General features: G+C 36.0%; 2 protein-coding genes, 1 long non-coding RNA gene and 2 other non-coding genes across 7 annotated transcripts; all 5 read left to right on the top strand.

The window, feature by feature from the left end:
* The first annotated feature begins 10178 nt into the window (after positions 1 to 10178).
* Positions 10179 to 14943, top strand: LOC121257924 (2-oxoglutarate and iron-dependent oxygenase domain-containing protein CP2-like). The gene is made up of 9 exons (XM_041159199.1): positions 10179 to 10592; positions 12015 to 12062; positions 12242 to 12418; positions 12515 to 12665; positions 12761 to 12847; positions 13284 to 13408; positions 13878 to 13996; positions 14468 to 14579; positions 14670 to 14943. Exons 1-9 carry the CDS (start codon positions 10278 to 10280, stop codon positions 14703 to 14705), a joined length of 1170 nt encoding a protein of 389 aa, XP_041015133.1. The 5' UTR covers positions 10179 to 10277; the 3' UTR covers positions 14706 to 14943.
* Positions 14944 to 16078: 1135 nt separating this feature from the next.
* Positions 16079 to 35014, top strand: LOC121257926 (eukaryotic translation initiation factor 3 subunit J-like). Of its 3 annotated transcripts, none has more exons than XM_041159202.1 (8): positions 16087 to 16496; positions 16762 to 17164; positions 17286 to 17354; positions 24060 to 24178; positions 26689 to 26825; positions 34020 to 34167; positions 34257 to 34416; positions 34649 to 35014. In XM_041159202.1, the coding sequence occupies exons 3-8, from the start codon at positions 17342 to 17344 to the stop codon at positions 34738 to 34740; spliced, it is 669 nt and encodes a 222-aa protein (XP_041015136.1). In that variant the 5' UTR covers positions 16087 to 16496; positions 16762 to 17164; positions 17286 to 17341; the 3' UTR covers positions 34741 to 35014. The 3 variants fall into 3 exon arrangements, with proteins under 3 accessions (XP_041015135.1, XP_041015136.1, XP_041015137.1); XM_041159203.1 differs by having other exon boundaries at positions 16762 to 16861; XM_041159201.1 differs by lacking the exon at positions 16762 to 17164 and having other exon boundaries at positions 16079 to 16496.
* Positions 27354 to 33162, top strand: LOC121257928. Its single transcript, XR_005939295.1, has 2 exons — positions 27354 to 28163; positions 28265 to 33162. It is a non-coding gene; the product is annotated as an uncharacterized LOC121257928 (long non-coding RNA).
* A 10866-nt stretch (positions 35015 to 45880) lies between the features above and the next one.
* TRNAN-GUU lies at positions 45881 to 45954 on the top strand. The gene has a single exon. It is a non-coding gene; the product is annotated as a tRNA-Asn (tRNA).
* A 3860-nt stretch (positions 45955 to 49814) lies between these two features.
* Positions 49815 to 49888, top strand: TRNAN-GUU. Its single transcript has one exon. It is a non-coding gene; the product is annotated as a tRNA-Asn (tRNA).
* Positions 49889 to 68771: the final 18883 nt, after the last annotated feature.

Consider the following 68771-nt stretch of genomic DNA (forward strand, 5'->3'; position numbering starts at 1 on the left):
CTAACGACAGGATTTGGCTTTCAGTGGCTTCCCACAACGACAATAATGATGCATACCCACAACGACGCCAACGAAGGGATTTGGCTGGATTCGGTAGCTTTCAATGTTCCACACAGGTTCAGCTATGGTTTTGCGATTTTATTTCCGAACTTCCCTCACTTTGTGTTTTTCGTCTTTCTTCTTCTTTCCTTTTTTTTAATAATTATCGGTTGTGATTCCCCCGTGTACCCAACCCCGTGTACCTGTAGAAGAACTGTATTTATAATTATAGTGTTCAAGTCATATTTGTATAATTTATAATTATATTTAATATTTACATAATCTATAATTATATATAATATTATTTTTTTAGAGATATTAGATATATATTTGGTCATGATAAATTTTAAAAGGTTTTAATATATATCGTTCATTGAAATAAAAAAATATATATTTGTAGTTGAGTCTAAATTGGATACTAGATAGGTAAAGTTCAACATAATTCTTCTTCAAGAATTTTGTAAAAAACTTAATAAATTTTAGAGAAAATCCTACATCCCAATATCTCTTAAAAATAATGAATAATCGAAATAGTGTATTGAATATTCTCATTTTAAAAGCAAAAATAAGATTAGAATTAAAACAAATACATCTATGAAAATATTATAGGGGTGGTGATGCAATCAAAGATGCCAAAGAAGAAATAAGCATGGGGAAGTTGGACAATCTCTCACACCTAACAATTGACAATCTTCATAGTTGGTTATGTCTACTATAAAAAAGACAAATCACTTTGTGATTTCCCCGTCCATATTCTTGCTTTGGACTCGTGCATAACAAACACATTGTCACAATGACAAACAAAGGTTGTGGCCAACTTATCCATTTCCCTTTGGATACTTTGCACATATACACGTGCACACGAGTTATCCAATTTGTAAATTGGTATAAAGGATAATTATATAGTAAGAGTTGATTTCTAAGATAAATGAACAAATGCTAAAATTAACATGTTAACAATGTAGAATATATGTCCTCCACCCCAATTTGTATTATAAATATAATTTTTCATTTTTTTAAGTCATAACATCAATATAGTGTGTCGAAGATGTAGTAGTTTTTATGTTGGCATTAAGTGTTTGGGATATAATCTCAAGGGTTTACATTTTTCGCAAATGCATTTTAGATAATTCAAGAATAAATTACTCTAATTCGATAATCCTAACAGTATGAAAGTCCATCTCAAATTTAGGATGTTCTATATATACTGTTTGCTCCAAGACTACTACGCTACCTCCTTTAAGATTAATCAATATATAGAGTTGTTGTTACCATGGAAACATTTCTAAGGTTGGATCCCAATTGGGGGAGGATCGGGTTGCGACTAGAGAGAGGGCGAATTAGGCTTGATGGTGTAATGGAGTTTGAATTGGGCCAGAGAGGCTAAGAGAAGGTGGATTTATTCCTAAAAAAAAGATATTGACCTGGCCCATCTATTTTGTGCTAGTGTTTCTTATTTTTGTGGGGTTTTGAATTTTTAGATGACATTTTGGTTTTGTGTTGCCGGGGTTGGGGGGTCTTTGTGAAATGGGTCAACTTTGTTTATATGATTAAGGGCTTGTTTGGGAAGTGTGATCTCATCTCATCTAAAAATTTCTCATAATTTCCTTCTCAAATATCACTTAAACGCAAATAATGTTTAATTTAAAATATTCAACTTTTTCATCTAGCATTACAATCTTCTTAAACTTCTAAACAAAACACAAAAAAACTATACAACTTTTTCAAATTCTAAAATAAAAATAATATTAAAAATTATATTCCAACAATATTTTAACTTTATAATATGTCATTCAATTTTTTTTCTCTTTTTACAAAATTCAATAAAACATGTTAACTAAAACTATTTCATTACTATTCATATAATTATCATCTCATCTCATTTTCGAGATTCTTTCTATTGTAGATGTTTGGAGTTTTGGATAGCTTATCTTTATCTTTGTTTATTATGTCTCTGCAATCGATCCGATTTGCGCAGGCAACTATATGGCGCTAATTGAATGCTATTTTTTGGAGGCAATAAGTCACTGATTGTTGCTGGGAACGCGATTAGAGTTAGTAGATATCAATTATGCATCACCTTAAATGTAGTCCTTTTATCTAATTGCTTCTACTGACATGAATGACGAGCTTTCAAGGTATTGAGAACTACCTAAAATTGACCAAATTGGCAGCATTTCATTAATTTAGCCTATGGATCGTTGCAAAATGAGCAAATAATAGGAATATTGTTAAGATGATAGCAGAAGGAAACTAATATTTTTAGCAACTTGATGGTTGATTTTATTTCCCTTTCCTCATTTCTGAAGTCCAAATGGAGATCAGTTGAGTTAATCTATTTTATATTTCATTAGTAATTGAATCTATCTAACCCCAAACACGCCACTCAATTGTAGATGACATTCAAATAAATGAGTCTATTTATAGTTGCAAATGCAGCAACAGCAAAGACATCAAGTTCTAGTGAAAGGTGTTAGCGGGAGAACTGTGTGTGGATGTAGGTGGAGTTGGAATGATCCAATTGACTGTTAGATTTCATTTTCTAGGTGTTTGCAAATATTTTGTTGGCTCCTCCAATAATGGAAGGATGAAACATGTAGGCCTTGGCTTAGGTGTGGGAGTCGATATAACAATCTTGACAATAATTATCAAGTTCTAGTGAAAGGAAGCAGATCCTTGGTTTGATTTGTATTGGTAGTGGGTAACTCCATGATTTATGCTGTGTTCACATGGGTGGAGAGGTTATTAATTAACTCTCCACCACTACCACTTAACTTTAGGGAAATTAATTAACCTCTCATGAAAAAATTCTTTAAATAAGAGTTCTATGTACATTAAATTAAGACGTGTGAAAAAGTGAACGTGCAAAAGAAAAACTCTTCTCTCTCTCTACAATTTCCTAGAGAAACCATCTAAACCTCTTGATTTTGAAGCGTGAAATTTTTTAGGACATTCTAGTAGCTTTCTAAGCGACGTAGAGGTGCAAACAATAAAGTGGCATAATCTGTAAAAAGAGCAAACATCCAGGCTTGTGGGAATTCCGCTCCTTGAGGTAATTCAAATTAACTTTATTTAACATTGGTATTCAGAGTCTATGTTGCTTGCTTTCGCCCATATGAATATGATTGCGTGTTGTTTTGATGCTTTAGAATGAGTTTAAAAGCTTGTAATTGATGATAGATCATGATTGTTTGTGTTTCATATTTTTCATTAGAGGCAACGGTATGATTTTTTTAAGGTTGAATTCTCTACATGAAAACTGTCCTTATAATATCAGAAACATGTCTCCTAAATTTGATGAAGTTTCGTTGCATATAAAAGAAGAAATCTGAAACCCTAATTTTAAAATTCATGTTTGGACCATGATTTTGAGCCAACTTTTAACTAACAAAATCTTATTTTCTGGAAATAAATTTTATATGATTAGAAAGTTGAGTTCATAAGCTTTAAACCCTTCTCGTTAGATGAGAATGTGGGTTCTTTATCTATTGAACCATCATGAATACCACTATGATTTGATGTTTGAGCTCATTTGTTTTTATTAAAATGGTTAAAGTTAACATTGATAATTTGTTGGGTTCATGTGTAATGTATGTATTTTTTTTGTATGAATGGATAATGTGTAACTTATAAGTATATCAATGATATGACATCCCTATTTATTTAGAAACTTTGTAGTAGGATTTTCTTTGAAAATGTAATATTAAGAATGTAATTTTATTATTGAGACCATGTAAATGGATGTATTTCACGTCTATCGATATATTTTAAGGTTACCTTAACATAATACACCAGATTATCAATGAGGTTTCGGGCGAGCCTATGCGCAATGTGTTTAGCGCAATGATTATGGATTTTTCATATTTGATGAATGGATTATATGTGCATAAGTTTTGAGTATTTTTTAAAATCTCCTCTATAAATTTTATTCAAAATTAATTAGATATGATATTTGAAATTATATAGTGGGAGATGATTACTAGTTTTTTGTAAAATTTTCGATCTCACTTTGTAGGAAGGAATTCCATGACCTATAGATTTTGGAATAAAATTAAATGTGTGCTAATATTAATCTCGCACAATGAATATAATGATAATGACCACTAAGAACTTAATTGTTGACCTTACTAAAGGAGAGAAATTGGATGGGACTAACTATGACATGTGGCATAGGAAAATTCAATATTTGCTTAATGAAAGGTTCTACAAAATCTGTCTCACCTTATGATACAACCTGAAGAATGGAATACTTGCCAACATCGTCATGATATGGAAGCCTATCGGGTTTGGGTGAGGAAAGATCTATGCATGCGCTTTACCATATTTAGCAACATGCACAATGATCTTATCGGGGAGTTTAAGAACTGCCCAATGGCCCAAGATATGTGGAACCAATTGAACACTGCCTATGGGGGAAATCAGCTACTAAGCTCCATACTCTTACTTTGAGATTTGAGCAGTTTGTTGTGGACCATAAACATACTATGACTGAGCATTTGAGATCGATATCTACCTTGATTTGTGATCTAAAGGCTACTGGCAATAATCTCACTGATGAATAGCAAGTTACCTTTGTGATACAATTTTTGCCCTAGTCAACATGTGGGCAAATGAAGCTCGTTTTAACACACAATGAGAATAGTAAGACTTTTGCTTATATATCTTGTTATTTGGAGCTAGATGCGAAGCGCATAGATTTGCATCGTAATACTTTTATTGTTGTCCAAACTGGGAAGTACAAGACATTCAGGTCTAAGTGCAAGCAACATGAGAGATCTGCTGGAGCGGCAAATAGTTTTGGGCTAAGGTTGAAAAAGTAGCAAAGCGCCGCAAATGCAAGGGTGCTGGCAAGGACAAGTCCAAATTGAAGTATTATAACTGTAGAAAAGTGTGACACTTTACTCGTGAGTGCACTGTGGCAAAAAAGGTATCTACTAAATACAACTCTCTCATTACTTATGTTTGTTCACATATTTTTGTTGCTCACTCAATCCATGAATGGATTGTAGACATAGGAGCAACGAAACATGTAGCTTGAGATCGAGTTGGGTTCATAGATTATAGAAGAATACTAGCTGTCAGACAATAAGTTATACTGGGTAACGAAATTCAAGAGGAAGTGCTTGGAGTTGACATCTACCAACTCAAGATTTGTCTAGGACGCTTGTTACTTCTTCATGATGTGCTATATGCACCTGGTGTTCAATTTAATCTATTTTCAGTTATTTATATGTTGAAACTTGGTATTACTTTTCACTTTGATGGCCCTTAGCTGATCTTTTATTTGGATAGAGTTTTGTTTGGACATGGTTTTCTTTCGAATGATTTCCTTTATATTGAATTTAGATAATTTCTCATTTTCTTTTATGGCTTTAAATGATGATGATGTTGTTTCTAATTCATTGAAATGACATGCTAGACTAGGCCACATAAGAAAATATATAATGGCTACACTAGCTAGAAAAATGCCTATTAGAATCTCTCGCTAATGTAGGCATACCTGTGTGTAAGCCTTGTTTAGTTGGTAAGGCCTATAGGAAGCTTTTTGGAAAGGCTCCTAGGGTATATTATCCTTTAAAGTTAGTCCATTTTAATATTTGTGGACCTATAAATGTGAAGGCACGCCATGATGCATCTTATTTTGTCACATTTATAAATGACTACTCATGGTTCAGTTATGTCTATCTGACCTCTCATCACTTTGAAGCATTAGACTACTTTAAGCACTTTGTAGCTGAGGTTGAGAATCAGAAAGAAAAAAATTTAAAAATTCTACGAACCAATCGGGGTCGAGAGCACTTAAAGAGTTTTAGAGATTATGTGAACAAAAAGAGATACATAGACAATAAACGAATCCTGGCACATTAGGTGTTGCGGAAAGGAGGAATCGTATCTTTTTAGAAATGGTTCGATCAATGATGGGGCATGCTAACCTGCCAATATCATTTTGGGTGGATGTTCTTTTAGCTGCTGCCTATATTTTGAGAAGTGTGCTTTCTAAGTACGTTCTTTTAACCCAATATGAATTATAAAACGGCTCAAAACCAAATTTGAAACATTTGCAGCATTGAGGTTCTACGGCTTATGTTCACACAATTCTCTATAATATGAAAAACTTGGTTTTAGAACAAAAAAGCATATCTTCTTAAGATATTCATAAAGTTCAAAGGGCTATGTAATGTTTGGTGAATATCCTAGAGGAGGGATGACAGAAATAGAATCACGTGATATTACATTTATTGAGAATGATTTTCTCAGTATTGGTGAACCAAAAAATGACCTTGAACTTTTTGAATTGCAAGAATTTAAGGGAGTTACACCATCTTTTGGTCAGGGTGGAGAATCATCACATTCTAGAATCACAAAAGATAGTGAGAGTAACTTGCCTCCAAGTGGGAGTGTACTGCTAGAAAGTGACTCACTAGAGTCTTAGTTACGTAAAAGCGAACGAGGAACCACTCCTCGTCGTCCTTTTGAGATTGAAGTGGAATATTTCATATGTGCTCCATGTGCCTTTGATGAAATATACTCCATGTGCCTTTGATGAACTTTCTTCTTATGAGGAAGTACTAAGTTCACCTGCTTCAAATAAATGGTTGGTTGTTATGAGAGATGAGATGAATTCTATGGTAAAGAACTAAATTTGGGAGTCAGTTGATCTTCCACTTGGGCGCAAATATATTGGAAACAAATGGATTGTAAAAATTAAGCACCAAGTAGATGGATTAATTGACAAATATAAGGTTGGCTATACCCAAAGAAACGTTATAGATTATGAAGAAACATTCTCTCCTGTGGTGAGATTTGCTTCCATTCACCGCATTCTAACTAGAGTTGCACACGTAGATTTGAAATTTTTTTAAATGGATGTGAAAGCTGCATTTCTCAATGGAGAACTAGATGAGGAGATCTATATGGATCAACCTATTAGTTTTGAGGTTGAGGGACAAGAGCGCAAAATATACCAGTTGAAACGTTCCATTTATGACCTTAAACAATCGTCCAGACAATAGTACTTCATATTTCATGAGGTCATTACTTTAAATGGCTTTGAGATGCTATATGATGACTATTGTGTGTATGTTAAACGTACATGGAAAAGCTTTCTAATTTTGTCTTTGTACATGGATAATATCTTATTACCTGAAAATTATATGGAGATAATTGTTGCCACAAAAGAGTGATTGTCCTCTACTTTTGAGATGAAGGACATGAGTGAAGCAAATTATGTGCTGAGAGTTAAAATTTCAAGGGATTGATCTAGGAAGTTTCTTGGTTTGTCTCAAGAGACTTATATTATGAAAATTTCACAACGATTTCGTATGCACAATTCCAAACTCATAGACACTCCAGTCGAGAAGGGTTATACTTTGCCCTAAGAATGATGAGGAAAAGAAAGAAATGATCAAAGTTCCTTATCCAAGTGCAATTGGAAGTCTTATGTACGTTATGTTGTGTACACGACCCGGTATTTGCTTTGCAGTTGGATTGGTTAGTTGTTATCAGAGTAACCCAAGACATGTTCATTGCAAACAGTTAAGAGAATTTCTCAATACCTTCGTGGGACAGCTGACCTCGTTCTTTGCTATCAAGGTGGAGACATGAGATTAAAGAGTTATAGCGATGTTGATTGGGCTAGTGACAAAATTCGAAAACCACGACGTGTTACTTTTTTTGCTTAGTGGGGGAGTTAGTTTTTGGTGTAATAAGAAATAATCATGCATTACTCTGTTCACGATGGAGTCAAAGTACGTTGCTTATTCAACAGCTGTACAAAAGGCTGTTTAGTTGTGGAGATTTCTTCAGTGTCTAAAGGTTATGGCTCTTGTAGATGAAGCAATTAAGATATACAGTGATAGTATGACAGCTTTGGCATATATCAAGGATTCAAAATACCATGACAGAATATAGATATTCATTTTCACTATATTCGAGAAGTTGTTGCGCAAGGTGAGATGATCCTAAAACATATCTCTAATAATAAGATGGTAATTGATCCTCTTACTAAGGCTACTAGTAGAAATGTTTTCCAAACTCATGTTAGGAGTTTGAGACTTCATCGGATTTAATATATGTTCTATTGAGGATACCTTAGACTTTATTGTACATTTGACACTGTTAGTATCTATTGCATTGAGATTATTGTATTTATCTCATATTATTAATTAATTGATACTAAGTGAAAAACATTATAAAGATGTCATCAAGCAAAGATTAGTATACTCACATGAATGATCACCTAGGCGCTTGAATATTGAGCAAGATGAGACAAATTAATTACTTTGGAGTTTAGAAAGCGAGCTAGTAAATATCTTAATGCTTTTGGAGTATTTAAGATAAATTTAAATAATGTTGCCTTAACTTGACTAAAATGAGACTTACAAGAGTCGTATATAAAGTATTTGCACAATTTCATAAATTCTGATTAAAGTGGAATGTGAGATATTAGGCAGGCGCTAAATGGTTGGTTTCTTAATGTGCTATGCTGAAGAATTTATTGTGGTAAGTTTTGATTGGCTTTTGCATAATTTTGCACAAATAATGGACAGAGTGCTTGTCCAGCATGTAAGAGGCAATTTGCCGGTTACAAGAACCAAATGATTCGTTGCACAAGCTGTGGTCCTATCGAAAAGGGACAACTTGTTTTCAAGAGATGGAAGAGGCACCACTACTTCAAAATCTGACCTTGAGATTATAAACGTGGAGTTTGAGGATAGAAGAGCTCAAGAGTCCAAAACTGAAGCACCATGTATTGGAAACAATGATTATATTATATTGGACAATTATTTGTGTTTTTAGTTGAAGAGATTTTTATTTGTAGTTATTTTTGGATAGTATGAGGAATTTTATGTTGAGATATGATTTTGGTGCTAGCAGCTTTACACAATCTAAAATTTGAGTTTGTGTAATGATATGAGTTTGTGCAATGATACATTGACATAAATAGTAAATAACTTCCGAAATCTAAAATCTGTGCACAATATTGAAATTGACATAAATACTTTGATACATTGACATTGACATAATATTTGTACAAATCTAAAATTTAAATACTTTGGTACATTGATATAATATTTGTACACAATCTGAAATCTGTTTATATTGTCCAAAATTACATAGAAAATAACTTTTAACACTATAACGAAATCACTTAGATACTACCAAGTAACATAAAACAACAATGACAAAAGCCTAATACACCCACAGTAGTGTGCGTGAACGCCTTATTTAAGCTTGTTGCTCTAAAAGCACCAATTCCTTCACAACTGCATAATTTCTATGGGATAGCATAATCCCTCTCTTCTCAATCGCATCCACTCTCTTTCGAAACTCGATCTCCTTCTTTTCGAAGCTCTAAAAGCACCACTCTCTTTCTATTGGATAGCACAATCCCTCACTATTTGCTCACTTGAAAAACTTGCAGTATGTTAATCCCTGATCATTTTATACATATTTAAAAAATGTTAGATGTAAATAATATTAAGCGTAAGGCTATGAACACATATGAAATGTTGTACAAATGATATAGTTACTTCTGTGTTGTACTTTACCACTTGTTCATGGAGACACCCACGAAGATAGATGAGACACCCACAGAGACACCAACAAAGATGGAGGAGACATTGGAGGTGACACCCACACCAAGATGATGCAGAGCACCTCCTAACTCGAAGACGACGACAACGGCAAAACAAATCTTCAATCCAGACCTAGATGCAAACGCGATCTCCTCTTCTGAAATCTAATTTTTCCTCCTTCTTTTTGTCTATTCTGAAATATGAGGAAATGAAGTTATGATTCACACATAGGAGACCCAAAGACAACAACGATACAGAGAACGAACGAGATTGGTAGATTTAATTTTCTAAGTGTGTGAAATGAAAATTCAAATTCTTTCTTCTTTTCTTTTTTTAATAATATTAACTATTAACGTGGCAACATGCCGATTCCGCGACGGGAGGCAGGACAGCTGCCTAGTATTTTTGTCTTTTTTTTCTTCAAGTTAGAAATTGTATAGGCCCAGTACTTTAAAAAGCTTGTTATCGAGGATTAGCATGAGTTTACCACGTCATCAGCAGACCCCTTCCTCAGTGGGTCCCACCTGAGTTCCGTTCCAGCCCAATGGCATATCGGTCCACTAGAGGCAGCCGAGGCTTCACAAATCTTCGATTTCTTCCTCTTTCTTTCTCGTGTCTCAGTCTCAAAACCCTAAATTCCAGTCTCTCCCTCTCGGAACCATGTCTCAAGATGCTTCTGTGGACCGAAGAAAACGGACCCAAGCGCCAATCTCTGGAAACGCTGACGGAAACAGGAACGGGAACGGATATGCAAACGGCATCGTAGAGGACGATGAGCTTAGGCTGAGGCTGCGCCCAAACGAGAATCACAAGCCGGAGAGCTACGCGGACTTGCAATTGGATTTCAGCCCGCTCCTCTTCAGCTCGCTTGAGCAGTACTTGCCATTCAACATGCTCAACCTGTCACGTGAGCTCAAGCTTCAGTACATGCGCCACATTCTGCTCCGTTACTCGCCCGAGGGCGAACGCACTCGTGTAAGATCTAATTTTCACAATTTGATAGTTCTTTTGTTTTCCTTAATTTTTGATTGGTTGTTTAGAGAGTCGAGGAAACGATGGAATTTTTTTTGAAAAACATGCTTTGTGCTTTTCATTTTGCTACATATAAAACTATTTCTTTGTGAGAGTTTAGCTTAAATGTGTGATGGACATATGGGAAACCGAAAATGCTTTTTTTAGTCAGTTGTTGTTTGGCTGCTGAGGAAAAAGGGAGAAAAAAGGGTAGAGAGAGAAAAAAGTAGGCATCGGCGGAATGCCTTTGGCAATTCTCCAACAAGAATGACATTGGAAGTTCACCTTCATTAGATCGGGAAATCAAATTTTTCTCTTCGTTCTTCAACTTGTACTCTCCTAGACTGAATTGGAGGTGGTGGGGATGAAATATGGCGTCCCATCCAGAAAAGGCAGGTGTTTGAAAATAAAACCTACTTTGAAGCTCTTTGATCCCACGACGCTCCTCCTTTTCCTTGGATAACCCTTTAGATCAGAAGTTTGATTGATGACCCTTTTTGTATATATAATGTGGTTTTCGGAGGAATGTACTGCTTGCAATTTCGACTATCAGGAAAGGATAGTGCTAGAGTTAGAAACTACTTTGCTCAAATCATTCTATTCGTGGACAACAACTCGCACCATCTATCATGTTTCTTCCTTCCAAGATTTTGTACGTTCTCCTGTCGTCCCTAAGCGGGCACTCTCTCTTGCATACTTCTTGTGTATCAGAGTTGTGTCCCAGTGCATTTCTTTAATAAAGTTCTCATTGCTTATAAAAAAAAGATGTCGTTCTAGGGTAGTCTCCTCACTCTCATCACTTCTCAAATAGATTTTCTATGTTTACATTGTGTCGGGTTTCTACTTGCTTCATTTGGTGTATTTGGAAGGAAGGAATGGTAGACTCTTTGAGGACTCTGAACTTATGCTGGAGGAGCTCAAAACTTTCTTTATCAATACTCTTTTCCTTTGGACAGCCCCAATATAATCTAATGGGGTAGAATTTCACAAATTTCTTGTATCCTTTTCTCCTCCGAGATAGGTGTCTCTCTTGCAAACATCATGTTTACTTTGTTGTGCCTTTTGCACTTTTTAATGAAGATTTTTTACTTACAAAAAGAAAATCTTCTTATTTAGTCATGATGAATTGATGTCACTAATTTCATTATTCTCCAAATACTGAGGATTTATACCTGATTACTTTGCCTCTCCTGTTTTGGCTTCCCTCATTTTGAGTACGTTTCCTGATGTCTGATAAAATGGATGAAATGTGCTAGTGCTGGGAACATCTCCTTAATCTCTAAATGGATAGAGTGGGGAAATGGTTAAAAGGACCGATAAACTTTACCTCTCTCTGTGTTTTTGCTTTTGATTTTCCTAATTTTGTTTTTTCTTGGCAAACTACAGGTTCAAAGGCATAGAGAATACAAGAAGATGATAATGATAAATTATACGGTATGTTTTATGGTGACTTTTTGACTGGGATATCCTTGACATTTCCACTTTTTAATAATGCTATCGGAGTAGGAAACTTTTCAACCAATTTAAACTGCTTTCTGTTGATACTTATAATTTAGGATTTTTGAACTACTAAATCTTGATCCTTTTTAACCTTTTGGAGTTTCCTTCTGCAGCCTCTTCACATTGAACTGTATACTATGGATGCTGCAAAATTCTTTGTCCCCTCATTTCTCAAAGCGATCAATGACAATACAGAGGAGAGTTTTAGAAGCATAATGACCGAATCCTCTCCAGGAGTTTATACATTTGAAATGCTTCAGCCACATTTTTGTGAATTGTTGCTGTCTGAGGTATCATCAGTCTTTCTTATTTCATCTGACATCTAGGATTTCAAGTTCTTCTTTTATATAGTTTTTATGCTTTCTTATCAGGTTCTGATTGCTTAGGTAGACAATTTTGAAAGATGGGTCCATGAGACAAAATTCAGAATCATGCGACCTAACACAATGAACAATTATGGTGCTGTTCTTGATGACTTTGGACTGGAAACCATGCTTGACAAGTTGATGGAAGACTTTATATGCCCTATATCTGGAGGTGGTATTTTTCCTCTGTCATGAGATTCTGTTAGAAACTTGAATTTTTCAGAATTATAGTTTAATACTCATTTTTATGTGGTGTGCTTGATGTAGTTTTCTTTCCTGAAGTTGGTGGATCCACTCTGGATTCGCATCATGGTTTTGTGGTCGAATATGGAATGGATAGAGATGTTGAACTTGGTAGGTTCTTAGCCCCCATCTTCTTTGTTTCGAAGTACTTTTTCTCAGCTAGAAAATTTTCCTGCTCATTACATGTGCACCTTGTGATATGGTTGGAAAAACCATTATAATGAAAACTCTCTCTCTCTCTCTCTCTCTCTCTCTCTCTCTCACACGCATGCGCGTGCGCACACACACACTCCAACTTGCATCATAATGTGTAGACTCACTATTAGTGCCACTTGTCATAAGGTTTTGCTCGCACAGATTTGACTCAATTCTTATAACATCTGCAAAATGCTGAATTTAGGATTATCGGAGATTCCTATTTCATTACATTTAATAATGTGTTTCATAGTTCCATTTCTGTGTATTTTTTCATCACTGTCTCAAAATTCTGGGCATTAAGCTATGACCTCATAAGCTTTTATGAAATCTGGGTTGCTTATTTATGTAGGTTTCCATGTGGATGACTCCGAAGTCACATTGAATGTTTGCTTGGGCGAGCAATTTTCTGGTGGAGATTTATTTTTTCGAGGTGTTCGATGCGATAAACACGTGCACTCAGGAACCCAATCAGAGGTAAATTAAGCTTAAGATCAATTATTTTTTAGTGCAATAGCTGTCATCAAGCCATGCTTTACTTTCATACACCAAGCAAAGAGTCCGATTTTTATTGATTATCCTAGTTTCTAAAAAACCCCATATTCTTAAACAATTCATTTATATTATCATCACACATTCCTTAAGAAAGATTTCAAGTGTAGTGATCCCAAAATAGACCCAGTGGTTGGTCCTCTGCTACACGTTATTCTACATGAGGACATTAAAGAAAAGGAGGATGATATAATGATTGGTGAGCTAAGAACTTTTCCTTTTTGTTCCAATCCTTGATTGTGTCCAACTTGGATTTTTTGGGTATTATACGCCCACTGGATATTTTGTTAGTTATTTTTGAAGGATCGATTTTTATTTCTAGTAGTCTTATTTTTAGTTATTTTGTTAGTCGTTTATGGTGAATCTTTTCCAGTATAAAATGGTATATTTGTAGGAGATCTTTGATTACTCCCATGTTCCGGGGCGTGCTATTCTTCATCGTGGTCGCCATCGGCATGGTGCCAGAGCCACAACATCTGGGCAACGGGTCAACTTACTTTTGTGGTGCAGAAGGTCTCTCTCTCTCTCTCCCTCTCTCTCTCTCTCTCTCTCTGAAACCAAGGCTAAGGTTTTTAAAGACACCTGATAGTGTGGGATTAGCTTCATCACTTCTATATGTGTAATAAGAAGACTATTTGAAAGAGGGCTTTCCATTTTTTTCGTGGTCTAATATTAGCATTACATTGGGATAATCTATATGATAAATGAATTTGAATTTAATATTTTGGTTTAAACCCTCAATTTCTGATCGCTTCAATTAAAGCCTTGATTTTCTTAAAAATTGAAGTGTGGGACTGCTAGGAGGATAAGAAAAAAGAACTTTTAAAGTGGAAGAGAAAGGAAACATATCTCCCACCATATGGTCCACAATTACTCAACCTCTATGGACTGGCCACGATCCCCTTACTCAACAAATCTTTTTGTATCTTGGTCATGAAGTACTGTTTATAATTTGTTCAATTTGTATGTTCAATCTTTTTGCAGTTCGGTCTTCAGAGAGCTGAAAAAATATAAAAAAGAATTCTCTAGCTGGTGTGGAGAGTGCCAACGTGAAAAGAAAGAGAGGCAGCGTATTGCAGTTGGTGCTACAAAACTGGTATGGTTCCCTTGAAATAGAAGGAACAAAGTTATTTGGGTGATTCAATTTTTTTACTGTTGCTTGATCTCGTGGGTGTTGATTTTGCAGGAATTATTCAAGAGGTTACAAAAATCCACTTCATGAGCTTGTTTCTCGTTCAAGTTATATATTACCTTTGAAGTTGTAAATAAGCAGAATGAGGGGAGCATTTTTTGTTGGTCATATATAAAATTTGCATAGGTTTATGTTGGTAATGGGATGTCTTTCTGTGCTCTGTTGCTAAAATACATTTTGGGGGTAGGCCTTTGTTGGCAATATTTGAAGGGTAGCTGTACATTCAGATCAGGTCAATTGCAATGCTGAGACACTGCTAATGCGATCATTCCCTTGTGTGCTTGAACAGCTTGATTTGCTCTTGACTTCGTTGAAAGTAGTTCTGTAGCACCCGTTTCCCGTTGGGTCAGGAATGCTACAAATTCACATGGCACCAGGTAAAATAAGAGATCCATAGATTTAAATACCTCAAACCATTTTTCATTTATCAAAACATATAATAATGCCATTAAATGTTTGTGACATGCAGCATATCTAACAGATACTTATCACTTTATGCTTTGCTCGCTTAGCCCGCCAGCCAGCACGCATTAACCTTAACAGATCTAGAATTGAGATTGTATATTATGTACAAATACAATCTTTATCTTATTATCTATATATACAGATTCACCCCGCGATTGGTCCAATAGTTTATAATTGGATCGATGGAACCAATCAGATATTTTATAAACTTGCTTTAGAAGATGGCATCAATTAGCTACTTCTTTTCTCTTTTCTCGTTTTCTTGAAAAATAAAATAATAAATCAATTACTTTTGTAGTCTAATAGTATTGTTCTCATTCCTCGCAAAAGATGTCTGAAAACTGAATCCTTATTTATTCCCAATCCTCTTTTAAAAAAAGGAATAATAATGAAATAAATTTAGTCTATATACCGTGAAAAAAAAGAACGTGAGAATGAATCTTTTACCTGTAAAGTTATGAAAAATTATTTCAAATTCAAAACAAAATAAACGAAATAGAGAAAACCTGAATTATGAATGATGAGAGATGATTAGCTGAGGAGGACTTGCGGAAGAAGTAACTTCTTGTTGAGAGGTTGTGCATTTTTTAGATTAATCAGGACGCTGTTTTAGAAATCTAATATCAATAATAATAATAAAAAATTTTATTTATTATTTTTATACTATACATCACAAGGCCACTCATGATGTATTTTATTTTATTTTCTTATTTTTTTTATTAAATATGTGGTGTATAAATAATAAGTAGAATAATTCTTTTAATTTATAAAGAATAAAAAAATTAAAAAAATAAAGTGTAATATATAATATGAAAATAATGAACAAGAGTTAAAAAATTAATGAAATGATGATGAGGATGACCGATGATGAACCTTTATAAATTTTAAGATCTGCTTTATCAGTCAAAACAAAGGCCCGGCCCACTTACGAGTGAACAATTCCCTAAAAGCGGCCGAGCACCGACCTTACCTTCTTTTCACTCTTCAGCTTTCTGAGCCGACTCCCGTTCTCTCCCCGTCCCTCGGTCTGCCACCGTCCTCCTTCCTCTCTCCCTCTCCATAGCCGAGCAGTCTACGTGTACCGTCACCGGAAAACGGGGTGTAACGCCGGGAAATCAACCCAACTCAGTTTTGGTTGTTTGAAACCCGAACCCGACACACTCATCGTTGGTTGCTCCCTGTTAGAAGCCTGCCGGAACCTTTCGGAACCCTAACACCCCCGTCCCGTTCTCTAACTTCTGCCGAATACGCACGGCTACTGCACTCAACTGCTTGCCACAACCAACTCTGGTGGGCGCCCACTGCGTTCTGGCGAGTTAAACCCTGCTATATTTTCGGATTATCGTGAGATTCAAGGTAAATTCTATCACCTACTGCTTCATTCCTGCAATTTGTCTCGAGATATTCCTGCATATATTTTTCTAATAGGTATTTCTGTATGTCTATTATTGATGCTATGGAATTGGTTTCTTTAATATAATTTTAGGGTTTATATTGGATTTTGGGATGGGCATGACCTTTTGGGGTGATTGGAGGGGAGGATCAAATGCTGAGTTGCTTGTGATTGTTTGAATATTCTTGCTAAGTTTGGCGTTATAGAACATTTATTTGATTTTTTCAGGGGGAAGTGGAAGTGAGTTTGTGGAATAGGTGATTAGGTTTTACGACTTGAAGGCTGGCCGTGAAGAATGGGTCTCCAAGGCTGAGCCTGGCAAGACGGGTTCCTAGCTCCTTACCTTTATTGAGATACAAAAAAAATGTCCGCGCTGTAAATTCATGGGGCTGAGTGCTTTGGATTGGGGTTTCGTTGTTTTTGGAGATTTAAGTGCCAAGGATCATGCCAAATCTGAATTTTCCTGATTTAAATTCGGGATGCTAATTTAAATGAATGGGGATGCTAGCGGCTGAGTTATGATGAGGGAGGATGTATTGGAGTTATTTTCATGAGGGAGAAAGTGATTTATGTCCTTTAAAGGAGCTGGTTATGTTGAGAGTGTAAATTTACTCGTATAAGAATCCAGACAGTATGCTATTGTTAAGAATGGGCATTAATGAATTGTATTATTTATTTTTGATAAGTGAATTGTATTATTTATTTTCTTTTATTATTATTGTTCCTTACTATTTACATATTTTTGTATGCAGTATCACACTTTGCAAGATAGTTGATAATTTTCTTCTAAAAGACAGCGACCAACTTGATGGAGGACTGGGGTAATATTTTCTGCTCTTATTAGTGATTATGCATGGCATCAATTTTTTATACCATTGTGGTTCTTAGCTGTTTGAAGCTCTTTAGCTATGAGAAAAAGCTTTTGGAAGCTTTTTGATCCATGAGAATTGTAATCTAGTAGTGGTCTCCGCCGCGCGGGGGGGGGGGGGGGGGGTTTGATTCTGCCTAGGAGTTCTCTTGGATTACTTGATACCCTTGCTTGCTTAAAAAAGAAAAAAACGATTCCATTGCTTGACACATGTTTTCTTTAAAAAGGTAACTCTTTTGATTCACGATTCGTTACATATTTAAGTTTGAATTGCCTTCCATCTAACATGCAATATGTTTTCGTTTATGCTTTATTGTGTGCTAAACCTGAATTTACCTAATCCTAACTATTCGATGTAGTAGAAGATGGTCCACAGATTCACCCCATTCCTATACATGCAACACCAATCTGCGATAATCACCATTCGTTTCCTCAAATTATCCGTTGCGAGGATCTTACACAAGGAAGTGGTCCACACAAAAAACGGTGCTTTGAGAGGTGCCTTATGTCTCCAAATCCCTTTTCAGGGAAACTGAGTTGGAAGCTCTTGTGAAAGAGACTTATAAAACGAGCGAACCGAGAACAGACCTTTATTTGTAGGTATCCACCACAATAAATCAGTATGTTGGTGACTTATAAAACGAGCGAACCGAGAACAGACCCTTATTTGTAGGTATCCACCACAATAAATCAGCATGTTGGTTACTCGGTTTGAGTGAGTACAGGAGGCTGAAAAAAGCTACAAAACTGTCCATTTCCCAATCATGTGTCTCCCGGCTAAAATTGATGTTCCACTGGATTTGTTCTCCCGCTATCACCATGACTTCCGTCACTGAAACATCATTGGCACTTGCAACCCTGAAAAGTGCAGGAAATAGATCCTTTAGAGCACAATTACCACACCAAGTATCATATCAGAATTTGATCTTGGCCCCATCTCCTAGCTGAAATCTTGTGTGGTGAGAAAAGACCCCCCATCCTCTTCTTATATGTTTCCACAACCCCACGCCATATGCCCTTCTCACTTCATTGGTACACCCCCCCCCCCCCACCCCCCCATAAGCCACCATATTTACTCTCAATCACCAACTTCCATAGAGCTTTTGGTTCTTTTTAGTATCTCCACAACCATTCTTCAAGTAACGCCCGATTAAAACCTCTCAAATTTCTAATGCCCAAACCACCATTAGAGAGAGAACTACATACCTTTACCTTTGCCTTTGCCTTTGCCATAGGACCCATTTTAGTCCACTGATGGTTCCTAATGACTCACTGGTCTATGCCTATGCCTTTATATTGAACTCCTTAGTTGAACGAGGCCATATAAGATGCATGTGTAGGAATTTTCCAGCAAACATTCAACTGATTTAAAATGATTCTTAAAGCCCTCTAATGCAGGGGTTTGTGTGCATTTTCCTAGGGTTAAAGTCACTTTAAAATTTAAATCTACATTTTGGTCTAGACTTGGGCTCCAATGGTGGGCTTTAGGGCCTCAAAAGTTTCTGAGTGTTTGTGTATGTGCATGCTGTCATTCTAGCAATGTCAGTGGAGTTTAGCTTGCTATAACTTCTAGGGTTTTGCCACAAGTGTGTGATTTGAGCCGATAGATAGATGACTCATTTAGATAGTATTCACAGTGTTTTCAACCGAGCCCCCAAGGAAGGTCCAAAAAGCAGATTTTTTTTTTTTTTTATAGGTAATCAAGAAGTTTTATTCATAGAATTAGGTAAAACCCAAGTACACAGGGAGTATACACGAGAATAACCTAATTAGAGTTTACAATCAAAAGTAGAAGATCATGGACATTCAACCCATTACAAACAATACCCCCCCCCCCCGCCCATAAGAACAAAGTCTTAAAAAAGAAAACTTTAAGCTCATCCATTGTTCTCTCTTGGTCTTCGAAGCTTTTATAATTTATTTCCTTCCAAATACACCAACACATACATATACGAACCATTCTCCAAATTGCTGCCACTTGTGAGTTTCCTCGGAGGCCTCTCCAACTTGCGAGGAAATCCACCAGTCCAAGAGGCATGACTATGACAATCCAATTCTCGCGAAAAGATCATCCCCATGGTCTTGGCCACCTCGCAGCATAAAAACAAATGATCTACTGATTCACCATTCTTCTTACACATACAATACCAGTCCAACACCAGTACTCGGCGTTTCCTTAAATTATCTGTGTTGAGGATCTTGTCCAGAGATGCTGTCCATACGAAAAAAGCTGCTTTTGAAGGAGCTTTCGTCTGCCATATACTCTTCCATGGGAACATGGTCATCCAGGGCTCGCTAGAACTTGGTAAAACGATCTGACAGTGAATTTACCTTTATTGGAGGGGCTTTAGTTCATCTTATCTATGGTATCATCTGTCATGCTTACAGAATATAATGCCTCATAGAACTTTGTGATAGTTTCCAACTCCCAGTCTTGGGTTGCCCTAATGAATTCTACATTCCTTTGAGGGGAACCGCTAGAAAAGACCAAGAGATCGGCTATCCCTGCATCCTTTTCTTGCGTGAGCTAAAAAATGGTAGGGAAGTTGTCTTGGAGGCTTTGTTCACCCCACCATTTGTTGTACCAAAATCTGACACGAGAGCCGTCGCCCACCACAATATGTTCATGTCTTCGGAAGATCTCCCAATGTCTCCTAATGTATTTCCATAAACCTATCCCATATGTGCCATGTACTTCATTTGAGCACCATCCTCCCCAAACTATGAATCTATAACAAAATTCCATAGGGTCCCCCTTTTGTGTCGGTACTTCCTCGTTGGGCTTGTCCGTTGTAGGTGGCATGGCTCAAGTCCCACAGTTCTGGTTGGGAATCTAGCTCTGACACCATTTGTAACGCCTCAATGGAAGGCCAAAGCACATGGCCTATACTCTAAAAAGACTAGTCAATGATACAATTGGAGTCCCATTGAAACTTTATAAAGATAGAATTTCTCCTTCCCAAGCATTTAATAGAGCACTTGGAATAGATCAATGGTTCATACTAGTCAAATAGGCTGACTGTAGAATTCCCTCTTTGACGTTGTGACATTGTTATAGATTATTTCAAAAGTTCTTTGAGGTTTAGATGGGGCCACAATTTATCTCTGCTTCTGTAACATCCCCTTCTTAGGGCTAGGAATATCACGTAGATACGTAACTAAAGCCAGGCAAGAGACTTGCATAATTAAATGCAAACATTGTTTATCCCATAAAAAGATTTAAGAATAAACCATGTCTAAAATCACAATCATATCTAAGTTCTCAAACCAACTAAATGAAAAAGTAATCACAAATTAGATCTAGGATTCATCAGTCCACTCCTAAACTTGGCCTGCCTGTTCGTAATCCTCATTCTTCTCACATGCACCTAGGTGAGAAGAATAAAACATAATACATGAAAGGCTTACATAAAATTTTCATGCGGAAAGAATAAAATTCATGTTATATCATGCTGATGCTGATGCTATGCATGATTGTCTTAATTTATCTAAATTAATTGACTGGTCTGATTTAACTGACTGATCTGACTAGTCCACTCACAAAATCCTGTGTGTAAGGTTATGCACCGACCCCACATCCCGCTGCAGCAAGGGGAGCCGCTGAGTAGTATTCTGGCATACTACGGTGGACCACGCTTGAGTCCGTGACTTGCACATCCACCCTGAAATCGAACTGAAAGGCCATCTAATTAACTGATCTTATCTTATCTTGCACTTGAACTTAAGATAGCTTACGTGTCTTATACGACGTTAGATGCATGATATATATACTGATATAAATAACTGTAAATTTCTGAATCTGAACATGATGCTGAATGACATGATCGTGTATTGTGCTGGGTGACATGCTTGCAGGAGTGGTACATAAAAATGGTTGTCAAAGAAGTGGCTTTAATAATAATTTATATAAGTTGAACTGTGATGATCCTAATTTGTGATCAAATTACTTACCTCACTGCGCTGCTTTCTGAATCTCACTTCGTAGCTCGTTACCTATACGAAGTATTAAACATCACTAAATCTGTCTAGGAAAACATGTCCTAATATCCCCCTTAATTAAATTCATACTATAGGAAATAATCAAATAAATATTCTGTTTAATACGAAAATCAATGAATGCTAATATCTTAAATTATTTAAAATACTAATAACATATTTTTACTTTTAAAATATAATTTGGTAGAATATTTGGGCTATATTCATTCTGTTAAAATAAGTCACGAAAACCTAAGTTCTTAAATAGGCTTACTTTCTTATAATTAACATAATTATTCAATCTTAAAAGAAATCTAATAAGTACTAATATCAATTAAATATTCTTAATATATTTTTATATTTTCGATCTACAACTTTAATAGCATAATTATATCAAATCTATTGCAATAAACAGTAGAAATTCTCTTCATACGATAGACATTGAACTTAAAATCATTTAAAATAAAGATTAAACACTTACTATTTACTGCTAGAATTTAAATACTAATATAATATCTAATCTTTCAAATATCAGTTAATATATATATATTTTTATCTAAGTTAATAAAAATAATTGGTGGAAACATTCGATTCATAAAGATAGACTTAATAATATTTAATATTAAAATTATTGTAGGCTATTACTATAATTCAATCTTAATTTAATACTTTTTTCTTATAAGTAAAATAAGTATTATTCATCCATTCAACTGTCAATTACAAAGTAGAATATGCCTTATTTATGTAGGAGCATTAGAAACTAAGAAGTCATGAAAATCCATGCCATTAAAGTTCACAGCAATGGCCCAAGTACAAAGAGTCCTAAAAAATAACATTTTCAGCTCCGCCCCAGATCTCACTTTGTCTTCAATAGCATAATACTTAATAACATAATAGAATTTCTATGCTAATATATTTAGCTTAAAATTAAGCCTAACTTAATTGTTAAGCCCAACATAGAATGTAAGTCTATTTAAAAATCCAGCCCAGCCCAACGTAAAATAACTTATTAATTTTTGTAACAAATTAGACTTAAGCCCATCAAAGAGATCAAGCCCACGTAAAATATCAGTCCAAAAACAACTCAGCCATGTCTTAAACACTAAGGGGTATATATGTAATAATACCAAAATAATCCTTCATTATATTCTACAGGGGAGCTACACGTCAGGCGGTCAAGGGTCTTAAGGGCAATTTGGTAAAACAGTAAATCTGAATGTACTTAAAGGAAGGCAAGAATAAAAGGAACCTACTTGACGTTACCAACAAGAAAGCAAATGAGCCGTGTGGCACATGGGAGTTTCAGACTCACCGAAGGAGAGACGAAATTGTGCGACGGTGGACTTGGGGTGATGGAAAGTGATTGGGAGCAATTTTTGTGGTGATGGGGTCTTGAGAAAGATTTGTTACTAATTGTGGAGAGTGAGAGACAGAGAAGATAAATCAGAGAGAGATCGGGCATGGCTTACTAGAGTGGCGCGAGACGACGGGAGGTGACACAGACGGGAGTTTTTGTGGATTTTCTAGGTGTTTTCCAGCGATGTGGTTGTAGCGGGGTGGTTCACGTGGTTGTTCAACGCTGGTGTCAACTGGCCATCTCTCGGTCTTTACGGTTGTTTCGTTGTGGATGCTGCAACGTACTACGGTGCTTAAGGGTGGTGATTCCCTTTGGTGGTGGCTTCCGGCGAGGGAGAGAAGGGTGCTCTATTTTGGAATGGGAAAACAAAGGACTTTTTCTGTTGGCTGTTTATGGTGGTCTCCATGGTTTTAGTTTGTTTGTTTGTGTTTGACGGTGTCTCCACTGTGGTTTATGGCAAAGCAAGGGCTGAGACGTGGGGAAGGCTTGTTGTTTTGCTTGTTGAGGAAGGACGTTGCTGCATGATGATGGAGAGAGTGTTGCCGTGAGGATAATTGCTGCGGTTTTTGGGAGGATTTCTGAAGGAGAGGAAGAGTTTAAAAGAAAATGCTAGTTTTAATTCATCGGTTACATAAATGAGTAATGTCGAGAGGAGAGGGAGAACATGGAGTTGAAAGGAGGGAAAACGTGGAAGTTAAAGTATAAGTCATTCTAATAACAAATAAAAATATCAATAGTAATAATAATAACAATATGATAATAATCCATTTTAAAATTAACAATGTACTAATAATATAAAATCTGATATAATTATAATAATATAATTATAATAATAATAATAATAGAATGTTTATAGTAGTATATGAAAATAAATAAAACTTATCTTATGGCCATATTTTAGGATCGGGTTGTTACAGCATCCTTTCAACTTGATTTGTCATAACATAAAAGAATGTCATTTCTTATGCTATGTTGGTCAATATTTAACTTTTTGTTAGCCAGTTGTTTCTTTTGACTTGCACTTGTATGGTAGGGATTTAAAGAAGTTCGCATTAATTGGTTAGTGTTATTTTGTAGAACTCGAGGGACATAGTATTACTAGTCAGGATTATTTCTAATTTCTTTCCGTTATAAGTTTTTCGCGAATTAGTATCCATATATGCTTTCTAGCTAGGTGTTTTCTCTTGTATACATTCAGTGTATTTGGCTACGCCTATTGATATTAATAAATTTTTACTTATAAAAAAAACTGTCATGAATTATATTGTATTTTGTTTTGTTGGAGCTTTCTATTTAGTTTCTCAAGGCATATGCTTTTATATTCAGAGGAAGAGCAAATTCCACCTGTCCTGGCAAAGGAGCAACCTAACTACAAATGGGATGATGAAGATGTGGATGACAATGATGTGAAGGAATCATGGGAAGATGAAGATGAATCTACATCGGTATGATTAATAATTGAACAATTATCTATTAGCATTTTTTTCCCAACTTTCACATTGGAATAAAGGATTGTGTATTGTTTGATTGATTATATCCTTGAACGACTCATGCTAGATATTGAAGTAATTTTGAATTTGTGTTATGAATCAGAAACTATGATCTCTTAGAATTTGTTTTCCCAGCTCGTGGATTGGAATAAATGATTGAGTATCAGTTTATTGATTATATCCTTGAATGCTTCATTTGCTAGATATTTTTTTTTATCAGTATTCATTTGCTAGATATTGAGGTGATGGTTGGGTTTGTAAACCCCTAGGGGTTGGCTCAATTGGTATGGGCCTTGGTCTTGGGTTATGCTCTCCCTAGGTTTAAAAAGTTCAAACCTCTGGGTGCAAACAATTTCTATGGGTCACATCCCATAGGTGAAAATTTGATGATTTACTTAATCTGTGTGATGTGGGCATGTTACGAGGGTCCGGAGTTTAACTGGGTAAAAGACATGTTGTGTTTGCAAGTGTCAAGGTTTCCTTGTCATAAAAAAAAAATTGGTTGAATTTGTATTATGAATCAAACAATTGGTGGAACTATGGAGATCACATCATTGGTAAAACAGGTCGAGTTTATTTCATTACATCTTTATCTGATCAGCTCAGTTGGAAAGAATACAAGTTTTTCTTGAAGTGTTTGCTAATTTTGGAGTTAGGTACTTAGTGTAGCATAGATTCACAATGGATTCATAATTTGATTGATGCTGGTATATTTGCATTACACAAGGCCTGGTTTTTAAAGGAATAGAGAAGGCAAAGTCATGAAATTGTGAGGATTGTCTTCTTCTGAGGGGTTGAGTCTATATTCTTTTGACTATGACATCTGCTGGTGGATGGTATTTGTCATACAAGGTAGTCCAGAATGATACAAAAACATTTGAAATTAAAAAAATCTCTCTGAGAATCTATGTTGCACAGGACCTGAGTATAACTCGATTTTGGGTGCATGATGTGTATCTTTAAAGTATTAGCAGGCAGACGCAAAGTGATCATGACTGTGAATTACAAAATTTTAAACGATGGTTAGAGGAGTTGTATGTGTACAAATGATGATTGGTTTATGTAATTGATTGATGCCTTGTGAATTATAAAAAAAAAGGGAAAAAGAAAGGAAAGAGAGTATCGTAATGATGACTATTATTGTGAATATAATAACATGAGTTTCTCATATAGCATGGTCATTTTTCTTGCAAAAAAGGTAAAGAGATTATCTGCAACTAGACAAATACTCTGTCATTGATGATTAAAAGGCTATTTTTTATTATTATTTTATTTTTTTGGGGTTTTGGGGGGGGGGGGGGGGGGCGGGGGGCGCAGAGAGTGCTTTGGTTGGTGGTTTGGGATACATAATCAAATGAACATGTTAGAAATGATTCAACCTACAGTAAAAAGTTGTTAGAAATGGCTCTCCATTTGGGACAGTGTACAATAATTGATAGAAAACTACTTTAGTTAAGTTTACTGGTCATATGTCATCATTTGAAGAAGGAAATTGGCTCTGGTCTTGCCTTTTGAATTGAAAAAACTTCCATACCATGAGACATGTCTGCATTCTTTTTGTTTTCTCCACTTCATTTTCTACTGGTTAATAACAGTGAGTCTGTCTCTAACTAGTTTATTATGTTCTTACATTTTAAACTAGGACTATGCCAAACTGCCTGATTGTGAAATGGGTACCCGGTTGTTTCTGTCTGGTTCATTTATTGGACTTCTTAGGACTAAACTGAAACAACTCTATAATGTGGAGCAATGGCTCTCATTTTGCAATTATTAAGCCACTAGAATGCCATTGTTAGCTGGAAACTTTTGTGCTCATTTTGTTATTATATCTGCTATATATCATAGTTAGTTCACTTTTGGAAAGAAAATTCCGTTTGTTATGGGGCCATTTGACAGAGATCCCCAATGTGACTACTGCCAAATGATGTTTGGGTTGCCTGTACAGCTGTACCTGTCTCCCAGCACCAAGTAACTTCGACAAAAGTTGCCTGTCCCTGTGGTAAACTAGTGACTACAGCCATATGATATGTAGGCAAGTGCACTTACAAAAAAAAAAAAAAGATATGTAGTAAAGTGCAAATCAATTTTGTCTTGTTAGTAGTCCAGTCAGGTGATTGCATGGATGTTTTTTTAGCATGGATGCTTCACTGCATATTTCGTATGTTGTTCCCTTTGGTTTTAAAAAAAATATCTTAGCTCTGAAAATTTTCTAAGGAACTTGTCTTTAACTTTCAACTTTTCGATTCATCAATGTTATTAGACCACATATTAAAATTTCTATAATGCAGCCATGGTGTTAGGGCATTGTGACATGGAGTGACATGCCAATTCTTCATGTTTGTGATGGTTTGCTTGACATGCCAATCTTCTTCTTTTTTTTTCCTTTGTTTCCTTCTTTTTCTTTTTCTTTTTCTTTTTTCTTTTACTTATAAAAAAAAACCATTGCCTGTATTTGATTGGATCAGGCACCTGAAGTAAAACCTCCAGCTGAAAAGGCCCCAAAGAAACCTACGGTAAAAGCTACTGAAAAGAAGGGGAAAACAGTTGAAGTAGTAAACGAAGAGCCACTAGATCCTGTGGCTGAGAAACTACGCCAACAAAGGTAAATTTCAAAGACTTGTTTCTGCTAATAATGGATACATTCTCGTGGGATTAATTGTATGTATAGATATTCCTCTGTTGACTTGCAAATGTTACCCAAAAAACCATATACAAGTATGGAGCAACTGTATATATTATTATTATTTTTATTTTCTGGATAGTAAGCAATTAGACACTGGATAGCGACCTCTTTCTTTATTTTTTATTTTCTCTCTCTCTCTCTCTCCGATGAGTTTTACATGTGGTTAGTGAGTTTAGGTGAGTTCGAGTATAATGGGAGTCCCAAAAAGGTTAGTTATTGAATCAAAAGATTTTGTTTTGATTCGGGAGGGAGGCTCCTTGATCATTGCTAAGAGGAGTTGGAAGGTTTTGAAGGAGATACGTATGGGGAAAGCAATGGTACACTGGTTTATTAGAGTATTGGAGGAATGTTTGAGGGGTTGGATGAAGGAGATGTACGCTACGACAAGGGAAGGTGACAGAAGCTTCATAGCACAGTGGTGCTCAAATACTCGCGGTAGATATATGGTGGGGTGTAAGGCATAACTTTATCTTCATTCCAGAAGATGTGGAGGGGAGGGGTTGGAGGAGTTTGACAGATGTGATGAAGGACCTTATCTCGGAGGAAAAAGGTGTGAAACATTATGGAGGTGGGATTCTACAGAGGTTATCGGTGATGAAGTTCAATACGCAGCATCATTCGTATAGGGAGGCGTTGGTGCAGTCCAGGGAACAACTTAGGGGTGGAGGCATTGGCGGTAGGGTAACTCTTGGTAATGACCAGAAGTCAATAATGATTCCTAAGCCCTCGGGTACAGTATGTATGTAGAGGGAAGGAGGCGTTGGCAAGTCCTTTGATGGCTTGTCGAAGAGAGGCATGCACACTACCTTACAAAAAATGCAAACACGGGTGGAGGCACTGCAGGAGCAAATTAGTTTATTGATCTGGTGCGTACAGGAAGATGAGGAGGTGGGCTTGGGCTTGGGGGCACAGGGATGTGGGCAACCTGAAGATGTGGGCTTGTTGGATGGAAAGGGCCGAATTGAAGGGCTAAGGGCTAGTTTTGTGGGCCACAGCCCACGGGGCTCAACAAGGGCAAATCCAAAGCAGGAGCCCAGCCCGTTTGGAGAATCAGGGAAGGAGGAGAGGCTGGCCCATCTACCAGCAGGAGGATGCAGGGTGCACCAACGGAGAAGATCCCAATAGGTTCGTCTCTCGCCGAGAAGCTGTCAACAATGAGTAACCAGGTGGAGACGATGGTGCTGGAAGAGGTCGAATCTGTTCCTATGGCTGTTGCACAGTTGATTGTCGATACTCAGTCCCAACAAGGACAGACAAGTCGACAGACAGAGGTGGAGAGCTCCCTCTCGAGATTCAGTCGGCAGCTTTGCCGACGAGTGACTTTTACCCACTGGATGTAGCCCATGTGCTATTTTCAGAGTCGACAGACAGAGGTGGAGAGCCACCTCTCGAGATACAGCTGGCAGCTTCGTCAGCGAGTGACTTTTACCCACTAGATGTAGCATGTGTGCCATTTTCAAAGTCTATGGGGCCTTCAAGGATGCTAGTTGTTACAAGGGACTCCTCTTAAGTGGGGGGAAAGGCCTATCTGTATAAAGATAAAAGTGCCAATGAAGACACAGTGGGCACCCAAGGATGCGATTGACAAGAAGGGGGACCCGATTCCGCTACAATACCTGCTGCCAAATCAGTCCAGTGTTTCCGACTGGGTGTTGCATAAGGTAAAGGAAATCCAACATTGTGTAGGAATTGAGTGAAGGTTTTGAGGAACAATTTATGGCTTTACTAACAACCATTGAAGTGGGACATGGTCTGTTAAAGAAATCAGATTCCAAAAAACAGTGGGAACTAAAGAGGCTAACGTGGTCTCTAAATTATGAAGGTAGCTCAAGCTCTAGTAGAGAAAGCTAAGGGGAGGGGACAAGCTCCACATTTATGAATCCCAAAATAGTATCTTGGAATGTCCGAGGGCTTAACGCGGCAAGTAAGCGCCTTCGGGTGAAAAACCTACTTCATGAGTGGAAGGCGGACATTGTGTGTTTACAAGAAACTAAACTGAAATTTATCACAAGGAAGATTGTTCATTGTTTCCGACTGGGTGTTGCATAAGGTAAAGGAAATCCAGAGTTTATGGAGTTGTACATATGTGGATTGGGCCTATCTTGCTTCTGATGGGGCATCGGGAGGTGTTTTGGTGATGTGGGATAGAAGGGTGGTGGATAAGTTAGAGGAGTTTATTGGGGAGTATACAGTGACATGTTCTTTTTAGAGTATAGATGATAATTTTGTATGAGCCTTTACTGGCGTTTACGGGCCAAACCTAGACAGCAGTAGAAGATTATTATGGGAAGAACTTGCTGGAATCCATAGCTGGTGGAATTTACCATGGTGCATAGGTGGTGATTTCAACATTATACGTTTCCAAGCGAGCGTTCAGGAGACAGCAGGATGCGATCGGCAATGGCAAAATTCTTGGAGTGTATTTTTTACTTGGGTTTGGTGGATATCCCCCTCATGGGAGGTGCTTATACGTGGTCCAATAATCACACGTGGTCTAGATTGGATAGATTCTTAGTCTCATTGGAGTGGGAAACACACTATCTGGACCTTTGCCAAAAAAGGTTGCCTTGCCTTTGTTCGGATCATTTTCCACTATTACTAGATTGTGAGGGCATTCAACGAGGGCGTTGGTATTTTAAATTTGAGAATATGTGGTTGAAAACTGAAGGTTTTTCGGAAAGGGTACGGCAATGGTGGTCTTCGTATTAGATCCATGGTACCCCAAGTTTTATTTTCGTAGGTAAACTGAAAGCTCTAAAGCATGATTTAAAATTATGGAACACTCAATCATTTGGTGATGTAGGTGACCGTAAAAAGTCCATGTTGGAGGAGCTTCAGGAGGTAGAGAGGACACAAGAGGGTGGGGCTCTCTCCTTGGAGGAAGTTTCTCGGAAGGCTAAATTAGTGACAAAGCTAGATAGGGTTATGTAATTGGAAGAGATCTCTTGGCGCCCAAAAATCAAGAGCATTGTGGCTGAAAGAATGAGACCTAAGTACAAAGTTCTTTCATAGAGTGGCCAACTCTCATAGGAGAACTAATAACATTGAGATGTTGAAAAAAGATGGCAGGGACTGTGTGGAGGCTCCTGTGATTAGGGAGCATGTTACTGACTTTTGAACAATTGCTTTGTGAGCAGGTGGGATGGTGGCCAAAACTTGATGGACTAGCTTTTGAGTCCATTGATACACAGCAAGCCTCGTGGTTGGAGAGGCCCTTTGAGGAGACGGAGGTTCACAGCATGGTAAGGAGAATGGTCAAAGATGAAGCATCTGGCCCAGATGGTTTTTCCATGGGATTTGTTCAGGCTTGTTGGGATGTGGTGAGGGAGGATTTAATGAGTGTTACATGAATTCTTTTCGGTTGGGAAGTTTGAGAAAATCCTTAACGCCACATTTATCGCACTTATTCCCAAGAAGCTTGGGATATCAGAGGTGAAGGATTATCGGCCCATTAGCCTCGTGAATGGGGTGTATAAAATCTTATCGAAGGTGCTCACAAATCACCTAGGGGAGGCTCTGGGGAGAATCATTACAAAACCCCAAAATGCATTTGTGAAAGGTAGACAAATTATAGATTTAGTTCTCATTGCCAACGAATGTCTGGACAACAGACTAAAATCTGAATAGTCGGTGATTCTATGCAAATTAGATATGGAGAAGGCGTACGATCATGTTAATTGAGAGTTCCTACTTTATTTGCTTGGGAGGCGTGGATTTGGGGAGAAATGGTGCTCTTGGATTAGATGGTGTATCTCAATAGCGAAGTTTTCAGTCTTGGTGAATGGCGGCCCAAATGTTTTCTTTAACAGCTCCTGAGGTGTAAGACAATGAGATCCTTTATCCCCACTTATATTTGTCATTGTTATGGAGGCGCTTAACAGAATGATTCTAGCCTTGGTGAACAATGGATTTATTGATGGCTTATTGGTTGGTAATCCTACTAGGGGCTCCGTTATTATATCTCACTTATTGTTAGCAGATGATACATTGATCTTTTGTGAGGCAGAACAAAACCAAATTCAAGCATTGAAGGCATTATTACTCTGTTTTGAAGCGGTATTAGGGTTGAAAGTGAATTGTCATAAATCAGAGTTGGTTCCAGTGGGTAATGCTCGCAATATCCAGCAGTTGGCTAATACCCTTGGATGTAAGGTTTCCTCTCTCCCCATGAATTACCTTGGTCTTCCCTTGGGGGCAGCTGCAAGGTCTTTATCGATTTGGGATACAATGATTGAGAAGATTGAACGCACATTGACAGGTTGGAAAAGATTGTATCTTTCAAAAGGTGGTAGGATCACTCTAATCAAAAGTACTCTTCTAATCTGCCAACTTACTTTTTATCTGTATTCCCAATCCCAGCTAGTGTGGTGAAACGCATCGAGAAACTTTATCGTGATTTTCTGTGGAGTGGGTTAGGAGATGAATTCAAGTTTCACCTAGTTAAATGGGATAAGGTTTGCTCCCTAGTCTCCTCCGATGGGTTGGGTATCAGAAAGTTGAAGACCTTCAATTGAGCCTTTCTTGGGAAGTGGATGTGGAGATACATCATGGAACCAAAGGCTTTATGGAAGTCGGTGATTGATCTTAAATATGGAGGTATGTCGGGGGGGTGGGGGGGTGGTGCACTAGAGAAGTTTATGGGGCTTATGGAGTTGGAATTTGGTAACACATTAGAGGGTGGGGGATTTTTGTTAGGCACACTCGGCTGGTGTTGGGTAATGGGTCTAGAATAAATTTTGGACTGACCGGTGGTGTGGAGATCATGCTCTAAATGATTCTTTCCCTTCAATTTTTAGAATTGCACGTGAGAAAGATGCATCAGTGGCTGATTGTATGGAGTTCTTTGGGGACCTAGTCCAATGGAACGTGAATTTCACCAAGGCGGCCCAAGATTGAGAAGTTGGCAGCATTGAGGAGTTTTTTGGTCTTCTATACATAGTGATACTGAGAACACAAGGCACTGACACGATATGGTGGTTACCCACCGGTAAAGGTATATTTTCAGTTTGCTCTTTTTATAAGACCCTCACACAACCACTGAACACTGAGTTCCTAGGGAGAAGGATTTGGTGAAATAAGGTGTCTCCTAAAGCGGCATTTTTTGTATGGGCAGCAACATTGGGTAAGATCTTGACTTTGGACAATTTACAGAAACGAAGGGTGATCATAGTAGAGTGGTGTTGCATGTGTAGGAAAAATGGTGAAACTGTGGATCACTTGCTGTTGCATTGAGGTCGCTAGAACGTTATAGAATGAAGTGTTCAACAGGTTAGGTCTTGCTTGGGTGATGTCTGCCACAGTGATTGAGCTCTTGGCCAGCTGGGCCAATTTATGAGGTCGCCCACAAATCTCAGCGGTGTGGAAAATGGTTCTGATATGTATTCTATGATATGACCGGACGTTTGAAGACAATGAGCATTCTTTGGAAGAACTTAGATTATTTTTTGTCAACACTTTGTTTCTATGGGCCACAGCTGTGGATTTTTGTGGCCTCAATTTTCATGATTTTCTAGTCTCTATTTCCTCTTCCTAAATAGGTGTTCCTTTTGCATACTTCTTGTGTACTTGGGCTATGTCTATTTATATCAATATAATCGTTTACTTATAAAAATATATATATATATATATGTTATTATTTTTACACTATCTGCACTGATTATGAACTTGCAGCTACTATGAGTGTATTATACTGTTATGGATTAGGTTTTATTTTCTTACTTATACTGGTGCTTTAGGAGCTCAGGCCTAACTTGGGGCATAACTGGTCTTGCAAGTTAGTTTCTCAGTATGCCGCTAGTCTTATGAACTAACAGCTTAGAACTTATATCCTATTATCTAGGATACAGATCTCCTGATGTGGGCTGTGTTCACCCCCTGCTCAATTGACGTTTTCTAGATCTTTATGTGCACAAATAGCATTGAAATGTTAATGTTGTGATCGATCGGGATGCAGCTTAGTGGTCAAAGGATGGGATTGGGATGAACTTTAAACTCAGGCATCCAGGGTCTGATAGTTCTGGTCGGTGGGGGCAGTGTATATAGGGTTACTCCCCAAGGGTGGGTCCAAAGGGCCTTGCCTTGGTGAGGTTCCACATCATCAAAACGTGTTAGTGTTTGACATGTCTAAATGTTAGATTTAGATATGGCTAAGCTATCTAAGGTGGGGTGCCCATTATAATTTACATTGTTGCATTCTTATGACAGTTTCCGACAGTTAATAGGTCTAGAATTTTTGTACAAGAGGTTACCTATAAGAGAACGTTGTACAAGAGATGACAAAGTGAAGAATTCAAATCAAATGCAGTTTTGCTATTTACAAGTGGATTAATTTTTTACTCATGAAATGCTACTTACCATTGAAGTACAAGAAATAAATCATTTTGGTTCACCAAGTCAAAAAATATTCAATAAGAAACCAAGTTCCTTTTGCTAGACTTTTCTTCTCTAATTTGAAATACAAAGGGCATATATATTCATATAAAATAAAAAAATAAAAAAAAACATACAAAAGGCATATTGCATTGCAGTAAATATGATGAACAGTACAGTTAATTGAAAGTTAATTTGACTTTTTATAATCAAGTTACTTGTTCCTGATTTAGACATGATTAAAATGTGAAACCCAGTACTACCAGCTGCATGTCGAGAGAATTTCTTAAAATAACACTGAACAAAAGGATACAAGGTGAACCCAAAAGAACTAATATCCTTCAACTTGAGTGCATCCTTCCTAAACTCAAATTTTCAGTTTTTGGAATCTAGAAGTCGACTATCAACCTTGTCTACCCGTTAATCTGTTCATGGTGCATAATTGAAGGTGGATTTGGCCCACAGATCTGAAGGGTGGCTTGATAAATTTTTGCCTATTTGGCCCACAAATTGTGCCTTGATGCTTATTTCCTATGTTCCTACTAAATATGGTTTTTATTTAGATGCGAAATCAACTCAAAATATTCAAATACAACTTATTATCATGCTTTAATCCCACTTGACTAGGAACTTGAACTGATTTCTATTGACTTTAATATTTAAGGCTCGTAAAAAGTTGATTATTTTCTTTTTCGTTTCTGGTATGCTTTGAGGCCTTCAGTGCAATTATTTTCTCCATTACAGGCTGGTGGAAGAAGCAGATTATAGCTCCACTAAGGAACTGTTCAGTAAGAGAGGCGATGAGAAGACCCTTGATAATTTTATTCCCAAATCAGAAAGTGACTTCTTGGAATATGCGGAGCTTATTTCACATAAGCTGCGCTCACATGAGGTGTTGTAAATTGTCTCTGCCTTGTTTTTAGACAAAAAGATGAAGAGAATTTGAGACTTTGCTAAATTACATATACTTCCTTACTGCAGAAAAGTTTCCATTATATTGGTTTACTCAAGGCTGTAATGAGACTATCAATGACTGCTTTGAAAGCAGCAGATGCAAAAGAAGTCTCATCTTCTGTTTCAGCAATTGCAAATGAAAAGCTAAAAGCAGAGAAGGAAGCGAATGCTGGAAAAAAGAAATCAGGTTTCTTTTTTTTTTTTTTTTTGGTCAAACCTGTTCTAGACACTTCAGAGTGTATCACACACGGACTTGTATTAAATGAGTTAATCCCATGTAATGGATGGACTTTCACTTGTATGAAATTTATTGAATTGGTCTCACACTTGTTTTAGTTAATGCTCTCGATTGGTCTTTAATGGGAGTTTTTGAACTACTTACCAATAGGCGTACGTCAACTTGTTTTCCTTGCCTGCAGGCTTGAAGAAAAAGCAGATCAATGTTGACAAGCCAGACGATGAGTTGGCTCTTAATGCCTATGAAGCTCTCGATGACTATGATTTCATGTGAGTATCGCTGTTAGTTCCATCCAAAGAATTGGGATTCAGCATATGGAACAGTGTAGTATGGATAAGATCCTCCGGCATTTCCCTCCCCAGAGATTAACGAGTGCTATTGCTGTATCTTGTTTAATAAGAGAATGTTTCAGATTGCCATTTATTTGTCATGGTAAATTTTGCTAGTTTTGGATACCAGATCTACATTTGTCGTCTGCATACAAATGTTGTGCTTTGCATGAGTCGTTCAAAGATACAGTGTCTTAAATAAAGTTTCTATTTATTGAGATTTTCATTGAAAGATTGCATTGAACAACTTTGTGGTTTGGATGACTATGATGCATTGAAAATTAGAGCATAAAATTTATCAACGGGATCGGTATTGACATGCGAGGTAGGTTGGGGCTGCTTTGACCCATATGCTGGGTTTGGAAGAAGTTTTATAACGATGTCATCGTGCATTGATGTCGGGTAAAACTGCCATTGTTGTCTGTTAAATCGTATTGCTTGGTACTTTTCAAGCCCTACTATGGTCGTTATTGGATTTTTCTTTTCCAGGCAAGATAATATAATGGCCAAGAGGTGGTCTTGGAAGCAATGTTTTAAATTTCGTTTCGGTGATCATTCCAGTTTAAGGATTAGACACAAAGAAAAAACAAATAAAAAAATAGACCCTAGAAATGATTAAAAAAAGAGATTGAGGTTTAAAATTTTATATTTATATAAATCCCTTTTAGATTTTAAAATTATATGAATATCAACTAGGTTTAAAATTTACAAAAAAATCATCCGAATTCAAGAAAATTACAAAATTATCATTAAAACAATCCATAATTGGTTGAAATTAGCCAAAACGGAGAGGAACGGGGCAGAATTTGGAACGAAACGGAATGAGGATATAGTGTACTGGATATTACACTAGAACGAAAAAGTATCCACCGGAACAAAAAATTCTGAGTGGAATGGAATGAAGTGGAATTCAAAATTATGGTTGGAAGCACATTCAATGATAGGTTGCTTTGAGGAATACCTGCAAAGCTACAACAACAATAATAAAGGTGGTACTACCATTGTATGAGGTCGTTGAAGGAGAACTACATAGTGTCTAGTGGAAATTGCATATCCAACGATTTGCCTAGAAGGGATCTAGATTTATGGTTCCCCCATAAGTAAAGGTGACACCGTAGGCTTATGTGCTATGGAGAATTGGGTTGCAGATAGAGGTGACTAATGACAGGGTAGGCTTGCTACCTGCTCCATTCGAGCGGATAGCTAGCCACCACGTGGTGGCTGGATAGGTAGGCCTACAACCCACCCTATGCAAGCGATTACTCGACCGCCCATCGCCCACCGCTTGGGTGCCCCGAGTTGGGGGGGGGGGGGGGGGGGGGGGGGGGGGGGGCTTCTATGGAACTCGCCCCCTAGTCCGTCCCGTACATGCGAGTGGCCTTGCTCAGCTGTCGAGTGAGCTAATTGGCCTACAGGTCGTCTACCCACCAGCGGGCTTCAATGGGCCTTGAGCACATAACCTATTTTTAAGGGCTTTTCGGCCATTTTCAGGCCCATAACTTGATCTCCAACCAAAATTACAAATTAATCTAAAACCATTACAACTTAGATTCAAATTAATCTAAAATTATTACAAATAGTTTGAATAATTTAAGAATAACAAACTTACATCGCAAAAAATAAAAAGGAAATCAAAGTAGCATATCCAGCTTAGTCCCTCCAACTCCAAGTGTTCAATAAAACTTGAAAAAAGAAAAGAAAAACAAGGATGCAAATGAGAACATGATGTCTCAAAAAGAAAATAACTTCAATTAAGAAAAAAAAACAGCATAAGTACAAACTACAAACTACAAAGAATGAATTAACAAACCATTGGTATGTCAAACTATCAATGTGTGGCCGAAGTAGATTGAGATTGAGCCATTTTTCCCCAATTCATCCCTACAACAATTAAAATCAAAATTAACTTTTATTAATAAATATAAAACAATGTAGAATAAGGAATGAATTAAGAGCAATTATCACTTTCAGTGTGATCAACCTTCTCCTTCTCGTAGCTCTATGCAAAGTCTATCACCTCCCAAACTTGAATTGATTTTCCTTAATTTAATCTAATTCTAATTACAAGTCAAAGTCTCCATGGTGCTACGAGACATCGAACTCCTAAATGGATCTAATATGCGCCTATGGTGTTAAATGCAGACTTTAAGGCTATGGTAGAAATATAGATGACCAAAATACTATGAATTATCTCTATGAGGATAGGATATTTGATGGACTAATCTAAAATGTCAAATTCCTTTACATATAGCTGTAACTCGACTAATAAGTATTTTCAAGACCGATTGGCTGTCTAAACTCTTCTTTAGCTTGTGGGTATCGACAAACCTCATACCTCACTTGCGCTTTTTCGGCTTACCGACTTCAGTAAGAGGTGGTGCAGTAGATGGTGAAATCTCGCTATTAACCACATTGAATGCGGGGGAATTCATCATACAACCCTACCTAACATAGACAGAACAGACACTTCCAATCACACAAATCCAACTTCAGATCATAATCACAACGTTAACTAATCCCATCCTTCATTGAAAACAATCCAAACCTTCATCGATTTCAAAAATACTTGGTTCAAATCTCCCGTTTCCAACATAAAAAAAAGTTTGAGATACTTATAGTGGAGAGTGGAAGACGACACTTGAGAGAGCGGCCTACGGTGACAACAATGGCAAGGGCGGAGTGAGACAAGAGACGAAGAGAGAGTCGAGGCAGAAACAGAGTAGAGAGAGTGGGGGGAGATCAGAGGAAAATCTTTGGGATGGTAATAAGCTGCAAAAACGATGTCATTTAGTATTATATATTAATAAGATAATATAATATTATAATAAATATGCGGGCGGACAGGAATCCACACCAGGCACCTGCACGTATTTTTTCTCTCTCTTTTGAACCATCCGGCATCCACGCATCCGCTTGGTGTGGACGAGCTCCCCCGCCTGTTCGATGCGAGTCCAGGCCGGTAGGAGTGCCAGGTGGGTTGGATGTGGGTACCGACCCTGCACCCCTATGACAGGGTGAGGATGGCTATGATGGGATTCAAAAAGGAAATGCAGAAGACAATGGGATAGAGGGGAAGGGGCATGAATTTGAGGCGGATTCTCCCTGCAAACTCAAGAGGTTGGTCGGACCTGGATTCAGATACTAATTTATAGTCAGTATTCCGCCACGATAAATAAGTTAAATTTCCTTTCCATCCAAAGCACATTTGTTGCCTCAAAGGCCAAAGCACAGATCAAAGGATACGAGTGTTTCGGACATATGTGTTTTGTTTTGTTTTTGTTTTTTTTTTTTTTTTTTTCTTTTCCTGGTTATTGGTATCATTTTACAGGTGAAGCCCGCACCACCCTCTCATATACTTCTACCCAAATTAATGTCTGCATGAAGTCTGCGACCCAAAACTCAACTATTTATTTAACTACTCATTCTGAGGATGTAATGGTACATTCACATATTGGTTGCTTAATTTTTGTGAGCCGTCGGTTGATAAAGTAAAAATGTTAAACTATAGTTCATGACAAATTTCTAGAAAAAAGTAACCCTTCCCTTGATCTGTCAGTTTTTCTAGTTTACTTTCTCTTATAGAATTTGCATCAACTTCATGTTTTTAAATATGTAAAAGATATACCATGTCTGTTACCACCTAATTCCAAACAAATAAGCTTTTATCGATTACTTATAAATTATCATACAGTGATGATTAAGCATATCATTATAAAATTTAGGAAGGTCATGAGTTATATATTATCTGATGTTAGTGCCTTTCATTTAAGAGAAAAAAAAGTCACCCTTTTTCTGCTTTTTGAAAAGAGAAAATTTTCACTTTTATGGCTCGATTAATGGATGATCATCATTCATCTTAATTCTCTCTCATGCACAAAAACGACCCTCTCCATCCACTTTTTATGCTCATGTGCTCTCAAATCATTGCTGCAGTCAGTTTAGTACCACGTTTTCTTCTTCTTCTTCTTCTTGTTTTGTTTTTGTTTTTTTTTTTCTTCTTTTGCAAACATGTTTTGAAATTGATATCACTCGTTTTTCTCTTTCTAACCAACTCAAGATTGGAATGGCCGGGGAAGAAAGTCCAAAAGTGGGTGAAAGAAAGGGGTCGAATAATTTCCATGCTACCATACTTTACCAAATTAGAGTGCACTTTTTTCGTTGACAAAGAGGAACGAGAATCACATGACTATAATTTCTCAGGAGCTCTACCATGTAGAATTTTTCTGAATCTGAAGTAAAAGCTAAAGAATAAGAAAAGTAGACAAGGAAACTGAAGCTATTCCATCTTAACTTCCCTTCATAACAGAGCAAATACATGAAACATGTAAGCGATGCATGCCCAGCAGCATTACAAACTATTACATTCCTCCAAAAGCTTTAAACAAACTGAAGAACACCATCAACAAACACTTACTAAACTAGCTAGCTAGCTACCTCGTATGCATCTCTTACATCCCATGTTTCCAGCATTAATCCCAAAGAAAAGAAAACAAGAGCAGGAAAAAACTTAAAAAATACAATAACATGCACATGGTTAAACATGGAAGATAATAAAATTAGACCTAAATTTAAAGGTAAATTCGGACCATTACCCTCAATTCCCCGCGATGCAATTAATATTGACGCTCTCCCGATTCTGCTCCTTATAGTAAGTAGGCTAGAAACTCAGGAGAGCGCAATTGCAAAGCCTGGTTTAGTTTGTTCTTCTGCTATCACTTCTCACCCATATTTGCAAAAGAACCCTCCTCTGCCATGACGCCGCGGCTGCAGACCACTGCTTCCTCCAACCCCACCACCCAACTCCACCAACTCTGTACTCATCGTGATGTTTTCTAAAGCCATGTTAAAATGAGCTGAAACTTCGAACTACTGCTAGTAGTACTAGAGCTAGCTAAGTACCGAGAAAGAGAGACTAGAAAGAGTGTTTTGAGTATAGGGCTGAGGGGGGACATCATGGGTCGTATATAAAGGCGAGATTGTAGCTTTTGGTTCAACGTGAGTGGGATTTATTTTGTATTTTATTTTTTGTCTTTCCTTTGCCAATTTGGTAATATATTTGTTTTGTGTATATACATGTATATATCTTAAAGTGTGGTTGAAATTCTTGGCCCAAGCTCGTTAGGGGCATGTTCGTGGGGAAATGCAAACAACTCCACTAACTCGATTTTCAAGGACCTTGGAGTTTTCATATTATTCTCAGTTGGGTGAGAAAAGAGGCCGGGCACCGATGGGCGGGGGAGGCCGAGATGGCTACGATGTGAGCATTCTCATTGTACGTAGTTGTGATGAACTCTCGATCCAAGCTAAATGTGTCAACTTTTTGTGGTCTAAACTGTTTAGATTTGAAGGGGGGGAGAAAGGAGGAATTAAGAAAGAGTACATCAATGCTACTATATATGAGAGAGTTCTCATATATAGTAGAGATGCTCTTGGGCAGTGGGTTTGGCTCGTCAGTATATCCATCATGTGAATTACGTGGTGTTACAAATTTCTCACTTTGCGCAAGACACAAGTTTTCACGGAAAAACTTTTAGATTTAATTACGCTATTATTGAGGCTTGGAAGGATATATATGTAGGATATGGTGGGGGCATTTACCTAGAATGGTGTGCATGGAATTTAGAAAGCAGACTGGCCTGCATATTGAGTAATAATTATATGTGCAAAATGCAATATGCATGCATGGATGTTGGGGCGTTTTTCATGATTATCTACTAGCACCCCGGAAAAGAGTTTAAAAAAGGAAAAATACATGCACCAAGAACTTGCTGTTCATCATGTATTGGATATATATGAAAGAAATTTGACATTTAAATAGTAGAAGTGAGGCAGTCAAAGTATCCATATATTGGATCCGATTTTCTATATATATATATATATATATATATATATATATTATATATATCAGCTTCACTCTAAAACATACAAAATTTTTTTAGAAAATACAGAAATGCTTCACTGCATTGGAGTATATCACGTACGTACGTATTATAATCCACCTTCTGATCATGACCACTGATCATCATGAGTACATGAGCTTTATTTATTTTTCTTATTAATATAAATATAGAATTCGATTTCAGCCAATTATAATATTTTTGTTTCGAAACATTATATAATATGCTTAGTCTGGCTTGAACATGTGGCTAGCTAGCTTGGAATAATTAAATTAATTTATCGACTGAGTAGTTGTAGTATAGTAGTACTACTGCTTAATTTTTAGGAAGCGACCGATTTCCAATCTGTTAATTCGAATATGATCACGATGTGATTAACAATCACAAACCAACGAATATATATAGTTAAGCAAAATATCGTTTTTATTGTTCAATCAAATCACAAACGGATCAAATGTCAATCCTTCTAATTAAATCGTGAAAGATATATATATATATATATATATATATATATATATATAATTTCACTTTCTCTCACAAAACACATAAACGGAGCTTTTTAATTATGGCATAATTTGGTGGTAACCTTATGTAGGTAAAGGGTCACTTCTTAAACCATATGTTGGTAACCTTATGGCATAATATAAGATATTAAATTTAATATTCATATGTCATATATATATATATATAATATTATAAGATTCACGTGAAATCTCCTCTTTAATTCTCTCTTCTTTTGACAAATTTATAAAGGATTTTACTTTACTACTATCTCCAAAGTATTGCGAACAAGAAAAAATAAAATAAAATAAAAAAATAGAAGGAAAAGTTGGTGAAAATGGGCGGTGGGGTAGACACAGGCTTGAATATGAAGAAATAATTGTATGAGACATAGAAACATCCTTTTAGCAAGCAAGGCAGGCAGCGCCTGCTTGGTAGAGGATCAATCCACAAAGCTAACTAACAAATAAAAATGCAGCTGTATGCATTATCACTACTTTATCGTGGATTTTTGTCCACGACAAGTGTAGAAAGCAAAGATATAAAGCCCTATGCATAAGTCAGCGTTCAGATTCTCTCTTTCTTCTTTTGCTGATCATCTTCAAGTCACCCTCTGTATTTTCATTTCGTCCCTTCTTTATTTTATTTATTTATATATATATATTATTATTATTATTATTTGAATAATACTATTTTTCATATAATTAGATTTTATCTATCGATCATATTGACTATTAATGTGACATATCAATTATTGTGATTAAAAAATAATAAAATTTAAGATGAAAAATAATATTATTCTTTTCATTAAGATTTAGTCTGTATGAAATCATGATTTCACACGGTCTAAATGGAAAGATTTGTCGAAAAATTGCTGCAAAAAACAACTTAATGGAAGATTTGTTGTAAAATCGCAGCATGACATAAAAAGCTGGCGGCGAGTGGAATATCGTTGCAAAAAACAGCTTATTGCAGCAATTTTTTTTTTGGCAACGATTTTCAAATTGCCCGCAATAGGCCATATTTCTTGTAGTGGTGATCCACTTGACTTAATTCTTAAAAGTCTAAACCGATAGAAAAAAGTAGATTTTATTATTTGAGTTATATTTTTAACACTCTTCCTCACGTTCGAACTGATCATGTGAAATCATCATTTATCCTAAAATTTTAAATCGACAGAAAGAAATAGATTTTATTTTTTTTATTATATTTACATTCTTCTATTCATATATATTCCCCCCAAAAGTCGGTGGGTAGTCTTTATAACGGAATATAATAGTCTCAACTATTTTCTTTTAAATGATTTGAACTAATTTGAAGTTTTGAACTACACTATTAATAGATATAAGATCCATATGAAATCCAAACTCTTTTATCGGGTTAAAAAGATAGGTATATCATATTTTAGCTGACCATACACTTCTCTATATCAGTGAGGATACACTTCCAACCTTTGAATCGGTAAAAGAGACAAATTTATGGTATTTTTCTTTAAAAATAGTTGCAACTAAGGCATTAGGGTACTACATTAGTCTTCACGCTTGTTTAGCCAACATTGCCTTATTAAACAATTCCATATTTTTAAATCCCGTCCCTCCCATAACTTTTGAATAGCTCATTTTATCCTAACTCCACCAATGTATACCCTTCTCATTTTGTTTATTCCTTCACCAAAATCTCGAAAACATAGCCTCCAAATCCATACAAAGCTTCTTTGCGAGTTTGAACACACCTATAAAGTATGTTGGTACAGCCTGCAACACTGCCTTAATAAGCACCTCTTTCCCATCTTTAGAAAGAAAATATTTTTTCCAATTCTGTATCCTTTGCCACACCCTCTCTTTTATACTACTGAAAGTATCATACTTTGTCCTCCCAACAACTGTTGGTAATCGCAGGTATTTTTCATAATTCTCACAAGACATTGCCCCAACTTCATTAACAATCTGCCTTTTTATAGCACTGCTTGTATTCGAGCTAAACAAAATTGATGTCTTTTGTTTATTCAATGTTTTCCCTGAGTCCTTTTCATATCTGCCCAAAATTTCTTGTATATGTTTTCATTCCTCATGTCTTGTTTTACTGAATATAACACAATCATTAGCAAACATCAAGTTACACTTGTACCCCCCTTGCCACAGCCACATCCCTTATTTCTCCTCTTATTTCTGCTTCTTTGAAAAGCTGGCTTAAACCTTCAACACAAATAATAAAAAGGTATGGAGAAAGTGGATCCCCTTGCCTTAAACCTCTTGTAGGAGAAATCATCTTCCCTAGCCTCCCATTAATCAGCACTTAGTACTTCATTGAGCTTACAAATTCCATAATCAACTTGGTTATTTTTAGTCCAAAGCCTAGCCTTCCCAGCTTGTCTCTAAAAAATGTCATTCAACTCTATCATAGGCCTTGGACATATCTAACTTGATTGCCATACTACCCTTGCCTCTCTTCTTTCTTGTCTTCATTCAATGCACTAGTTCATAAGCAATCATAATGTCATCCGTGATAAGCCTTTCCGGAATGAAGACACTCTGATTAGCAGCAATAATCTCATTTAGCACCCCTTTCATCCTATTTGCTAGCGCTTTGTGTATTAACTTAATCCAAACACCAATTTCGACTATTTTCGACCCAAATTCGGTAATTATTTATGCGATATATCGCATGTCGACTCCTAATATATATGTTTAAGAACAGCTATTCTAAATCTTAGTGAAAGACTGGATTTGTTATCTCATGCTTGCTTTTTGTAAAAAAAATACCAATTGAAGTGGAGGGTTTTTTTAAACAAGTAGCTGTGTCAACTATTCAATCAAATTATATTGAGCATGTTTTCCATTTCTTTTCGAAAAACAAGTGGGTTATTTCTTTACAAAATTGTGCTCAATTTCAACAATCATTTTTTAATCAAAAAGAAAAAAGTTAAATTCATTAATAATTATCAAATATGGTTATTAAACAGAGTATTAAATATCATTTTTCTAATTAAGTTGAAGCCAATACACTTCGTCTTCAAAGAAAGAAAAATCCACAACAAAAGCATACATGTAGGGGGGAGGAATTACTAAAAATATAAAAAAACAATAAATCAATCATTGGATACTCGACGGTGTAATATTGCGAGCATGGTGGGGGATCAAATCCAAGATATGGAGAAAGTAAATTTTAATTTTTTAATTTTTTTAATTTCTAATTTTCTTGGTGTCCCAGGATGGCCAGACAAAGAGCGGCGCGTGAAAGACTCCAAAGTGTGTCTCCAGCTTGCACCAAAAAGTAGTTGCAGTACTGCATGCCTTTGTTCCCCTCGCCCACCTTCCACGTAACCCCAATTTCACACGGCTTCACATTGGATCCCATTTGATTGCTAATTTCCTCCCTTTGTTTTTCCAACACTTTAAAAGTTTTGATTATACAAAACGAAACTATCTGATCTTATTTTATATAATTATTATAATTTTTTTAAAATTTTATATAAATATTTTTTCAAAATTTTCAACTTTTAACAAAATATTTCATATTATCTAATCTAAACTGTATAATCGAACGAGATCTTAATATTCTAGATATAAAACTCGTAGTAAACACATTTTCTTTTCAATTTATTGATGCTTTCACATTAATAATACACTTAATGTATTAATTAGTTAGCTCGCAAATAAAAAAGTTCTATTTTATGGTAATTTATATTAGGTATCTTTACTATTTAGATATTTATCCAAGCTATTTATTTTTTAATTTATTTTTATTTGGATATCCATATTAGTGACACATTTGAATGAATTAATGCTGACTTTATTCGATTTAACATTAATATATATGCACCTTCTTCTTCTTTTTTATACTATTGGCCTCAATAGTCATACATTGCCAAAATATCAGAGTGATTTGGTCATGAAATTCTCTTTTCAAGGAGCTGTCTAGAGATTAGGGCTGCTTTTGGTGGGACACCCAGTTGCTTCTTTTCTTGTCTTTGAGTGATTTTGTCATCTTTGATTTGGCGCATCGTATACTCAAAGGGATATACCCATCCATATTTATTTGATATGATGATACTGTTGCGTTGTCATTTTCAGGCATTGCTAACTCTGGTTTTTGGTCAAATAGCTTTTCTTAATTTGTCAGGCCAGGCCTTGATTTGCAAGCTATTCCTATGGACAAAATGCTGAATTATATATAGTTCGAATGATGAAATCATATATATATATATATATATATATAAGTTATTTATAAGTCAATAGTGAGTACACATCATTTATACTGTTGATATATGATAAAGTTGAAAAGAAAAACTTAAAATTTCAATTTTTAATTTTCTTTGTAAAGCACCTTTTGTTATATTAGTGACGTAGATGGAGAATGTGTCATTTCAGTGACTTGCCAAAAATTAATTTTTTTTATAACTGATTAGAAAAACGGATAAATATGTTATCTATTTTAAGGTGTGCAAATCTCGCATATCTCATTTGAAAAAGAGTAGAATCTATAATTAAAAAATTAATTTTTTATATAGATCTTATATATATCCATTTTTTTTAAAGAAGGTATATGGAGTTTGCACATCCTAAAATTGTACATAGTATTATTTTATATATCTTCATCTATTTATAGCTAATTAGCTATTAAACTACGTGGAGATCAACGAGAAATAATACAAGAGCTATAGCATAAGAATTAAATGCAACGAAGGCTGGAATAGCTCAGTTGGTTAGAGCGTGTGGCTGTTAACCACAAGGTCGGAGGTTCAAGCCCTCCTTCTAGCGCTTCCTAAATAAGGTGAGGCCTTTTTTTTTTCAATATTATTAAACACCAAATTCATTTTGCATGGTCAAAGGACAGTAATGGGCTCTCTTTCCACACTACTGTCAGTCTGTCATTTTGCACCCAGGAAATGACCTTAGATTTTCGAACGTAGTACTGCTACTTCTCAATAAGATCTTTTTTCTCGAGATTAATCTAGCCAGTTCGATCAAATTATAACTTTATATGATCACTCCAATGAATATTCTGTTTGTATATCTATATAAATATATATATATATATATATATATATATATATATATATATATATATTGCTTTGTCCATTTACTTAGAACTTAGTTGATGTTTTTACTTTTTAGTTACTGATAATCATAATTTGGAAGATTTTTAGGCATTGGTAATCATAATACAAATTATAGTATTATATATGAGTTGCAAAAAAAAAAATTATTATTATTATAATGTGGTCTTTAAAAAAGAAAAGGGAGAAATACACTTTTCATCGGCCACCTATCATAGATTTGCGCTTTACATCCTAAATTATCGGAATTGACACATTATTATAACCTCAAAGTATAAGAAAATGATACTTTGCACCATTAATTAAGACCTGACAGTTAAGACCGCTTCATATCTTCTATTTTTCATCCATCTTAGGGGTCGGGATTGAACAATGGTGCAAAATGTAAAATTTTGACAATGTGTTAATTTTGATAATTTTATATACAAAGTGAAAAACTCTTAATAGTTTGTAGTTCAATAGATGCTTGAGCCACTGCCTTTTGTCACCTCCCATTTTGGTCACAATCCTCATTGTGGCCTCTGGGTGCGTTGGGTTGAGAGTAATTAATTCAAGAGGCTCATCGACTTCGCCTTGTTTTAGGGTGCCTTCATCCTGTGTGTCTACCTCGTGTACAAAGATCTCAGGTGGAGGGGCGTGTTTTGGTCGTCCAAAGTGGGAAACTTGATCATTTTGACATCCCTTTCTCTATCTTTGAGCTCCTATACATAACATTATCTGGTAAGCACTTGCTAACTGTGCACCTCCCCATCACTTGCTTTTGTTAGGAAGTTCATCTTCAGATGATACGTAAAGGTAATGGCCTTGAGGGTGTTTAGGGCCAGTCGCCCAATAATGGCATTGTAAGACGAATGGTTTTGACTACCAAGAAATTTGTCATTGTGGTGGCAGTATATGGGCCGAACCCTGTTGACACTAGCAAGGCGATGGATCCAACAGGCTGAACCGCTTTTCCCAAGAACCCTTTCAAAGGGGTGGGCATCAGACGCAGTCTGCTTTGGTCAATCCCCATCTTCATGAAAGCATCCCAAAAGAGGATGTCAGCCAAACTACCATTATCGACCAATATTCTTCGTGTGGTGTAATTGGCTACCAATATAGTTATTACCAATGCATCGTTATGTAGGAAGATTACTCCCTTGCAATCATCGTCGTCGAATGATATAATAGTCGTTGGCCATGACTTTGGTTATTTCCCCGGCCTTTTGATGCTGAAAACGTCTTCGTATCTGGCCTTGCAGGCATAGGCTATTCATCTAGAGGAGGATGGGCTACCTCCAACGAATCCTCTGGCGATGGTGTAGATTTCCCCAAGAGGAGCATTATTCTAATCTTGACCTTAGCGAGGGGCTCGGTGGTGTTTTCTCAGGGTTCTTTTCCCTCTTGGGCTTTCACTACTCTGGAGCCTTCACTCTTGGTCCTATCTCTTTTCACCTAGTCGCTTGGGAGGTGAGAAATTGCGAGCGACTAGACACTTGAGCTTGTAACTGTCTTGCATTTCCTCATTTTTTGTTTCAAGGTGTGGCAGTCTTCCATCCGATGCCCATACATTGTGAAAGGTGCAAAAACGTTGGGTCCTTTGAGCAGGACCATTGTTTTTTTGAATTGGTTCCTCGATCCTGTACTAGACATTCGTATTGGATTGTTGGACCTTGGGATTCATCGTTCTCGCTGGAATGCATGTTTCTTGCCTTCTTTCGTGCGGGTTCTTTTTTGCCCCCTTGGATCCCTTGCTCAGTCTCTTCCTTGGGCGCCTTTCTTGGTGCAGTCAAGGCCCAAAAGGTGTCCTTTACATTGACAATGCCATTTGCCCTATCCATCAATTCACGCAAAGTGGTTGGGGTCTTCTTGGTCAGTTCTGCCATGAAGGGGGTTTTGGGCCAAATTCCTCCAGTAAAGTCGCTAATGTGATATTTTCATCTTGGTCGTCAGCGATTATTCGTTCATTGTTAAAAAATGAGCAAGGTAAGCCTTCAGGCTTTCGTCCTCCCTTTACTTCACAGTGAGGAAATACGCAGCAAGCCTCCTTCTCCTCTTGCCATAAACTGGGTCGGGAATTGCCTACCTAACTCCTCAAAGCTATATATGGAGCCTGGCTATGGCACTCTGAACCATCCCCGGGTGGCTCCTTTGATAGTTAAAGAGAATGTTCGGCATGCGATCTCTCCCGAAAAATCGTGAAGTGTCATGTGGGTTTTGAACATTTTCAAATGTTTGACAGGATACTTGGATCCGTTGTACATCTTGACCAATGGAACCTTGAATTTTGGCGAGAGTGGTATTGCCACGAACTCCGCACTATATTGTAGGTCAGTACTAGTGAGCAACTAGTTGATGGACGAGGATGCGCCTATCTTCCGGGCCATTTCCTCGTACTTGTCCATGAGGTTTCGTAAATTATGGTGCATTTTCCTCTTCTCATCATTGTTGCCGAGGGGGCTTGCCCTTGCTCTGCAACTCTGTCTTCACCCTATCAACATGGCTTGGCATGGCATCTTCCCCGAGGTGATGCTCCTATGTTTCAAGGCCTTGTTCTCACGCTGGAGAGTCTCAATTTCTGTTGTTATTCTTCTCAGTCTTTCTTCCATTTTCGTTAGTCTTCCATCCATATTCATTGAGGTGGCTTCCTGGTCTTGTGTTGCGTGAGAGCGTGTTGTTGTAGGCATGCGAAAGACACGTTGAAATGCAGAGATCCCCCAGATAGCACCAATTGTTATGGATGTGTTTCGCACCCCTATAACACCCTTAGTGAACCTACACCAGAAGAACCAGAGAAGGCCTGAAGGGTATTAAACACCTCCAATCTCTAAGTCAAATTACTTGTATGATCTCTTTGTGAATCCAAGACTTAAAATCCAATTGCGAATTTTGTAGCGGAGGGCTTGCTTAGGCTCGTATAACAACCCAATTCCCTTCATTCAAAAGGGGGGGGGGGCGATTCAGGGCTTACGATTATCAACCTAAGTTGGCTAGTTGAGGCCAATCGTTATGGGCTTGTTCTATTAGTCTCCTGGGCTTTTGTAGTGTGCAAGTTGGCTCATTGACGAGAGGGAACTTTTGGTCCCTCCGGTTAGAATGATGATTATTCGTCAATAGTGACTACACATCATTTATAATGTTGAGTGTTGACATATGATGAAATTGAAAAGAAAAATTTAAATTATCAATTTTTAACTTTTTTTTAAATTAGCTTTTGTTATATTAGTGACATAGATCGAGAATGTGTCATTTACAGTGACTTGTGAATAAAATTACTTTTTTTATAATTGGTTAGAGAAAATCGATAAATATGTCATCTTAGATAGAATAATACTAGATACAATTTTAAGGAAGGGCAAATCCCGCGTACTATCTTTAAAAAAGAGTGGGGTTTATCATTAAATAATTAATTTTTTATATAGATCTCATATTTACCCTCTAATTTTTTTAAATAGAGTACATGAAGTTTGCATACCCTAAAATTATATATATAGCATTACTTTAAATATCTTCATCTATTTATAACTATATCAACGAATGAATAATACAAGGATTATTGATAAGGACTTCAATCCAACAAAGGCTGGAATAGCTCAGTTGGTTAGAGCGTGTGGCTGTTAACCACAAGGTCGGAGCTTCAAGCCCTCCTTCTAGCGCTGATGACTAATGTGAGTACTGTTTTTCATTATTATTAAACACCAAATTCTACATTTAAGATTTTGTACCCACAGCAGTGGTCTCTCTTACTACTGTCATTTTGTACCCAGAAAATCCCACGAATTTTGCACGGTCAAGGACAGCAGTGGTCTCTCTTACTACTGTCATTTTGTACCCAGAAAATGACCTTAGATTTTCGAAGGTAGATAATGTTCAAGCCACTTTAACGTTTGGATGATGAGATGGTTTTAATTAAAAGTTGAATAAAATATTATTTTTAATTTAAAATTTAAAAAAATTAAATTATTTATTATATTTTATGTAAAAATTTGATAAAGTTATAATGATAAGTTGAGATAAGATAAAATACTTTCACTATCGTATAGTTACTTCTCAATAACATCATCAAAAACTCTTCTTCGCTTCAAGGTCTTCCGCAAAGGTATAAAACTGATGCCTTAAATTTCTGCCTTTCTTATCCCATCCATCCACAGGGACCAATATTCCAACAAACACTGGGATCACATAAATTATCTTTTACATAATTTGTAAAACTATAGCTACAATTTAATTTCAATGCTTTAATGACCTTTGAAATAATAAATCAGCCTATATTGAAGTATGAATAATGTGGTTTCAGATTATGGTACAAATGCTGAACTATATATATATATATATATTAATTCACTACAAGAAAAATGAACATTTATAACTGATTATTTACGACGAGAATGACTATTTACAATAAAAATAAATTTATTTTAACAGAAAATAGTCATTTTTACGAAAAATAACTAGTCATAAATAAATAATTTTTTTTTTATAGTACTAGCAGCTAGTTGGGAGCTAGTGCTGGAGCTAGGCCTATGAAAGTTTTAGCCCCGGCTATTGTCGGAGGAGGAGGGGGGCTAGGATTAACTCTCCGCACAACAGTCCTGATCGCTTTTTGATCTGCAGAAAATGATGTTAATTAGGAGGAAATCTCAGATACATATTCCATATCAATATATACCAATCTGATCATGATCTCTAGTATATAAAATATATTATATGAACCTGCATGCAGCGCTAGCCGTCCTTGTATCAGCTTAATTACTTTTAAAAGTACTTATTTTTTTGTGCTGCCGATCGACACAACATAATGAATAACGCAAGTAACCAAATCCATTCGTTTAATGTAAGTGCCAAGAGAAAAACATTAAGCCCCCGATTTATTTCACAAACCATCTCATTTCATATCATTTTATCTTATTATTTAAATATAAATATTTTTTAATTTCAAATATTTAATTTTTTCATCTAATCATTATAACTTTTCCAGACTTACAAACCAAATACAAAAAATAATTTAAAATTTTCAAATCTATCTCAATGCAAAATAATATTAAAGAACTATACTCTAATAATATTTTAACTTTATAATATTTTTATTCAATTTTTTTCTTATTTTCTAAAATCCTATAAAATATCTTAACTTAAACTATTTCACTATTATTCACAAATTATTTTACTAAATTCACATAATTTTCACCTCATCTCACTTTATCTCATATGTGCAACCAAATAGAGTCTAATTCGTCTACTACAGTCGTAGCTTTGCATAAATAAAAGAAAAAAAAACATGGAATTTGTTTGTCTAGTGATTATCTCAAGTTCTTAACTGTTTACAGATCTGTTTCGAGTAGTACTGTAAAAGAGAAATATGCTTTTTATGTTTTTTTTTTTTTTTTAATTAGCAAAATACTACTGCATGGAACTATTCGAAATTGCTCATATAATTGTATAAAGTCCTGGACTAGATCAAGAAGGTATCGTCACTTTTTTCTTAAATATTGAGAAATTAATTTAATGATCCATTAATTTGGAAGAAAAGAAAAACGCAAAAAACAAGCGATTAATTTCCCTGGCCGCCAGCTTATCTGCTTATGCATGGGTATGAATATGATCGCACGATGTTGTCCAAAGAAACAATTAACAGAAAGAAATTAATTAAAGATCGATGCAGGAAACCCATTATATATATAAATAAAATGATGAAGAACTAACCTGAATCAATGAAAACCATTGGCATAAGATCATAGATGGAGGCAATCAAGATTATTAGTAGAACGGAGGCAATCAAGATTAGTAGTAGAATTGATGCCCGTTTAAAGGAACTGATCATGAACCCCACCATTTCTTCGATCGGCACTACTACCCTTTCAATTTCCTCTTGCCCCTGCTCGATCGGCCATATATGTATACATACAGTTAAAGTCAGAATGTTGAACCATTCCAATTACTTGGTAAGTTGGTAGCAATGCATTGCCATTCTTCAAATAATCATCCAAATTAAACATTATTTGTAGACTAAGTCCTGGGCCGAGAAAATAATAATAAGCTGACTCGGTCCTTCAAACTCCCTTGGAGCAAAGGAAAAAAGAAGGAAAAATATAAGAGTAAAAAAATAATTGAGCAATAACATAACTAAGACTGCACCAAAGTTTTTGAATTTTCTCTTTATTCCTTGCAATCTAGAAAGTGTCAAAGCTGCAACGAAAATGTTACTTATAAAATATTCGCAGGCTGTCAGCTTAGCACTCTCATTAGTTATCTTAAATTCCAATCCAAATTTTGGAATGAAGGGATAAAATATCCCTGTCCAAAATGGCATCCTAGGTGCAGCTTAAAGGAGGGGTTTCATCGTAAAGAAAGTGAGAGAGGAGGATAAGGGGACAAGGATAGGACAAGAGGAGGGGAAAAATCCGGGAAAGTCAGTGGGAAAGAGAGAAGTAATGGAAAAAATGTAGAAAATAGAGAGAAAGTATAGAGAAAGGGAGTTAGGCACATAAAAGAGGACAACAAAGTGATGTAAAATCGACTTCTTTACTACTGCTGACAGAGCCCAATAAAAGAGATCAAATTGACTAAGAGAATGAGACTTCTAGACACTGAGAGAAGGAGACTCTCTTACGATCTTTCCTTTTAGCTGTACAAAAAGTATTACTTCTTGTAATTCCATGTAAGAATACTCAGGCAACACTCCCTTGGTTAAGGGGAGAAATTACAAAAATTCGAACTGTCGTACCTTGTTGGTGGTATCAAGAAGTGAGGCCAACGCCAACTCTCTTATGGGACAATCACTGTAGTCAAAATTCAAAATTATAATTGGCAAACGCTTTCAAAAGTTTCGATGCAAGAATACTATGAAATTATCACTTATTCCAAAAGTTTAAACTGATAGAAAGATGTACATTTAATCATTTATATTTTGCTTAACACTCCCTCATGTGTGAGTCCAGCACATGGAATATTTAATTCAATGGGTGAACTGTAGAGTCAGGATTCGAACTTGGACTTCTACTCTGATACTATGTAAAATCACCACTTATTCCAAAAACTTAAATTGATTGAAGGAGTAGATTTAATCATTTATATTCGTCTTAAGAAATACAATGTGTTATTGACTATTTGACATAAGAATCTTATTAAAGTCACAAGGACATGCTTCTTAGGCGGACACTTTTCTCTTTGTATGTCACCAATATGATGTTCTAGTATTATATATTAGTTTATAGGTACACATGATTCTTTTATTTTTTTCATCGATAAAGAAGTAGGAGTCGGGAGTTTGCTCTCAAAGATCTAGGTCCTCTGCATTGTTTCCTTGGCATTGGGGCCACTCGAGATGCCATGGTCCTCACTCGCGCCAGAGCAACTATATCATTGATGTCTTACATAGAGCTCAGATGGTGGGTGCAAAGCCTGATATTGCACCCTGTGTTTCTAGTGGAAAATTATCTGCAGTGGACAGAGTGTAGACAACTCGTAGGGGAATTGCCATATTGCACTCTTTGACACCTAGAAATTGCCGATTCTGTCAACTATGCCAACGTCTCCATGCCTCTACCACTGCCCACTAGCGCTTTGTCAAGCGGATTTTGCATTATCTCAAAGGTTCAATTGACCATGGCCTCTACTACACTAAAGGATCTAGATGACAGGTAGTCTACAACTAGTTTTGGCATCCTCCTAGGCCCCTCACTCATCTGTTGGTGCTCAAAGAAATAACAGGTCGTTTCTAGATCAAGTAAAGATTCTAAATACCGAGCTTTTATCTATGACAATAGCTGAAATTTACCGGATACGTATGCTTTTAAAAGACCTCCATGGGCCTTCACGTACTTGTCCAACATTAATATGGTGGGACAATCCAAGTGCCTTATAAGCCCTTGCATCCAATCCAGTTTATCATCCTCGATCTAAACATATAGACGTTGAGTACTATTTATTCGTGTTAACAAATGCCTCCCTTTGCATGAAATCTAGCTCGCCCGCCCAATCCGCTCGTTTTGCTAGGGAACGGGCAGTACCTCGGCTAGTTTGGAAATACAAGTGTTCTCAAAGTATTTTTATATATTTTCTTTCCAGACATCATCAATTAAACATAAAATATTTTTTAATTTCAGATTTTCAAATTTTTCATCTAATCATTATCTAATTATTACAACTTTTATAAATTCTAAACAAACATAAAAAATAATGCAACTTTTTTAAAATTCAAAACAAAAATAATATTAAAAAGTTATATTCAAATAATTTTTTAACTTTATAATATTTTTATTTTACTCTCTTTTTTTAAAAAAATTCAATAAAATATCTTAATTCAAATGATTTCACTACTATTTATAGATATTCTTTTATATTCTATAACCCCTTTCGGATACTTAGAATACTAACAAGTGAATTAATTAAAATATTCATTGTTTTACACTAAATAGATATCATCTATTTACCATAACAAGGGCACATAGGGTTTGTTCTTGTTATGAGGTGGCTTGAATTCAGATTGAACAGTGCATGTGTCGTAGGTTCGCTCGAGCGGAGGTACACCCAGCTCGAGCGAATTCAGACAGAGAGCTTCGCTCGACATTCGCTCGACACCCAGCTCAAGCGAATTCAGACAGAGAGCTTCGCTCAAGTATCGCTCGACATTCAGCTCGAGCAATATCCAAGTCAGAGAGCTTCGCTCGACCCTCGCTCGACACCCAGCTCGAGCGAGTTCAGGCAGAGAGCTTCGCTCGACTCTCGCACAACTGTTGGCTTGAGCGAAGTGCAGAATATCTACGTTCGCTCGACACTCGCTCGACGTTCGCTCGAGCCAATGTTCACAAAAGTGAATTCTCACTTTTCCTATAAATATCAAACGGCACCCACTTCTTGCCTAAGGCTTCAGAATACATTTTTGTCTTGTTTTAAGTGTTTTCTTGAGAGAGAAGTCTAGAGTGAGTTTTGAGAGATAACTTCCTTGTGAAGTTTTGTTGTATTGATCTGTACTCCATCTCTGTTGATAGTGAAATCTTCGATACTGACCCCACCAGTGGACGTAGGCTCATTTTGAGTCGAACCACTTAATTCTTGGTGTTCTTTCTGTGTGATTGTCATCAATTTCTTTCGTTTAGTTCCGCTACTATACTTCGAGTTAGTCTTAGCTACAGTTATTCCCAACAAACTGGTATCAGAGCTTGGCTCAGGATCTGGAGGGATGGCTATGGCTAAGTTCGAAGTGGAGAAATTTGACGGTCAGAACAGTTTCAGTCTATGGCGCATCAAGATGAAGGCTTTACTGCGACAACATAGCTTGTCAAAAGTATTAGAAGTGTCGGTATCTGACGATTCTCCGGCTCCTTCGAAAGAAGAAGAAGAAAATGTACACAATACTATTCTTTTGTCACTATCTGATGGAGTTTTAAGAGAGGTTGCTGACGAGGAGACTGCAACTGGTCTCTGGTCGGCACTTGAAAATCTGTACATGAAGAGATCTCTCACCAACCGGTTGTATTTGAAACAACGGTTATACACTCTCAAAATGAAGGAAGCTACTCTTATTTCTGAACACCTAGATGAATTTAATAAAATCATTATGGATCTGAAGAACATAGATATTAAGCTTGAAGAAGAAGATCAAGCGTTAATTATTTTATGTTCCTTACCCACATCTTTTGAGAACTTTGTGAATTCCATGTTGTATGGTAGAAATACAATTTCCTTAGTAGATGTAAAGTCTGCTTTGAATTCTAAGGAGTTGAGGAATAAATTGAGTGTGAAGAACACTAATGAACAAGCTAGTGGCTTGTTTGTTAAGGGGTCCTCAAGTAGGGGTAGATCAAATGACAGGGGTTCAGAGAAGAATAAGGAGAAATCCAGGGGCAGTTCACAAACAACGGTTAGTAAGAAAAACGTCAAATGTCATTACTGCCATAAGTTTGGTCACTACAAGAACGAGTGTCTAAAACTGAAAAACAAAGAGGACAGCACTAGTTCATCTAATGCCGTCAGTGTTGCTGATGATAGGTCTAACGACCTAGATCTTGTTCTAGCAATTAGCGACTCCAATAGTCGCTTTAGTGACAAGTGGGTCATGGACTCAGCTTGCACTTTCCATATGTGTCCCAAGAGGGACTGGTTCACTAACTATGAATCGGTCAACGGAGGTTCCGTTTTGTTAGGGAATGATATGGGTTGCAAAATTACTGGAATTGGTTCAGTCAGAATTAAGATGTTTGATGGAATTGTCCGGACATTGTCTAATGTTCGACACATTAAAGATTTGAAAAAGAATCTTATTTCTTTGGGTATTCTTGATTCTCTAGACTACAAGTACACTGGTGAAAGTGGAGCTATCAGAGTCAGTAAGGGCTCTATGGTTGTGATGAAAAGAGATAAGACAAATGGTCTTTATTTCCTTCAGGGCTCTACAGTGACAGGTGCAGCTGCAGTGTCAGTTTCAGATGATCCAGATACAGATGTCACTCGTTTGTGGCATATGCGTTTGGATCATATGAGTGAAAAGGGAATGTCAATTTTGAGTAAGCAGGGTTTGTTATGTAATCAGAAGATAGGGAAACTGGATTTCTGTGAACACTGTGTGTTTGGCAAACAGTGCAGGGTTTAGTTCTCTACATGGGTTCACAGAACCAAAAGTTCTGTGGACTATATTCATTCTGATCTTTGGGGCCCATCTTCCGTCCCGTCAAAAGGTGGAGCTCAATATTTGCTTACGTTCATTGATGATTTCTCACGGAAGGTTTGGGTTTACTTTTTGAAGCAGAAAAGTGATGTATTTGTTAACTTCAAACAGTGGAAAGCTTTGATTGAAAATCAGACGGGCAAGAAAATCAAGCGACTTCGCACTGACAATGGTATGGAGTTTTGCGGAGGTGAGTTTGATGAATTCTGCAGAAATGAGGGTATTGTCAGACATCGTACAGTTAGACATACTCCACAGCAAAATGGGGTAGCTGAACGGATGAACAGGACTCTCTTGGAGAGAGCTCGCAGCATGCTTTCTAATGCAGGCTTGGCTAAGGATTTCTGGGCTGAAGCAATCAACACGGCCTGTTACTTGGTCAATCGTTCTCCAGCCACAGCGATTGGTTTGAAGACTCCGAATGAGGTATGGTCTGATACTCCTGCTGATTATTCAAATTTGAAAGTTTTTTGTTGTCCTGCGTATTTCCATGTTAATGATGGAAAACTTGAGCCAAGGGCAAAGAAGGGCATATTCATTGGGTATGCCAGTGGGGTGAAGGGATTCAGGTTGTGGTGTACTGATCCTAAATCACTCAAGTTTGTGATCAGTAGAGATGTCACTTTTCATGAAAAATCCATGCTTAGTCCGAGGAAGGAGAATTCTGAGTCTACAGGACAAGAACAGGATGTTAGAAAGCATGTGGAATTTCAGGTGGAAGCATCACAAGGGCTGCCCAGTGGCACCCAAGATCATGCTATTGTAGATGAGCATGATTCTGATTCGAGTAGCGGCGCACAAGGTGAGCAAGATTACAGTATAGCGACTGGTAGACAGAGGAGGCAGATTAGACCACCTCAGAGATATGCTCATGCAGATATGGTGATGTATGCTCTTACTACGGCAGAGAATATTGTTGGTCAGGAATCTTCCAGTTATTCAGAAGCTGTCAAGAGCGCAGAATCTGCACAGTGGTGCGCAGCTATGACTGAAGAGATTGAGTCTCTTCACAAAAACCAAACATGGGATTTGGTTCTGTTGCCAAAGAAGGTGAAGACTGTTGGCTGCAAATGGGTCTTCAAAAGAAAAGAAGGAATCCAGGGTGATACAGATGCAAGATACAAGGCACGCTTAGTTGCTAAGGGCTTCAGTCAGAGAGAAGGCATCGACTTCACTGAAGTCTTCTCTCCAGTGGTGAAACACAGTTCGATCAGATTACTACTTGCTTTAATAGCATTGTATGACTTAGAGCTATAGCAACTTGATGTTAAAACAGCGTTCCTACATGGTGAACTTGAAGAGACCATTTACATGCATCAGCCAGAGGGATTCATTGTTGAAAACAAGGAAGATCATGTGTGCAGATTGAAGAAGTCTTTATATGGTTTGAAGTAGTCGCTAAGGCAATGGCATAAGCGGTTTGATTCCTTCATGATTGATCATGGTTATTTGAGAAGTAACTATGATAGTTGTGCTTATCATAAGGAATTATTTGATAAGTCTTTCATTTATTTGCTATTATATGTTGATGATATGCTTATTGCTGCTAGAAGCATATCTGACATAAGTTTGTTAAAAACCCAACTCAGAAATGAGTTTGAAATGAAAGACTTAGGTGCTGCGAAGAAGATTTTGGGAATGGAAATTTTCAGAGATAGGAAAGCTGGAAAGTTGTACTTGTCCCAGGGAAAGTACATTGAGAAAGTGCTTCAGAGATTTGGGATGTTTGATTCCAAACCAGTAAGTACACCACTTGCTACGCACTTTAAGCTTTCAGCTTGCCTATCTCCTCAGACAGATGAAGAGGAACAGTTCATGGCTAGTGTTCCTTATTCAAGTGCAGTTGGCAGCATCATGTATGCAATGGTTTGCACCTGCCCAGACATTTCACAAGCCGTGAGTGTAGTTAGCAGGTATATGGCTAATCCGGGTAAGACTCATTGGCAGGCTGTGAAATGGATACTCAGGTATCTGAGGGAAACCCTGAACTTTGGGTTAATATTTGATAGAGATGTCGATCTCAGTTCCAAAGTTACTGGTTTTGTTGATTCTGATTATGCTGGAGACTTAGATAAAAGAAGATCATTGACAGGTTATGTTTTCACTCTGTGTGGGTCAGCTATTAGTTGGAAAGCAACACTGCAATCCACTGTTGCTTTATCAACTACCGAGGCAGAGTACATGGCAGCAGCAGAGGCTGTTAAGGAGACCATTTGGTTGAAAGGCTTGGTCAATGATTTGGGTTTACAACAAGATTGGATCTCAGTATTCTGTGACAGTCAGAGTGCAATACATTTGACCAAAAATCAAATGTATCATGAAAGAACGAAGCACATTGATGTCAGGTACCATTTTCTCAGAGAGATTGTTATAGAGGGTGCTATACAGATTCTGAAGATTGCTACTACAGAGAATCCAGCAGATATGATGACTAAGCCAGTTGCAGTATACAAGTTCAAACTTTGTTTGGACTTAATTGGTGTTCACATTTTGTTATTCCTGTAAGGGATTTGGTGGTGGGGATTGGTTTTGTGGTCAGAGGTTTTTTGTGTTTTGGCAAAATTCAAGCCAAGGTGGAGATTTGTTATGAGGTGGCTTGAATTCAGATTGAACAGTGCATGTGTCGTAGGTTCGCTCGAGCGGAGGTACACCCAGCTCGAGGGAATTCAGACAGAGAGCTTTGCTCGACATTCGCTCGACACCCAGCTCGAGCGAATTCAGACAGAGAGCTTCGCTCAAGTATCGCTCGACATTCAGCTCGAGCAATATCCAAGTCAGAGAGCTTCGCTCGACCCTCGCTCGACACCCAGCTCGAGCGAGTTCAGGCAGAGAGCTTCGCTCGACTCTCGCACAACTGTTGGCTTGAGCGAAGTGCAGAATATCTACGTTCGCTCGACACTCGCTCGACGTTCGCTCGAGCCAATGTTCACAAAAGCGAATTCTCACTTTTCCTATAAATATCAAACGGCGCCTACTTCTTGCCTAAGGCTTCAGAATACTTTTTTGTCTTGTTTTAAGTGTTTTCTTGAGAGAGAAGTCTAGAGTGAGTTTTGAGAGATAACTTCCTTGTGAAGTTTTGTTGTATTGATCTGTACTCCATCTCTGTTGATAGTGAAATCTTCGATACCGACCCCACCAGTGGACGTAGGCTCATTTTGAGTCGAACCACTTAATTTTTGGTATTCTTTCTGTGTGATTGTCATCAATTTCTTTCGTTTAGTTCCGCTACTATACTTCGAGTTAGTCTTAACTACAGTTATTCCCAACAGTTCTCATGTTTAGGTGGTCCATGGGTTGGGCTAAAAGAAAGGGAAGAAAAAAAACAAAACAAAACAAGACGAGATGATGGCGAGCCGATATAGAGTAGTAATCCGTTGCAATATCTGTCTTCTTCCATGAGATATTTCGCATCTTCTCTGAATATTCCATATTAATTATTATGGTGACTCGGTGGTAGAGCGCCACGCATCCAAATTAAGGAACTCATCTTAGTTGATTGGCTTAGGAATTAGGCCCTACGTACGTACGCGATGGGGGTCTAAGTCATGCATGTTCCAAATTGCTGAGAAAATAAGAGATACTTTCCCCGAAAAATGAGGAAGAAAAAAGATGCATCCCAGCAAGTTGTAGAAGGGGAAATGTTGACAAAAGAAAAAAAGAAAGCTGACTTAGTTGGGCTTGTAGGGAACACCCAAGAGCAAGAGTCTGGTTAAAAGTATGAGAAGTTACTGCATCTCCAATTTGCCCCATGACGTGATTATTTTCCATTTAGCCATTACTTACTGATTTGCACTATATAAACGAGCTTAACACACCCAATTATTCCCCCATGCCTTCTTTTTATAAACTGGAGATCTACCTCTTTCTAGATCTCTGTCTGTCCCCCATCTTGTTAATTCAGTCATGTTGTTAATTATTGAGAAGCCGTCCAATCTCTTGCTTTAGGGTTTTCTAGTGACCCACTTATGCATGATCCAATTGGTACGATTTTGCTTGGAAATGGAGGTTTTGGTTCTGAATACAAAAGAGCACTATCTGATGGGACAATTGTTGCAATCAAAGTTCAATGCTTTCCAAAGTTTCGATGCAGAATGCAAGGTGTTACGAATTATCCAACATAGGAATCTGGTTAAAGTCGTGAGTACATGCTCTAACCCTGAGTTCAGAGCTTTGGTGTTGCAATACACATGTCGAAAGGCCGCCTTGAAAAATGGTTATACTCTCACAACTACTGCTAGTCTTTTTCAAAGAATAAGCATTATGCTCGATGTGGCATCGGCATTGGCCTACCTCCACCATGGACAATCAGAACCTGTGGTGCATTGTGATTTTAAGCCTCGCAATATCCTTTTGGATGAGGATATGATGGCACATGTGGGTTGACTTTGGCATTGCAAAGATGTTAAAACGAAAACAAAGAGGCAACACGAACCAAAACTCTTGGAACATTTGGCTATATTGCACCAGGTACATGAATATTTCACTATTAATTAAGGCAATCTAATAATAAATAATTCGATAAATAACAACAATGACTAGCTCTAGAAATATCAATCTTATAGGCATTAGACATATCTGAAACTGTTTTCAAGCAATCTGGTGTCAGTATTGGTTCAATGCATGTGCACCAGAATATATGAATTGTTTTTCGCTAACAGCTATCGGTTTTCTAACTTACGATCTCCTTGAAATTTGTGAGCATTGATAGAATATGGATCGGAAGGAAAAATGTCTATTAAAGCTGACACTAATAGCTATGGTGTAATATTGTTGGAGATGATCACAAGAAAGAAACCCAATGATGACATGTTTGCTGGAGAATTGTCGTTGAGACAGTGGATAAATGCTTGATTTCAGAACGAAATGATGGAAATTGTGGATGCTGGTTTGTTAATGATAGAAAGAGGGAAGAGACCCGATTGCTTTGCAAAGTATTCTTTCCTCCATCATGGAATTAGGCTTGAGGTGTTCTGAAGAGTTGCCAAATGAAAGGATCAATATCAAAGATGTGATTGTCTAGCTTGACAAAATCAAACCATCAATTTCTGAGAACAGAAACAGGGGTATTTGATATCTTTAATCCTAGTATTGCAGGTTAAACACTGTTAACTTCATTGAACTGTCAAATTGTAACTGTCATATGTCTGCATATGTTATATGTCATTGTTGTGTATGTCTGATATGTTATGTCTTTATAACCTTCATATTTCAAGAACTTGTTTGGGATTTTCAGCCAAAGCAGTGATTTCCATCTTCAATGCAATCAAATGTCTATATTACCAACAAAATAAACCACGCACCCAAATAAGTACATCTTTGTTCCTTCACAAATATATAGACATCCTGGGTGAACCCACATACAATTCAGAACAACAAGAAAAATATTGAAGACATTTTTACTTCTCAACATAGCTAACCCTAAATCTCAAAGCCTGTAATTTGTATTGGTTGCAAATCGGTATTTGCTTTTCAGTTCAGATTACAATGGAGGATAACTCGTACCCATGGCTTCTTTTCAACCATTTCAAAACAGAGGATCCAGATCCATCTAGCCAGAGATATAGGCTCCCTCTCATTCCATTTTGTCTTGCCACTTTTGTAATCCTTTACCAGAAAGGTCTTCCACAATTCCCATCACTAGAAACAAACCGACTGATTGACCCCAAAAAATGATACAAACAAAATTGGGAGATATTAGATCAAAAAATTATTTATTACATCTAAAAATCAAAATCTTAGGCTCGGTTGAATTCACAAAACTATCTAATCTCATCGTTAGAGATTACAATTTTTCCGAACTATCAATATAATAAATAATTCTAATTTTTTAAAATTTAAAAATAAAAATAATTATAAAAAATTATATTTTACTAATATTTTATTCAACTGAAAGCTAACCTTCCAATCTAATGATTTTTAATTCCCCAAAATTTATTCTCACTTCCCAGTTGGAATAAATGATCCCAAAACCTGCAAAAGCCAAAATAGTGAAAACAGAGAAAATAATGAAGGAGATTTATAAAGAGGAACAAGATAATCTTACCAAACCATTGGAGCAGATGAAATATCAAAGCAGGAAAAGGTAGGGAAAAGGAGGAATGGCAGGAAATCAGTGGAATGGGTGGTCTAGGAAAGAACTTCCTCAAAAGAAATCCTTCTTTCCTAGCTTCCCAAACCCAAAACTTCCTGCATTTCTCTCTCCCCTTCCCTCTTCACCCTCTCTCCCCGCATACATATTTATAATTCACACACAGAACAACAAAAGAAACTGCAAACAAACTAAAGGGAGAAAAGTAGTAAAGACTTCTTATTATGTGCAGCCGATCTGGATTCACAGAAAGACTCGAATAAACCGCCCGATGATGCAGAAAACAGCTAGAATAATCGATCGAAGCAAGAAAAGCTAGCGAAAGGGAGGAATAGCAGGAAACCAATGGAATGGGAGGAGTAGGAAAGAAGGAAAGAAAACAAAGATGTTTCTGACAACACTTTGGTTCTTTCCTATCTTCCCATTCCGAAGAACTTCCACAACTCACTTTCCCCTTCGCCCATACTCCTCCATCTTTCTCACCGACTCCCCCCATCTTTACAGATCAAGCACTCTTTATATAAAGACATCGGAATAAAGATTCGATTTTGGGACATCCAATCTCACGAGAATAAAGAGGACAGAGAGGAACCACAGGAAATTTGTGGAATTGGGTGGCTACATGTGTTCGGAAAGGAAAAGGTAAGCCGAACACGCGTAAATCAGATTTAAAAATAATATTTGATAAAAAAGTCTATATCAACATTAATGTAAGCCGAACACGTGTAAATCCGACGTAGAAGAACTCGTTCATAAAAGAATAAAAAAATATAAATCAATATACTTAAAATCAATTTCTTAATCACTAAATAAAAAAAAAATCTTTTTTACCAAATGGTCAAATGGAGTGGTACAAATAGAAGGGTAAAGTAAAGTTTCTAGAGTGCGGCTACTATGCCGATCCATGTTGACCGCTGGGTATACCGTCCAGTATAATTTTTTTTTTCTATTTTCCTTTTTATATTTTTTTAATACATTTAAATATTTTTAAAAAATAAAAAAATATATCAATAAACTTAAAATCATTTCTTTAATCACTAAGTAAAAAAAAAAAAAATTTTGCTAAGAGATCAAATGGAGTGGTACAAATGGGAAGGCAAAGTACTGTTTCTCAAAGAATAATGATATAAACATAAGGGTGCGGCTACTATGCCGCCCTATGTTGACCGTTGGGCGTACTGTCCAGTGTAAATTTTTTTTTTTTTTTTTTTTACACATTTTTTTAAGACATTTAAATTTTTTTTAAAAATAAAAAAATATCAATACACTTAGATTGCGTTTGGATATTGAATTGAATTGAGCTGAGTTGAGTTGAGATGATAAAATATTATTAGAATATTATTTTTTAATATTATATTTATTTTAAAATTTGAAAAAATTGAATTGTTTATTATATTTTATATTAGAATTTAAAAAAGTTATAATGATGAGTTAAGATGAGTTGAGATGGATTGAGGAACCAAACGAATCTTAAAATCACTCTCTTAATCATTAAGTAAAACAAAAAAGATTTTACCAAGCAGTTAAATAGAATGGTCACAATTAGTAGGCAAAATAGTATTTCTCTAAATATAATACATTTTCACAACATATTTTATAATAATATTATAAAATAAAGATATTTTTATACAATAATATTATTTTGATAAGATATTTTATTTATTTAAAATATAATTGTTTAAAATGTTTTAAAAATATTTCATTTAAAACATTTTCCTTCAGAAAATGACTGGTAATTTCCGTCCCCAACCTCCCGTGAAAAGTAAAAAATGCGTTGATGTCACACTAAAAGACAAAAGTGAAACCACCTCGGAAGTAGTATACCACCGAAAGTGAAACAAGGTCTGACGATGAATATACAGACACGTAGTAGTACTAGTAGACAGTACACATTGCATTCACGTTAGGTGAAAGGATGTTTCACGTGTGTCTGCTGTCTGCATATCATCCAAATTGAGCAGCACTACACTTACCCAAAAAATGTTCCGAACAGGTGTGTCGAAAAGAACATTTTATTTATTTTTTTTATATATATTTTTTAATCATCATAAATATTTTTATAAAAATAAAAAATTCATAATATTATTAAAAACTATTTTCTTAATTACTAATTAAAAACTGAAAAAATCATTTAAGACACTTTTTGGGTTCCGAATTTCATTTCTCATCCAAATTATGGGCAAGGCTACTTTGTCGACTAGCGTTTACTGCTGGCGTGCTGCTCAGGCTGCTTTTTTTTTTTTTTTTTGATATTTTTTAATATATTTAAATATTTAAAAATATATATATTAATTTATTTAAAATCATCTTTTTAATCACTAAATTAAAAAAAAAAAAATGACTAACGGTAAATTAGAGCAGTCAATATAAGTGGGTAAAGAAGCTTTTCTCTACTTATATATTATATTTGAGATTTGTATACATAAATCTTACATAAAATAATTTACTCATCTTAAATTTTGAACAATAATACGATGATATTTGCCGAAAGTTGTTTTGTTTAGACCACTCTGAGTAACTAAAGTTAAATCTAAGTTTTAACTAATATAATATAAATTTGTTTTTGTCTATTTTATTCATATTTAATTATTCCATGAGATTATCTTTTTATTTTTTATATAATAATATTAATTTTATTTTTTTATTAATTTAATTTTATCATATTCCTCCAATTATATATTAAATAGTAATAATATTATTGCCTTCAAAAAGCTTTCGGTACCCAAAAAACCGAAGCCAATATTATTAGGTTTCGTTTGCCTTCAAAACTTATCTCATCTCATCATTATAACTTTTTTAAATTTTCATATAAAATATAATAAATAATTCAATTTTTTCTAATTCTAAAATAACTTTTTCAATTTCTCACAGAAAATATAATAAACAATTCAACTTTTATTCTATTATTCACAAATCATCTCAACCCATCTCAACTCATCTATGAATTCAAACCACTCCTATAACTACATTATATAAAACTCAGCATCACACTTCTCAAATCAAGTATTTCTTCCACCAAAAACTTGTGAAGTCAAAATAATAATATTATTATTAATTTAATAATATTTTTTCTAAATTATTTTTGTTATTAAATTTTTTTTTTTCTAAATTAAGATCAGCTAGAGGGAAATATTAATGTTCTACCATTGATCGGAAAAGAACACATAACATACACAAGCTGCACAAAACACCCACAGGAAAAGAACACATAAATATCCTCATTTAATTTGCATTTACATAATGCAATGAGAGTCTAGTTGGCTAGAAAGTAAAAACTTAACAGCAATGACAACTATTTTTATCTTTTTGTGTAGCTTAAATAATTATATTTTTTCATAATTAAAACCTTACATCTTTGTTTTTTTTCTTATATGGAGCAAGATGTGCATAAACCTAATAATTTTTATTATATTTTAATACTTACTGGTACAAATAAAAAATAAGAAATAGTATTAAAATATTAATCAGAGTACAATTCAGCATAGAAAGAATGACAACAAATAATTATAACAAGACTAAACACAAGAGTTTATCATAAATAACATAAAATAAAGCTTATAATTAAAAAATATCAATATTACTTTTACCCAAGTATCAAAATTGTACTTGTCAAACCGAATTTCAACATTTCAATCCTTTGCCTCAAATTTAATAAATATTCATAATTATATGAATGAAAAGATAAATTTAATATCTTTTTTTACTCATATTTTATAATGTTGATCTGATATTACTAATCGGACTTTAAATTTATTATTTAAAAATATAAATTGTGGATATTCTTCACATAATTGAGAATTCTTATTTTGATTTTGTTTTCTTTTAATTTTATATGAGTTTTGCTATGTATAAATTGATGTGTTAACACATTATTTATTAAAAGACTTATAGAAACACCTATTTTTCTCCCATAAAAAGCTTAATAGGAGTGAGGTGACTCCTTATAAAGTGTAGGATAAGTTTATTTCTAAGCCATGTGAGACTTCTCAATACGCTCCCTCATATGTGGGTCGGTATTTTTGATACTATCATTGTGGGTAGGTCGCAGAAGCCCATCATTAGTTATATGTTAATCTGCTTTGATACCATATAAAAACACATATTTATGTCTATAAAAGGCTTAATAGAAAGAGTGGTGTAACTCCTTATAAAGTTTATGATGAGTTTATTCCTAAGCCATGTGAGACTTCTCAATAAGACCTATTATAAATTTGAAATATTTAAAACATTAATATTTTTTAACATAATTGATGTGGAAGGCTTCTGCTTCAACTTATACTGGGTTAAAAATTAGGCTTACAAATAAATTTTTATTTTTTTTATTATTTTCATATTTCATATAGGAAAATGATTGATATATAACCCTTTTGACAATCTTTTCTATAACTATATTTTAAATGAGAGACATTTTTATAAAATAATTTATAAAAATAATATCATTTTACATAAATATCCTAATTTTAAAATATAGTTGAAAAAAAAATTGTAAAAAGATTATACATTTATCAACTCTTTCATATATGTTGTTCGATCTGCAGCGAGCCACATAAATATTTGTAGGCATGATGTGTCAAGCGGGACGTTGAGTCAATTGTTTGTTGTTGGCATGGTTTGTTTATTGGTGTTGTAAACTTGTAAGTAAATGGTTGACCTCTTTTTCTAATTCCGAGCTTAGGGCTGTAATTAAGTTGAGTCGAACTAGTCTTTAGTTTGCCGAGCTTGGCTCGACTCAAAATACTTAAACTCGAGTCTAAAATTGAGATTTTTTTTTTTTTTTTTAATTTGAGCTCAACTCAATAAGTTAAATTCTCAACTTGAATTCGAGCTCGAGCTCATATCACATACGAGTTCGAGTTGAGCCGAGCTCGAGCTCAAGCTCAAATTGTTTATTTTTTTATTTTTTGAATAAAACTTAATAATTAATAAATTAACTAAATAAAAAAATAAAAGATCTAATATTGAATTTATATAACTAACAAGTAGAACCTCTATTGAATTAAAAAATCTTAAAAAATTTATAAATAATGAAAATATCTAAATAGTTGATATTTATCCAAAATAACAATAGATTAACCTACATATATTATTAATATATACACTTAATATGATAACATATATTTATTTCATATATGGTTCTCACATACTAGTATATGAAATTATTAAATTTTATCAATTAATTATTATACCAATTATAAAATATACCTATAAAGTATATTCACTATATAGACATAAATGTATGTATATATTTATCAATATATGAATGAATTTTAATTTAGTCAAGCTAACTAGTTGACTCGAGCATAAACGAGCAGGCCTTAACGAGTTTTAGCCAAGTCGAGTCGAGTTTGGTTGGGTATGTGTTATTTACAAATCAAGCGGATATTTGCTTTCACGAATGTTTTTTTTTTTTTTTTTTTTTTTTTTTTTTTTTTTTTTTTACGAGTTGAATTCAATTCAAATTTAACCGAGTGAGTACTAAGCGAACTATCAAACAGACTGGTTCATTTATAGCCATACTCGAGCTTAGGATTTCATTTAGATATTAAGAGAATTCTAGATTATTTGTAAATAATAATAATAATAATAATAATAATAATAATAATAATAAAGTTTATAAATAATAATAAATAGTAAATAACTATTTGTGAATAATAAAATAGTTTAAAAATATATGAAAATAGTTATTTTTTCCAAACAAATCCTAAAGAGTAAAATTGTAGCTTAGCAAAACCAAGTCACCATTTTTTAAAGGGAAACTCAATGTTAACATATAAAGGGAAAATGC

This window comes from Juglans microcarpa x Juglans regia, chromosome 3S (assembly GCF_004785595.1).
Source record: "Juglans microcarpa x Juglans regia isolate MS1-56 chromosome 3S, Jm3101_v1.0, whole genome shotgun sequence".
Classification (NCBI taxonomy): domain Eukaryota; kingdom Viridiplantae; phylum Streptophyta; class Magnoliopsida; order Fagales; family Juglandaceae; genus Juglans; species Juglans microcarpa x Juglans regia.

Excerpts from the sequence above, each read along its gene's own strand:
- LOC121257924 (XM_041159199.1), top strand. The coding sequence starts at position 10,278 with ATGTCTCAAGATGCTTCTGTGGACCGAAGAAAACGGACCCAAGCGCCA. Across the intron at positions 10,593-12,014 it reads CCGAGGGCGAACGCACTCGT|GTTCAAAGGCATAGAGAATA; the intron begins GTAAGATCTAAT and ends GGCAAACTACAG. Across the intron at positions 12,848-13,283 it reads GGATAGAGATGTTGAACTTG|GTTTCCATGTGGATGACTCC; the intron begins GTAGGTTCTTAG and ends TTATTTATGTAG.
- LOC121257926 (XM_041159201.1), top strand. Across the intron at positions 26,826-34,019 it reads GAGAAACTACGCCAACAAAG|GCTGGTGGAAGAAGCAGATT; the intron begins GTAAATTTCAAA and ends TCTCCATTACAG. Across the intron at positions 34,168-34,256 it reads ATAAGCTGCGCTCACATGAG|AAAAGTTTCCATTATATTGG; the intron begins GTGTTGTAAATT and ends TCCTTACTGCAG.